General features: G+C 40.4%; 1 protein-coding gene across 1 annotated transcript; it reads left to right on the top strand.

Annotated features, from left to right (window-relative positions):
- The first annotated feature begins 40,163 nt into the window (after window positions 1–40,163).
- On the top strand, window positions 40,164–42,349 carry LOC148024428 (uncharacterized). The gene is made up of 2 exons (XM_087693699.1): window positions 40,164–40,601; window positions 41,222–42,349. The coding sequence occupies exons 1-2, from the start codon at window positions 40,580–40,582 to the stop codon at window positions 41,614–41,616; spliced, it is 417 nt and encodes a 138-aa protein (XP_087549825.1). The 5' UTR covers window positions 40,164–40,579; the 3' UTR covers window positions 41,617–42,349.
- Window positions 42,350–72,089: the final 29,740 nt, after the last annotated feature.

The raw sequence follows: 72,089 nt of genomic DNA, 5'->3' as shown, positions 1-72,089 counted from the left end.
TGTTTGGTTTGTGGCTTTGGGTATGGTTTCTAGATACTTGTGGGACTTCACAATGGTTGTACATTGTGGTGCATTGCCCCCCTCCTTAGGGTAGAAACTAGGGTTAACTACTGGTGGCACTTCATGCTTTTGGGTGGTTGTGGCACCTTTGTTGCAAGTCATTACTATTTTAGCATTACCTATGGCAAAGTAGATATGCTATGAGGAGTCACAATCAACATGACAATGAACTTGTTTTTTGAACATACGACCCTAGAGTGATTCCTTGCCAACACTTTTTTTATTTGGTAGCACATAAAAGATAATGGATAGGCTCTTAGTTTTGATAGAAACCATTAGTTTGCACTTCCCCAAGTGTGGATAAGACTGGCCCCCAAATGGGCCTAGGCTAAGCCATGTTGATCTGTCTACTTATACTTATGATAGTCAAAGTCAAGTCAAGAGAGAGAATGTATAACATATACAATACCTCCTTTGTCACTAAACTCAATAGGGTCGCTAGTAAGAACCCTATGACAATGGTGGCAGTAGACCTTAATATCCCAAGTGAAAGATCCATCTTGCCACTCAATAATTTGATAACCCTTACTCCACCAGATCACTCAATCTTGGTGATAATGCTACTTTAAATACGAATGTTCAAGATAAGGAATGATTCTACCCATCTTGCCTTGTCACTGAAGTGGGAGCTCACGCTCAATAGCCAAGATCCACAGACCGCTTATTGTTTCAAGCAATCTCTAATGGCTACCTCTCATGTAGCCGATGTGCTTCTTGCATTGGTTGGTTGTAGTTGGGATTGACCCATAGTGGTATTGTGATCATACGTTAGGTTATTATAGTGAGCTCCCTCATCAATCAGCATGTCAAAGGTGTACACCTTTTGAGTAGTCACTGTTATACATAGGTAGGTTAGTGCTACTACTTCCTTAGCCTCATTTTCTATTTTAGTGATAGTTGTAACTCTCACACTCATTGGTGATTCTATCATTAGATATTCATGGTGTGGATGTGATGGAGGATAATACTTTTTTATGTGACTTTTGTTAAAAAAGCCTATGCTCCTCCTCTAAGGTTTCGAGTTTTACATTGCCTGCTTCATATATTGTGCACCTTGAAAGGTCCCAATAGCCTGAATTTCATCTTCTGCTTATGCCCCTTAATAGAGTACAACAAGACTAGGTCTCCTTGCTAGAAGTCTTATTTTTTGACATGCTTGTTAAACCAACTCTTGTATCATTCCTTCTCACATATTAGGATATGGGTTGCAATGAGACAAGTCTCAAATAAGCGTTCTAGCTCTATCAAATGATTTGTCCATGCTTCTTTGCCCTCCCATCTCTCCTGGACTACTATTCTCAAGATTGGAATAAAGAATTCCACCAGTAGAATTTCTTCAATTCTGTAGGTAAATTTAAATGGGGCCTATCCTGTGGCTATTTTATAGGCCATCCTATATGCCTATAAAGCTTCCCTAAGCTTGTTATCCTAGTCACTATGTGAAGCAAAGACTACCTTTGTTAGGGCATTCACTAAGATCTATAATAGAGTAAAAATACCTTAATGTCTTAGTTAATATTTAGTCTACTAGGGTTAAGTATAAAATGCTAAGTTTTAACTTGCCAAGGATCTTTTTCCCATCTCTAACATTTCATGTTTGAGGTCTCAACCTCCCACCATCGAAGAGGGTGTATACTCTTTTCCACCATAGTATTGGGGTGCATACCATGCTATAGCCTCTCATCAACCTCCCACCATCGAAGAGGGTGTATACTCTTTGCCATCATAGCATTGGGGTGCATACCATGCTATAGCCTCTCATCAACTGATTCTCAGCCTTTAATGGTAATCTGATTTTAGCCTAGCTACCTTGGCTATGGTTTCTTGGCGATTTAGTATTTTTTCTTGCATTTCTAGTTTTATAGTTTTATGTGGGAATTAGCTTCTTTACATTGGAATCAGAGCAAATATTTGATCTAATGGGAAAGTCATTTTGATTGTGGATCTGGTTACAAGACTAGGCACAGGGTAACTGTAGGACAAGAATTAGTCATAGGACTTGACATATCGTGACCAATTAAGATTCTCTGCAGCAATTCGAGACTAAATTTGAGGATCTTGAAGAATGTTTGAATGAAAAATGGCCGGGTCAAGGTCATTTTAGTGGCTTGTGGTAAATTTGGGGCCATTTTGAATGTTCTTGGACTTAATTTCAATCTAAACAGGGTTTGGAATAGTTAAACTATGGTTACTTTTTGAAGCAATCTTCTCTTTCCTCTTTGAAGCTTCTTGATGAGAGCTTTCTTGGAGATCTCTTCTCCTATCTCTTTCCCATGGCCAATACTCTTCATATAACCTATAGAGGATGATTTTTGAGGTCCTAAGGAATCGGTAGAATACATATATGCCTTATCTCTAGCCCAACTTCAACACATGATGCATGAGGAGGTTCTAGGATAGTTTGCACCAATTTTTAGCATGCTTCTATCCTCTTGAATCAGTCCACGACCTCATCCTCAAGCTATGCCCTCATTTACTAGATCAAATGCAGCCCTAACATAGTGTATTAACCATCTTATACTTAATCTTTCACTCCTCTTGAATCTTTGAGCTCTCATCATAACCCTAGCTATGGCAAAACTTGGACAACATGAAGTTTTAGAGATTTCTTGAAGATTTGAGTTAATCTTGGTGCCTTTTAGCTTTAAGAAGTGAAAGGCAAGCATCTACAACCAACATTAGGCGTACATTGAAGCTTTAAAGCAAGATTGGAAGTATTTTCTCCATTCCAAATTGGGACAAAACAGGTCAATCATCAATTTTCATCAAATTTTCCTTTATTGAAGCTTCAAACCATGGGGCTTTTGTTGTCTACAACATGGGAAATGTTAGATTGAAGCTACTCTATCATCAAAGATTGGCTTACATTGAAGCATTCCATCAAGATTGATGGCATTTGCATCCTCTTGAGCATGGAAACGTATGAAAGGTCTTAATAATTTGGATTCTTCAAGGCTCAAATGACATTCTCCAACAAATCATTGTAGACTTCTACTCAAGTATGAGATTATCTTGATTCATTGGAGCAATCTTTATGATTGGAAGCTGAAGTTACATGGAAGCAATCATCATGGGACAAATTCTATCTTGAAGATAGCCTTATGTTCTTCAATCTCGATCCATTTGATAATGGATTGTGTTGAGAATCAATTGGTTCTGGTTCATCTACTACTCTTCATTAGCAATAAGAGATAAACTTATTGCTTTCAATTGAATCTCTCTTCTCATCCTATTATTGAACCAATCCTACTGTTGGTAAAGAGAGATTGAGTGTAATAGATCCTCTAAAATTACATTGAAGAGCATGTAGAATTTAACATAGGAATGATTGTCATTGGTTTATGACTTTCTCTTTTTGCCCATTCATAAATTGATGCTCCAAATTAATTGCATAGTGCTATTCATTGCCTACCTAACTTAGAATTTGATTGGATGATTGAACATTGATGCTATAGGACTGAAATAATAATGAAAATGGTAAGTGGGATATTTGTAAAAGTAATGAGTCACTACAAAAGGGTGATGCCCTATCCTTAGCCCTTTCAATTCAGTCATTTCATAATACCCACTTGCATTTCATTAAAGAATGCAATGACTTTTTCAATCAGTGCATAGCATACTTGCTTGATTAGCCATTAGAATGTACTTGCCATGTTGATTTTTGTGAGGAAAAAGTGGATGCTAGGTGAGTCAAGAAGACAATAGTGAGGTGGCTCTCCCTTCCTGATTACGACCCTGAAGGGGTGCACAAACCAGCTTGAGGAGGAACTTTACACACCCCTCAAGTCTGGGAGCCCATGCAATTTTCCAATTTAGGTGTAGGTACATACCCATTAACACATCTTGAAAATAGTATAGTAGTGATCAACCGTATTCAAAGAGCTACAAGTGGTTGAAGTTTCATAGGAACAATATTAGAAGAGATGCAAGGTATCTCATATTCTCTTGATACCTACAGGTGGTCATAATTTCAAAGGTTTAAATAGTAGGTACCCACCATTTCACAAGTCATTCTTAAGTCCTATAGGTATCCCATAACCCTCCCTAGGTTGCTACATGGGTTCATTTTGCTACATGGGTTCATAAAAGTTATTCTCACACACGGTTAAACAGAGCACTTACAGTTGTGGACAGGATGTAGGAAACCTCAACCTATTGAACATCCACATGCAATCCCTCTTGTTGACAATTTATCCCATCCAAACAAAGAACATTCTAAGCCAATTGTCCATACTTTTGAAAGAGATGAACTATCAAGGATGAGAGACAATTACCACTCTTCACAAATTCATGCCAATCATACCATAAGGCCTCAGTTCAACAGTCCAAAAGATGGTCTTAAACATGAAGGGGAACAAGATAATAATTGATGGGATGATGATTATCATGGATGCAATCCCTTCTACAAGTCTTTTTATCTTCAGCCCTCTAAGGTGCAAAAGGAAATGCAAGTGACAAACCAAGTTCATGAAGGTGGAAGGAATGATGAGAGAAGATTAGCCCATGATCTCTCAAATAAAGATCATGTTTCAAATGATTAACCTTCATCTCATGGTTTTGGGCAACCTACTTTTAGGCAACACTCTTAGAACAAGGAATGGATTAACAAGCTTCAATCATACTTCACCCTTTCTCCTCAAAGTGAAAAAGCCAATATTTATTTTGTGGTTCTTCATCTTGAAGGTTACGCCCATACTTGGTGGCAGTGTATACACAAGATTGGGCAAGACTTTCTCACTTAGGAGGAGTCCAAGCGAGCAATGATTGATGTTTTCATTTTTTCTTTGGAAAAAGAAATGCTTTAAAGAGATGGCATGTATGTGCTCGAAGAGGGATGTCCATTAGAGACTACTCAAATCCCTACTTGAATATCTCTATGTATGTCGAAGGCATTTCATATTTTACTAAGCTGAATAAATATATTTTTGGTCTTAACCTTGCCCTATCATCAGAGATGGGAGCTCAACCAAAAGCCTTGCATGAGGCCGTACAATTGACTAAAATATATTCCTTGAAGTACAAGAGAGATGCAATAAATTTCTAGCAAAGAAGTTTGGGCAATAACTTTTTCACTAATTTCTACAAAATTTGGGAAAGTTCTTAGCCAATCAAGAGACACTTTCAAACAAGAAACAAGGGTTATAACAGTCATAATAGTTATAATAGCAAAGTGCCAACTTTTCCTACTATTTATGCCTCAAAATAGGGTGGAAATTATGCATAGAAGTAGGGAAATTTTTTTAAAAATGTGGTTGAAACAAGAAGCAAAATTTCAAGAGTTGAAAGTGCATCTAAACAGTCCCAAAACAGTTATAACAGTAACTTTCTTCCTCACAATAAGCTTAAGAAAGTGCATGCCACAGGATTATTTTTTAAATGTGGCAAGAAGTGGTCCCAAGAACATAAGCTAAAGTGCAAAGCCAATAATTCTAAAATCAATATGGTAATCACTCAAGATGTGGAAGTTGAAGAAGAAGAGGAATAAGAGAGCAATTTAGTGCATGTTGATGCTTATCCAATGATAGAAGCAATTCATGAAGAAGAGGATGCCACTAATGAATGATTCTATGATCCTATGGATTGTTTCCATTTGATCATGGTGGAACTAATGATTCTTATTCTTACTTGTGTGCTATTTCACATGATGCATGGATGGGATGCAAAGGGAAAAGTACACTTAGACTCAAAGGTATCATTAATGGCAAGGTTGCACCTATTTAGTTAGATATGAACAACCCTCATAGCTTTGTCAACATCAAATCTTTGAGCAAGATGAAGTTGCAATGAGGTATTTCCCTCTTGCACAATACAAGTGGATTTGATCACTTTGGATATGGGGCCTATTGATGTTGTTATCACTTGGAATTGGGTGAAACCCTTGGAAAATTTATTTTAGATTTGGAACAAATGCAAATGGAATTTAATTGGCAAAGGGGGAAGCACATTGAATTGAAAGGCAGAGACCACAAACATACAGAACTCATTTCTACGAAGAAATTACAGAAGGAAATCAATGCCAAGTCATGCATCTTGACTCTTTTCTTGCAAAAATAGATGAAGAGAAACTATCAAATCAATCACCTTCTTCTCCAAATAAAAGGGATCCAAGATTGGAAGAGCTATTGGAGGAATACAAGGATTTGTTTCAGCCACCATCATCTTTGACTTCAAAGTTAGAGGTTGGCCATCCTATCAACTTTTGCACACAAAGCCCATCAACAAACCTCCCTATTGCTTGTCCAAGTTTGAGAGGAAAGAGGTGGAATGAAAAGTCAAAGAGTTGTTGCAAATGGGTTTAATTTATCAAAGTCAATCACCATTTGCCTCTCCTATGCTCCTAGTTAAGAAGAAGGATGGTTCATTTTGCATGTGCATTATTTATAGGGATTTGAGAAAGTCAATGGTGATCAAGATTTGGTATCCTATTCCACGAATTGATGATTTTTTGGACAAACTTAAAGATGCAAAGGTCTTTACCAAAATACATCTTCATTTGAGTTATCATCAAATTGAAATGAAGTAAGGAGATGAGTTCAATACATCTTTTACTAAAAGGGGATTATACCACTTCATGGTTATGCCATTAAGCCTTTTCAATGCACCATGCTACCTTTCAAGCCCTCATGAATAAAATATTGCAATCTTTCTTATTCAAAACAACCCTTGTTTTTTTTAATGATATCCTTATCTATAGCAAATCCAAGGATGAGCATTTGAAGCATGTATAAGAGGTCTTTGATACATTAAGAAGACACACATTCTTTTCCAAGATAACAAAGTGTTTAGTCATGGAAGATGAAGTGGAATATTTAGGTCATATTGTGGGAGAGAAAGACATTAGAGTGGATCCCAACAAGGTGAAATGTGTTAAAGAATGACCTACTCCTAGAATGTGACTTCTTTGAGAGATTTTCTTGAATTATTATCTTTCTATAGATGACTTATAAAAATTATGCTCATGTGGTGGCTCCATTGATAGAAAGGCTTAAAAAATAGGCTTTCTTTTAGGACTATATAGCTAAAAAAAGTTTCAATGATTTGAAATCTCTTTTAATTATTGCACCTATCCAAGACCTTGTATGCCCAAATTTCTCTAAGGAGTTTATTATATGTGCAGATGCTAGTGAGAGAAGTTGGGTCATTTTATATCAAGATCATGGAGTCATAGCTCATGAAAGCCAAAATCTTGATGAAAAGGAGTATCAATTACATGTTAATGAGCAAGGGATATTGGAAAAATCACATGCTATTAAAAAGTGGAATGATTATAACTATGGTAGCCATTTCAAGGTTAAACGTGAATAGATAGTGGCCGAAGCAAACCATCAAGTAGAAGCATGGAATCCTTATTTTGTTGACACGAAAAATATCTCATGACATAGTCTTTAATATCTCTCTAAGTACCCTTCCAATAAAAGATCTTATGGATATTATCAAATGTTTTGAACAAACCATGATGTCCAACTAAAGGTGAAGAGTGTATCTCTCACAAAATGAGGTCTTTGAAAGATGATTGAGGAGTCAAGAAGACTTGTCCTTGATACCATAAAAGACCATTGCACCGCTTATAATTTGGATACTCTTCTCCTTTGCCTTGCTACAATTCCTTCATCATTTTGGATGCTTTCTCATTAAGAAAATACTCTTCTTGAATGTCATGGATCCAATCCTTATGCACGGTTGAAATGATAGAAATGGAACATGCCCACATTCTTCATAATGTATATGCTACCACATTATCTTTTCAAGCCATATAAGATATCTCAAAGTCACATCCTTGAAGAGTAGCTAACCATGTTTATTGCTTAGGAGAAAAATTTGGTTGTGAAAGGAAGTATTTCAGTACACTATGATCTCATGGAAAGTGGATCGATATTAGCATGGATTTCATAATAGGATTGCCTACAACAAAACATGACTGGATTAGTATTTATGTGGTGGTAGACTGGTTGACTGAATCAACCCATTTCATCCTAATCAAGGCTAAATTTACAACAAAGCAAGTGGCTGATCAACTTATCAAATGTGTCTTTAAGCTTCATGGAATGCCAATGAAGATTGTGTTCAATCGTGACACTAAATTTATGGGGCAGCTTTTGGAGGAGTTTGTTCTCTTCTATGGGGACTATTTTGACTCCTAGTATGTCTTATCATCCACAAATGGACAGGAAAGCCAAAAGTCTCAACAAATGAACAAAGGTTTATTTGTGTCATTTTTTCCATGATACAAAAAATGCATGGGACCATTGGTTTCATCTTACAACATTTTGTTATAATAACTCATGAGTATTGGAATGTCTCCTTTTGAAGTATTATATGGCTACAAGGTTCAAGTGCCTTCCGCATTGTTTCATGACTATGTGAATCCTAATTCTCATGTAGAGTTGGAGAAAATGGGGATTCTTATGAAGCAATGTAAAGATAACATTAGAAAAGCTCAAGAGACAATGAAAGCCTACGCAGATGAGAAAAGAAGACTTCTAGAGTTTGACAAAGGTGAATGGGTTTTTTTGAAGGTTCCAAAATCCTGTTATGCTTCTCTTAAGGGAGGACATAATAAACTTTCTAATAGGTATTATGATCCATACCAAATAATTAAGTGAGTTGGGAATCTTTCCTATCAACTTGATTTACCTTCAACTACACATATCCACAATGTTTTTCATGTATCTCAGCTCAAGAAGTATATTGGCCCTAAATCCAAGTTCTTAAAGTACTATCTCCCTTTGATGAAGATGGTTTGATCATTTATGAACCTGAAAAGATTGTGGATCAGCGGGAGAAGGTTTTAAGAAACCACGTTCTTGTGGAGTATCATATAAAGTTATAGGTGTTTTTCTTATGGAAGAGTCTTCTTGGCAGCATGCTTTGTATTTGGAACAATTTCCATGGCTTCTTCAAGAGGATAATTCACTCACTGAGTAGTAATCAACTTGTTGTAATTAATTTCTATGCTGAAATTAATTTTTTTATCTTCATCAAATTTCAAATTTGATGGCATGGTTGGATACTACATACTATCCTCTACATTTCTATATCTTGCACATGGAAATTGGACAGTTCTACTTCAAGATATAGTCAAATTTGTACTACAATCTATTTTGGATAGCCTACAACAGTTTGTTCCCCTTACATAGTCCTTCTCCATTGAATTATTTGTTCTTCTTCAGCATGGAGTTTTATTTTAGCATGACTTCATCTATTTTGAGCTATCATTGTATTCATCCTTGTATCTTGTCCAAATTTAGCTTTGATGAGACGAAGCTCTTCTAGGTCGAGATAGCTTATAATAGAGTAAAAATGCCTTAATACCTTAGCCAATATTTAGCCTATACTAGGTTAAGTATAATAGGCTAAGTTGTAACTTGCCAAGGATATTTTTGCCATCTCTAACATTTCATGTTTGAGGTCTCAACCTCCCACCATCTAAGAGGGTGCATACTCTTGGCCACTATAGCATTAGGATACATACCATATTGTAGCCTCTCATCAACTGATTCTTGGCCGCCATTAATGGTAATATGATTTCAGCCTAGACACCTTGGCTATGGCTTCTTGGTAATTTAGTCTATTTTCTTGTATTTCCAGTTTTATAGCTTACTATGGAAATTAGCTTCTTTACAAGTTCTTATTTGTGGATTCAACTTGATTGTTAGCTTAAGGATGATATAGTGAGGACTTTTTGTGGATTATCAAGAAGGTGGATAACAAGTGAGAAATCACTTCATTGATAAAGTGTATGCCTTAGTCACTAACCAACTCTATGGGAAAATCGAACTGTGAGATCACTTGCTCCAAAGAAACTTAGTCGTGGTCCTAGCATTATTTTTGCGAGTTGCTCAAGTTTTCGCCCAGTTGGTGAGATAGTTTGTTGTGGCAATAATGATATACTTAGCTTGTGACTACTATGCCACATGACTGATAGGACCAATGAAATTGATTTCATTTCTCAAATGTTTGGCGTGTGATCACTAGGGTCAACTCCATTTTTATATATATGAATAGAGACTTTGGTTCGTTGGCACTCATCATAATGCTTCACAGACTTAGCGACATCGCAGAATAGTATAGGCCACCACAATTGAGACTAGAGCACCCTTGTGTGTTGTGGTGTCTCCACTTAAATATCCTCTAGCAATCCAGCCATGTGCTTACGTTAACTGTCAAGCGAACAAGGTGGAAAATCTGGAAAATCTTAAGCAGAAGACAAAGACCAAGGCAAAAGTGAAATGGAAGATGAAGACGCACCAAAGAAAATATGGAAGCACAAGAAGTGCAAACAAGTCCTAAATAAAGGAAAAAGGCGCACAAGAAAAAGCACAAGTCAATACTTTTGTAAAAGAGCGCAAGTGCATCATGATTTAATTTAAAGAGCGTCGGTCTCTCACCCGTGCAATTTGTAAAGGTAGATAGGCGGTAGGAAGGAAGCTAGGAAGATAGAAGGACAATGGGAAAAATGGCCTAGGCCACGACCGGCCATGTAAAAAAGGGGATAAGGGGATGACCACCCAAAAGGGATTTAGGGTTTTGTATATAAAGTTAAAAAGCGAATGAGAAGCTCATTCTTGTGTGTGGCCAAAAGTGGCTTTCTTCTTCTTCTTCTTCTTCTTCTTCTTCTTCTTGCTTGCTTAAGCTTGTGCTTGAGAGAGAGTGTGTGAGAGTGTGAGTGTGTGAGGGTGAGGGACTGGGGAGGAGAAGCTCTCCATCTTCTCCTCTCTTCTTCTCTTCTCTTCTCTTCTCTTGTCTTTCTTGTGCAATGGAGCTTGGAGCGTGGAGCTTCAGGATGGAGCTTGCTTGAAGCTTGCACTTGGATTGTGGAGCTACCAGAGTGTGCAGGAGAGGAGGTAACTCGATCAGCATGGAGGTAAGCTCACTCCACTCATGGATAGGTAACGCTTTGACTATGTGAGAGGTAGCCATTAGTGCTTGGTTTGGAACGCTTGAAACAATAAGCCGTCCGTGGGTCTTGGCAGTTGAGCGAAGGCTCCCACATTTTGGTTCCATTGCCGGGACCAATGGATTCAAGCCTTGAGCGCTTGCTGCTTTGAATCAAGCATTGAAGTAGGATTTTTCCCAAACCGGTGCTTCAAGTAGATAGGTAGGAAGCAAGGGAGTTTGAAGAGGTATTTGATCTCCTTAGCAAGTATGTTTTTGTTGTTTTGGACTTGGAAAAGTATGATGGAGTACTGTAGGTATTTTCCTTATGATTTTTTCTTGCATTTAGAAAGGATAGGAGCAACATTGGAGAAAACAATAGGGTAACATGGAAAAGAAAGGGAAAAAAAAAAGAAAATTTGGATTAAATATTAGTAAGGGAAGCAAGATTAAGGTGAGTGCAGGCCTGGGATGGGTTGACAAGGGGCCAGGAGTAGCAAGAGAGGCCACATTTTGCATTGTAGTGTTTCAGGAGAGTAGGAGAGAGGAAGAGAGCTTCATCGCAAGGACTTGCTTCGATCTGGTCATCTAGGAGTTATTTGCCCATCCCAGGTAATTCCACACCTTCCACTGCATGAGTAGGTTGGATCTGGAGCTGCTGAACCAGTAGAAAGGCCTCCATTGCTTGGCGCAACGAATTTTTTGAAGTCCAGTGAAAAAGGTGTCGCGCTCGGCCTGTCCAAATGACAGCGATTCTAGGCCGAGTCCCAGAATCGGCCCTTGGATCGCTCAGCCATTGCACAAGTGTTCAATACCCAAGACACCGCAAGACCACCAACCCCACGAAGAGCCGTGACAAAACCATGTTGTCGAAAGCAAAAATCACCCTTGCTGATCACCCACATTGCATGGCCCAAAGCATGATCATAACCACTTTCTCTTTCTGGGTTACACTCTACATCGGGCACTCAGGGTAGCTCTTACCTCAATTGTACCAACATCGCATGTTCCAAAGAGGGTTGCAAAATCTCAAGTTTATCTCCCCATCTCAACAACTGCTTCTCCAACGATGAGGCTAAGACACCCTCATTGCTATAATATGCATTTCCTGAGCCTTCGAAGCTTGACATTTTCCAACCCATTGAAGGGCTGATAGCCTCAACATATTGCAATGGTTGTACTTAGGCAAGTCCAAAAAAAAAAAAGAGGAAGAAGAAATAAAGAAAGAAAAAAGAACAAGAAAAAGAAAAAAAAAGAACAAGAAAAAGGAAAAAAGAAAAGAAAAGAAAAGAAAAGAACGAAAAGATAAGAAGCATCCACGATCACAGCACAACACCTACTAGGGGTCCTCAAATTAGGTACGTCTAATGACCTTGGTCGGCTGGCTCCGTCCCTAGTCCCCTAGCCCTTTAACATCACCCACAATTGTTCAAGGCACATCAAGGGCAGGACATACCTAGGGAGCTTCTCTTGCCTATGGTTAGAACTCTCACCCTAACCCATTCGCTTGATTCCCTCTTGCACTCTGCCTTAATACCATTGCAGTCAATCGTGGTAAGCACCGGACGCAAAATTGGATGAAAAGGGACAAGAGAAAAGGGGATGGTGGGCAGCAGTCCCTAAGCCTGGAAAAATATGTATGTGGTGTGACAGTTTGTAGCACGAGAGAAAGGATTATGCTGTCTATTAGGAGGCCTTGGCACGACAGCTTATCTTTTGGAAAGATGGCAAGATCCATGCACAAGAAACGGGGTTGCCTCTTGCTTTGAATTTTGGAAAGGGAGGTATGCAAAAGTTGTTGGAAGACTTGGTTGTCCGAAATGCTTATGCAGCGATACATGCTTCTACTTTTGGTCTACAGTTGGATAGAATGCATGGCCAAGTGATGGTCCAAAGGCTGAAATATGGACACATGTTTTACATGCAGCTGAAAGGAGAAAGGTCATTGATAGTGAAATGTCTCATGTAGGGCAAGACATTCATGGCATAACTGGTTGGGAATCACCAGTAGATGCATATTCAGTGTATGCATATTTAGCAAAGGTACAAAACACAGATGTACTTGTGGAGGAAAAACAAAAAAGAGATGAAGATATTGCAGAGACATCTAAAAGAATGACAAGAAGAAGTGTGGATCAGCCTAAAGCTGCAAATTAGCCACCTCCCGAGCATGTTATGGAGGAGGTCAGTCAGAAGCAAAATCATGATAACAAACAAGAAGGCAAAAAGAAGGGCAAGCAGCCAGGATATAAGTTGCAATCTGACATTGAGACAGCCACAGATCTTAAGAAGGTTCCTGCAGAACGGATCTTAAACAGTCGGGTGGAATTTACCTTGGGAGAGGTGCTTGGCATTGCCAAGTGAGAATTTCATGATGAGATCATTGACATAATTAAAAGGAAGCATCAGTTTCTTGGTGATACCACTAGTGCATTGTTGCAATTTGAAGAGGAAGCTGGTTTATTGGGTATTCGAGCTGAATATGAGCATGAAGTAAGTACTGGATTATCTATGCAGGATGCTACTAATCAGTGGACAGCATGTGGAAAAGAGAAGAAAGTGGCTGAAAATGCATTGTCTTGTAGCAATATGCATGGTGGAGTAAGGCAAATGCAACAATATGGAGAAGAGACTCTAGGATTTATTCCTCAAAGTCACTACACAAGAAATCATTGGGCTAGAGCTACCACTGAAATGGTAGTGAAAATAGGGGACCGTGAAACTCCTTGTGTTGCTTTACTTGACCATGGGTCTGAGATAAATGTCATTGAGAGGGGATTGTATGAAAATGGTGCATGGCCTATGGACACTGATCATGGTTGGCGTATGAGGGCTGCAAATAATTCTTCAGGGGAGCTCTATGCTATATGTCCTAATGTAAAAGTGACAATTGGTGATGTACAGGAAGAGCAACACTTCTTTGTGCAAGATAATTCTTCATATGCAGTGATTTTGGGATAGCCCTATATTACAGGAGTGCGTATGGAAACAAAGGTACTTGATGATGGTTCTGCTTATGCAAGAGTCAGAAGCAAAGATGGGAGGAAAGCAGTCCAATTTCTTACTGTTTGTGTTAATCATCCTAGAAATCGTGATATGCTTCGAGAGTCTCCTTTGGTTCCAAATGCAAGGGAATTCAAAGACCTGGATTTTCATTAAGCACTATCATAATGCGCGGCTACAATAGTGCTGTTCAGAGGGTGTACTTGCCTCTTGATGAAATGAAGCATGTATTTACTATTGGTAATTCTTAGTTTATAGCAAGCAGTTCATGTTGGTTTAAGCCTATGGAGGCTATGTGTAGGACTGAACGCATATTTATGAAACAAGCTATTAAGAAAATGAGATCATTGGGCCTGTTAGCTGAAAATGATGGCATTTCAGGCATCTTTTATGGGCTAAATATTACTGACACTATGGCTGAAATTTCAGCAACTATACATGCAGAAAATAGAGTGTTGTCAGTATGTTCTTTGGATACGTATGAAGTATTAGCATTGTTTACACAGCAGGAAGGATTACAATGGGCTGAAGCACTTGTGCAGACAAAGTATAAGACAGTTGACAAAAAGGTGAAACCAATTGCTTTGCCACTTCCACCAAAGAGTGAGGGTATGTATGAAAAAGTGTCAAGGCAGCCAAGCTTACAGGATCCTAAAGATATACGTCATCAGTTTACATCTGAAACATTACATGAATTGAAAGTTGGTGCAAAAGGGTTTCTTTTGCCTACTGAGAGGAACTATTTTATGCAGATGTTGGCTAGACATGGGAAGGCATTTGCATTTCAACCAAGTGAAATAGGTTGTGTGGATCCAAATGTTGTCTCTCCTATGGTCATATTTACTGTGCCACATGTACCATGGAACTTGAGGCCTATTTCAATGCCTAAAGATTACTTGCCAAAGCTGATGAATTTGTTAAATGAAAAGATTCACATGAAGATCTTGGAGCCTTCTTCAGCCCCGTACTCAAATAGTTGGTTTACTGTGCCCAAAAAGAATGGGGCTTTGAGATTTATTCAAGACATGCAACTAGCCAATAAAGTGACCATAAGAAATGTTGGTGCAGGTCCTCTGTTTGATGAATTTGCAAAGGCTTTTGCAGGCAGAGCGATCTATTCTTTGGGTGATCTTTACTCGGGATATGATCAGTTTTAGCTTGCAATTCAAAGCAGGGATATCACAACCATGAAGACTCCTTTGGGGTTAGTACGGATATGTACTCTCCCACAACGTGCAACAAACTCAGTGGCACACATGACAAATGCTATGAATAGGGTACTCAGGGATTTTATACCACAATTGCCCTTCTTGGATGATGTTCCAATCAAAGGGTGTGTAGTGGATGAAAAGAATGAAGAGATGGATGCTCATGGATGTAGACAGTTTGTTGCAGACCATATTGTGGATTGTGAGAGGATTTTGACATATTTAGAAGAGGTGCATTTAACTCTTTCTGGACAAAAGTCTGTCTTTGGAGTTGAAGAGGATTTGATTGTTGGGCATATGTGTGGGCCTTATGGGCGAAGGCTATCACCAGCAAAAATAGATGGGATTGATAGAATGCGAGATGTATTCACGAATGTATCAGAGGTGCGTAGATTCTTGGGTGCATGTGTGTTCTATTTGATATGGATTCCTCACTTTGCACATGTAGCCGATGCTCTTTATCAACTTCTAAGGAAAGGTCAAAAATTTCATTGGGAAAGGAAGTATAAAAAAGCAATGAAGAAATTGAAGCAACTCTTAAAATCTGCTCCTATATTGAGAAAGGCTGACTATTCACATGGAAAGCCTATCACTATTACTGTTGATACAAGCCCAATCGAGATTGGATGGGCAATTGGGCAAGATGATGAGGAAGGGCAAAGATATGCAATACGCTTTGGTGAAAAAGTATTGATTGAACGACAGAGAAGATATCCACAGGGAAAAAGAGAATTATGGTGAATTGTGACAGCCCTTAAATGTGATAAGGAGTATTTTATGGGCGCTCATGTAGTCATTGAGACTGATTGTTTTCCGGTATTGGGTATGATTACTAGTTGTGCTACCCTGGACATTGCTATGCTCCGGTGGATTGCATACATCAAATCTTTAAATTTCAGCATATTGCAGGAAGAGATAACCCAGTGGCAGACATGTTTTCTCGAGCACGCTATGAGAATGAAGATGGGATGATGGATGAGGAGGAAGAAGATGACTTTCTTATGGCTGAAAATGATGTTGCAAGAGTGAATTTAGCAATGCAAGGTGTTGCTATAGCATTAACAGAAGCTTGGACAACAAAGAGAAGACACTTTAGATGTTTTGCATCTTGTGTAGAAGTGTTTTTGGAAGACAAATATGTAGGAGAGTGGTTGAGAATTGCTCAATATCTCAGTACATTAACAAAGAGAGATGAATGGTCAGATGAGGAGTTTAAGAAGATCAAGAGGAAAGCCTATGGATTTTACTTAAAAGATGGATACTTATGGAAACATGCTAAAAAGAAACAGGGTATGCCATTGCAAGTTTTGGGTGACAGAGCTTCACAAGTAAAAGTAATGCAAGAATTTCATGAAAGCTTGTGGGCTGGTTATAGAGGTGTTTGGGGTACTTTTACAAAGATCAAAGAAAGATATTGGTGGCAGGATATGTATAAGGATGCTGCTCACTTTGTGGAAACATGTATGACATGTCAAATGTATTCAACTGTGAGACATTGGGATGGATTGCAACCCACATATCCATTGTCTCTTCATTTTAAGTGGGTGGTGGATTTGGTCACAATGCCTATAGGTCTTTGGAAAATGAGGTATCTTGTGCTTGCTCGTGAAGACTTGACTAATCAAGTGGAAGGGAGAGCTCTACGTACTAAGACGACAAATGCCATATGTACTTTTCTCTTAGAAGAGATCTTTTGTCGATATGGTTGTGTGGGAAAAATTACATCAGATAGGGGTGAGTTGGATGCAGATGAAGCTCATGATTTCTTTGCTTGGTTGGGAATAAAGCTTGCTTTAACTTTAGCCTATAACCCTGAAGGAAATGGCAAAAGTGAAAGAGGTCATCCACCTATTGTGAAGACATTGGCAAAAGCATGTGGAGAGAAGGGAAAGGAGTGGCTAGATTGCTCCCTTATGCTTTGTGGGCTAACAGAACAACTCGTAGTGCTGTTACAGGATATATGCCTGCAGAATTGATGTATGGTCAAAAACCTATCATGCCGATTATTTGGGTCACTTTCGTGTACACATACATGTTCAGCTTGACCTTCCGACCTTTGACATGTAGGGTTGTGTTTGCATGAGCCTCAACAAAGATGAACAGCTTCACGATCTTCAGGTCCTCCAACCACTTGATTCTCTTTAGGTTGGTTCGAAGGTACTCAAATCGGTGGGCAACTATGTAATAGATTCCTGAATCACCCATCCATCTCCATTCCACGTACAGAGACGATGGATTGTAGATATGGTCTAGGATATTTATCATAGCGATCCTCCGTCGATAATCTGAAGCATGCATCCCAGTCATAAACATGACATCGAACACCAAGAATCTGTTTCATGCTCCCCAACTCTGCAAGTCAACATTGACAAGTAGGTAAGAAAATGTTCTTAATAGCAACATTTTCTTTACTTCACATTATGAAGTTTTCTTATAAAGGCAGATCCTTTGTTGGTTTTCTCTTATACCAACTGTAACGTGTCCACTTGTTCGCTTGCAGGACACATCTTAGCAGCCCATCAGAAAGAGGGTCTAGAAAGCTCCACTCGGCACTCCCATGGAATGTTACAGGGTTTGCGATCTAGGTCTTTCCGAGTTTGCTACGTAGCGAAAGTATTCCGCCCGTTCCCACTTAGGACCGACCTGAATCAGGGTTTCCCTAATGGTCAAGTTCCTAGAGAGTAACTAGCATCGAACCCCAGGCGAACTACTTTACGCAGAAATGTCAGGATCGAAGTGGATTCATGCTGCACTTGGTTCAAGGAGAATGGCAAACGAGAGGTATGCAAAGCTCGACCTCTCTGCCCATAAGGCATAGTCCCATTCTGTTCCCTAAAACAACATTAATCTGGATTCTAGTAACCTAGACTCTAGGTCAACCTTCCTTGCTGTCCATAGTTCCCGGCCAACCGGGACCACCCAACCGTAAGACGGACCCATGGCCACATCCACCGCACTTTCCTCAGGGTTACTTCAGTTGTCTAATTACCTACCACATTTAGTTGGACACGCATAAAATAGCTTCCATAATTAGCCAATTAGTCACCAGTTCCTTCAGGTAATCTTAGCACTTGACATAGAAAAACAGTGTCAAACAAGTTCCTTTACATCAATTGATCTTATTTATCTTTGGAATACATCCATATAATCCATAATCCACCCGAAGGCTATCCAGCAATCCACAGGGATTACTAATCCAAGATTCTGCCCGTAGACTAGTATGCGGGCCTCGAGATCCAATCCCAAGTCACGTCATCCTCTTGTGTAGGGCCCGAAAGGCAAGGGATTTATGGCCAAAGCCCCCCTAGCACCCAAGCATCCTCCTGCTCCAAGTAGCACCAAACGGAGAGACCTCTCGCGACGGGTTCGGTCCACGTTCCCAATGCAGCTAACAATCCCCTTGGTTAGGGTCAGGCAGACAGTCGGGGGTAACTGATGCTGCCTCTCCCTTCAGGCCTTCAACTTGAAGCATTACTTATCTTTCCATCTTGAGTTCCTTGAGCAAACAATGCAAATAGTGCTCCTAAACTGTTATAAATACAATCAATCAAGTCGATGTTTATTTGGCCAATTGCTAAGGAGTGAATCCTTCTCTTTGAATGCATCCAGCATTCAATCCAGGATCAATTGCGACTTGGCAAGATCCCCAAGGGTTTGTTTGTTTACCCTTTTGTTCTTGGGTTAGGGTTATACCCTGTCAACCCAAATTAACCAATACCTTAGGTTTCTTAAGTTAAGACAGTGAATCCTGGCGACCACGTCGCTCTAACTTGATTGATCCCTTTGCTTACCAGGCAAATACATAACTTCCCTTATCTTGGCAAACCAGCCAGGTGATGTAACAGGATGTCTACTCATCCTCTTGCAAGTTAGACTTGCGCTAGAACCTGTCAACCTTATTCCAAGGAGTGGCAAATTTATCTTGTGGTTAAACCACAAAGCCATGCGATGTTGCAACTTATTGCACAAGTGTTACATCTAACTCATGGGATCATTTCACCCATCAATGGCATTTCTTGTCAAGGAGTATGTTTCGTCAAGATGTAGGGTTTGGGGTGTCTTCTTACCCAACCCAACCCTAATTGTACTAGGCCGACCTAGGGTTTCCAAACTTAATCCAAGTTTTAGCAATAGGTCGATCGATCCTTAGGGTAGAAACCCTAGATCATTAGTGTAGGGCCGTCCGATTAATCCCAAACATTCTGTGAATGTGGGTAGGACCTTTGGGTTTAAAGGTCTCGACTTGGCATTCAAGTGCGATATGTAGAATTTCTAACGTGCTAAGCCATAGCTAGCACTTGAGGTGTTCATCGTATCGACTAGTTATACCTATACGAATCCCTTGAGGGTTATAACATTACAAGTGATTTAGCTAAATTGGTCTACTTGTCTTGCGGCAAGGAACGATCCTTTCCTAGAGATGCTAAACTTGTTCCAAAGGTGTAAATAGTTGCAAGGCGTCACAATACATGTAAACATGCGATTCATTACTTCTATGCAACTATAAGGTTTGCAATAACCCTTTTCTTTTCTTGCTAAAGTCACGACGGACGATAATTTGGAGAATAACTTGCATGAAACCTATAAAGATCTACATCCAAGAATTATGCCTACAACCTTTCGTTTAATGCAATTGAATTTTCATGCTTTGGTATGACATGCAACCTTTTCTTCATGCAACTTCAATGAAATGAGATTTATGCATGACGAATATGTAACATGCAACCCTTTTCTAGATACAACATCGTTAATAAAGTTCATGTGACATGCAACCTTTAATCTGTTCAACAAGCATCTTCGCATGCAACGTGCAAGTCTATGGTTTCATTCTCATGTTATGCAGTCCTTTGGACAACAACTAACAGGTGTATATGACTTCCGCATGCGAATCACAACAAGGAAGTTATTGCCTAAAAGTAATATACACTTATTCTTTCCACGGCCAATCAAAAATGCACTTAACAACTTTATCTTTTAACCCTAAGCAATATGCGCTTAGGCTTGTCATTTTGGAAATGCACAAAAAGGCAACATGCGACTAGCTCGTAAGACAGACAAGTAATTTATGTTCACAACTTTGGAAATGCAAACAATCCAATTGCATGATATGCACCACCCCTTTTCCATCGTTCAAGGAGATAATTTCTCAAATGAACTTTTTATCTTTACTAGATGAATTAATGACAAGCGTAAATGCATTCTTCCTATGGAGTTAAGCATGATCAAAGAATTTCTTTATGTGGAATTAAATTTGTGGAACCTAGGCTTGAGAGCTCGTGGGAATGTCCACGTGTATGTTCGGGGAAGAACCTCCCGCGGTTGCGCCTTGCGTCTTCTTGGGAGCCATAGAATTTTGGTCCAGCAACTCTTCTTTGACTCTTTCGCGTATCGCCTTCCTTCCTGCCTTGGTTTTTCGATTTTGCGCGGGACATGGCCCTTGCAGAATGTGATTTTTGACTAAACCCGCAGTGGTGAGGGTGATGAAAGCTTATAGAAGCCTTCTTTCTAGAAGCTTATATGCTTCTGGGCAGAAGCTACGTGGAGAGAGAAGAAGTCGTTTAGTGGAAGAGATGCCGATGACGAAGAGAGAGGTGATAATGATGATGGTGATGGTAGAGGAGATGCGGCAGCAGCGCTGCAATCGGTGGTGGCAGTTGGCGGAGTCCTCATGGCAGCGGCATTTCCAGGCAGTATAGTGGCCTCTTGTTTCTTCTCTATGATCTTACCTCCCCCCAATGCCTAAGGGGGAGGTTATATAGTGCTAAGGGGGGGAGAGGTGGCCACATACGTGGCTGGTGCATGCCTCCCCTCCTCATGCTACCCACACATCACTCCACCTTAGGTCACTCCTCCCCACACTCCCTCTCCTCCAGCCATGCATCGGCTGGGGGAAGGGATAATTAGTAAAAAAATTTGCCTATATTTTCACCATTATCCATTTTCCCTTTATCCAAGAAGGGTGTTCTTGCGCAGTTTGCGGTCTTTGTGCCCTGATCTTAATTGCACATCGTGGATGGGGATTTTTATCGTGCGCGTAGGGTAATCCTTAGCCACCGTCATTAGTCGACGCGGGAGATGACTTTGCAGAGCTTTTATGCAGGCATGCGGGGGTCAAGTTCCATAATATTTTTGGGCGGAAATATTACACATACAAGATGGGGATTGGGTATTGGTTTATGATAGCAATTTAGATAACTAGCATAGTGCCATGCGTAAAGTTTCCAAAAGATGGTTTGGACCCTATGTGGTAAGATAGGTGTTTGATAATGCGACTTATACATTAAATGAGCTGGATGGGACAGCCATAAAACTTCCAGTAGCAGGGAAAAGAATCAAATTATTCAAAAGGCGGGAATCTACTACCTATGAGTTGCCAGAATTGGAAGAAAATAGTGGCCATGATACAGGGGCTAGCTAGGAAGATATGGAAAATGAAGAAGTAAAGGATATGGTTGTAGAGGATGAGGAGGACTCAGAATCTGGTGACAACTAGAATTTTGGCACATACCGGAGGATGTGCAGGTTCAGAGGGGGTGGATGTCGTGATGTTATGAGGACACAGGTGAAAAATTATGGAATGCATCATCATCCGACTTCTCTATTGATCTAGAGAGTCAATGTGATCTGAGCCATTAGTACTAGTGTGAGTTCCATGGATTATCCAAAAATACTAGATTTTTGGATAATTTTAGTATATTTTTGATATTATTTATTATAAAAATCTAAAAAAGTTAGAAAAAGCTTCTAGATTAGGATGGCATGCAAAAAAGCTAGTTGCTTTTTCAGCCAATTAGGAGATTTTTCATAAAAAAGACAGATTGACGAAATCGCGCGCGTCACGATCACTGTAAATAGGCTGAAAACTGCAGATTGAACTGAAAGAAGAAGAAGGAGTGATCTGGGAGATCCGTGATCAGGCATCTTGGGGTTTTACCCCCTTTCGGAGCCAACGGAGCTATCAGATTTGGGTTCCGAACGGCAGAGAAATAGCTGATTTTTCTGATCCATGTTTTTGGTCTATAAAGGAGCTCCAGGAGAACTAATGCCTGGAGATTGCTTCTAGTAGTGCAAAGATTCCAGGTTCTTTCAACACATATTGTTTCAATTCACTGTGATTTATTTTTGTCGTGTTTATCACTTGGGTATTCTCTATCTTCTCTTCTATATCCTATCTCTACTTCCTTCTACTTCTAATCCCCAGTGGATTTGACCTTTCGACAAAAACCCCTTCGACAACGCAGGTCTAATAGCTACCAGCTACTACTGAAAGTGTGGTGCCCCTGTGTTCAATTATGCTACGTCATGCAGTCACAACAACGCAAGGAATGTCTCATACACCTTCACATGTACTTCTTCTCAACATGGACAACTTTGCTTCACCCACACGTTGTTATGAGAAACCAGCCTACGGTCTTCTAACTACGTAATATCTAAGTATGTACGAGCACTCACATAATATCTGCACCAAAATATATACACAGTTTGGGTCCTCAAATGCAGGACAATATTCTCAGCTTAGAGTTCGACCTGTCTCCCAAACTAATTGAACTACATCTTGTGCACGATAAAGAAGACTAGCACTACCCCTAGGGAGAGACCACATATTAGAGGTTTTCAATTGCAGGTATTGAAGACTCCAATGAAAGTGTCGTTCACTCTTCATCAACACTCACCTCTGAATTCTTATTCTCTATCATCCCGAAAGCCTGCCAAGAATCGTCATGTGTAGAATCCCCAACAAACCAACACTTTTGCTGGCCATCAGTGAAATCCCCAACAGAGAACAGCCTTACCACCAACTCCAACTACCCTACCACCAACCACCTAGGCCACCAATGTGCCCCCAATGACCTTCCTCCACACCACCACCAACACTCCTCCATGGCAACCATCAATGTCCCTTCCACCCACATCTTCAGTACAAGCCAAAGCTTGCTACCTTCGATGGTGAGTGCCATGGGACTGGAACTCATCTAGGAGGGGGTAATGTTAACCATCACACGAACAAGGTGGAAAATCTAGAAAATCTAAAGCAGAAGACAAAGACCAAGGAAAAAGTGAAACGGAAGACGAAGGCGCGCCAAAGAAAATATGGAAGCACAAGAAGTGCAGACAAGTCCTAAATAAAGGAAAAATGTGCACAAGAAAAAGCGCAAGTCAATACTTTTGTAAAAGAGTAGAAGTGCATCATGATTTAATTTAAAGAGCGTCGGCACGGGCTCTCACCCGTGCAATTTGTAAAGGTAGATGGGCGGTAGGAAGGAAGCTAGGAAGATAGAAGGACAATGGGAAAAAGGGCCTAGGCCATGGCCGACCATGTAAAAAAGGGGATAAGGGGATGACCACCCAAAAGAGATTTAGGGTTTTGTATATAAAGTTGAAAAGTGAATGAGAAGCTCATTCTTGTGTGTGGCCAAAAGTGGATTTCTTCTTCTTCTTCTTCTTCTTCTTCTTCTTGTTCTTGCTTGCTTGAGCTTGTGCTTGAGAGAGGGAGTGTGAGAGTGTGAGGGAGTGAGTGTGTGAGGGTGAGGGACCGGGGAGAAGAAGCTCTCCATCTTCTCCTCTCTTCTTCTCTTCTCTTCTCTTCTCTTCTCTTCTCTTGTCTTTCTCGCGGCAATGGAGCTTGGAGCGTGGAGCTTGAGGGTGGAGCATGCTTAAAGCTTGCACTTGGATCGTGGAGCTACCAGAGTGCACGGCAGAGGAGGTAACTCGATCGGCATGGAAGTAAGCTCACTAAACACATGGATAGGTAGCGCGTCGGCTATGTGAGAGGTAGCCATTAGTGCTCCGCTTGGAACATTTGAAACAATAAGCGATCCGTGGGTCTTGGAAGTTGAGCGAAGGCTCCTATAGCTTCCATGAGCACATCGAGCATTTTGTATTCATAGACATATCTCCTTAAAATTCCATCCTATCCTAACCAATATAATTGGCCAGCAATCAAGTGAGAGGGTTAGATCTTCAAATTTAGTCTCTTTAACCTAGGTTTTTCTATGGGTCATTCAAGCAATCCATTCTCCTAGGATGTGGACTATATCATTTGCCCAATATGGTGTGAGGTCTACTCTAAACAAGTCTTATTTCTTGTCATTTGACATTTTCAAAAGATATGTATCTAGTAGGTCATGAATGATGCCCTGTCCAGCCACTTCACCTATGGGAATGCAAGACATATGATTTGCCATATAGTGTTGTTTGGATTTGTGTACTACTACACAGATAAGTCAAATTCCAAAAGTGAAAGTAATTATCGAGCAATGCATCATATTATGCAGGGTTTATTCACAAGACAAAGTATGCTTGATGATCCACATAGAAGGAAAAGTGTGTTGCTAGAAGATAGTGTCTAAACTTCTTTACTGCAAACACCATGGCTAACCCTTTCCTCTCTATTGTGGAACATTTCATTTCTATATCAATGATTTTTCTGCTAATAAAACTCACTGGATAATCAAGGTTATGCTCACTAAGTTCTCATAGCACTACCTCCATGGAAAACTTTGATGCACCAATGTTCACATGGAAGGTAATGGAGCAATCTAGGGCTCTTAAGATAAGAGCTAAATTTAGAGCTTGTTTAAGCCTTTCATAGGCTTTTTGACATTCTTCTCAAATACTATCAATAGCTTGTACAAAGGACTAGCAAATCAATGCATAGTTTAGCACAAACCATTGGTAGTATCATGTGTGGCCTAAGAGGCATTAGACTCCCTTGAAGTTGGTCAGAGGAGAAAGGTCTACAATTACTCTGACATTCAAGGAGTGTGTGGCTATTCCATTCCTTGATACAACGTGCCCTAAAATACAATCATGCCTCACCCAAAGCTAGCACTTTAAGGGCTTCAATGAGAGATCATATTGCCTACACCGTTCAAAGGCTGTTTGTAGTTTTTCTAAGTTCTCTTCCTCGTTGGTGTGGATGCACAAGTCATTGACAAATACCTCCAACAATTTTCTAAGCATGTCCTTGAAGATGGCACACATGAGATGGAAGATAGTAGGGGCATTGGTCAGAGGCCGGATGGCACGACTGTGTAAGCAAGCACTCCCCATTCACTGGCGAATTCCATCTTGTGCTTGTTATTTGGATGGATTTGCACATGGTTATGACCTAAAAAGCCATCTAGGAAACTGTAGGCTTCCTTTTCTACCACTCTCTCTAGCATGTGCTCAATGTATGGTAATGGGTAGTTGTCTCTCTTTACTACTATGTTGACCTTTTATAGTTCATGCACACTTGAATATTTCCATTCTTTTTCATGACTATCAATATGGATGATAGCCAATCCATGTGCTCTATCTCATAAATGAATCTTGTGTTTAGTAGCTTATCAATCTCTTCCTTCACTGCATGTGCTTGCTTAGGATTCATTGTGTATGGTTGTTGGTTGACTGGTACTACATCGGGGGCCATATAAATATTATGAGTCATGATACTTAGATCTATTATGTACATGGGTCGAGACTTGTCCCCTTTCCTTGCCAAGTTGACTTCCTTAACTTTGGATGGTCCTTGCTAAGTTGACTTCCTTAACTTTGGATGGTCCTTCCATGGATTTGCTTGCCTGCCCTTTTTGCTTGGCTTCTACTAACACCACTATTTGATCACCCTTCTTAAACTTAGTAAAGCACTTAGAAAAATCCTGGGGTTTCTTCTATCGGTCAACTTTTGGAGACTTCGACTATTTTCTTCTCTCTTCCTTTAGCCCCCTACGCCTTAGGTGGATTAGGAGGTCTCTCTTGATGTGTTTGGTCCTAGGTAGTCAATGCATTTCAAGATCATTATCAGAGGAGCTTACCTTTGACTAGGAGAGGTATACTCACAATCCTCACTAAAAGAGGCTATCTCCCATGGTGGTCATAGCTCTAAGAGGCTGACTCCACTCCAAATAATGACATGGTGCTAGGTTGGACTAATCCCACTTCCTCATAATTCACTACCCTTAGGTATTCTATTCAAGTTGAGTATGCAAGAAGAATACATGATGATGTCTTCTTGGATGGGGGTTCAGGAGTTAGTATACTTCCTGAACATACATTTTTTGCAACTAAGCAAGAGGAGCTACTACCAATCCCATTTCAGGTTAGGATGGCAGATCAGAGGAGGTTACAGCCTTTGGGTATTCTTCAGAATCAACAAATTTGAGTGGCTGGCGTGAAATTCAGGGCGAGTTTTATTGTCTTAAGAATGTCAAAACTTGGGGATTCTTGTATAATGCTTTTGGGTAGACCACGTTTTAAATTGGCCAAATTGAAGCAGGACTGGGGGAATGATTATCTGTGTATTCCTAGAGGCTTTAAGGAAATCAGGTTGTCAATAGTTAATAAGGTTAACTTGAAGAGTTTCTCTAGACCTATAGTAGCTCGGACTATTAACCTTGCAGATGAAGTGGAAGATGATGAGGAGGAATCATTTCTTCAAGCAAATCTTTTTGTGGTTCTAGTCTTTGAAGTAGATCAATCTTATCTTGATGAAGAGGGGCCTATGGGCAATCACCAGTGGTCAGGTGAAGAAGCCCCAAGATGCTGGTCTTGTAGCAACTTGGCACAAAAAAGATGACAAGGCTCAAGCCATCATAAAGCTTGAGTTGGATGACAACTATATCTAGCATATGGATACCTATGACATGTCCCATGACACTTGAAAAAGATTGGACACTTCACAGCCAAAGTCTTCAAAGTATGGTTTATTAATTGAATTTTTTAGACTAGACATGAAACCTAACACATCTCTTGCAACACATTTGAATTACATGGAAAGTCTCTTAACCCAGCTTGTAGAGATCAACATTAAAATGGATGAAGATGTATGCATTGGTGTTTTGCTAAAAAGCTTGCCTCTAGACTATGATAATGTCTCCACTACTTTAATCAACATGCCAAATCCGAAACTTTTTGACATTTAGGCCTCTCCGTTAGAACAAGGAAAGAATATAAAAAATAAAGAAGAGCCAAGTACTTCTAAGGATGAACAAGTGTTGTATGTTAGTAACAAGTGCAAAGGAAAAGAGAAGTGACTTTTGCAAAAGGATCAAATATATTGAAAAGTTATATTATGCTAGGAAGAGATCTCAGAAGGTCTACCTTGCAACTATGAAGGAAAAACAAGTTCATGAAAATGAAGGAGCAAGAAGAAGAAGACCATCAAGTGTAGAAGGTCAAGCCTCATCAGTCCTTCTATTCCCATTATTCTGATCAACTCTTTTAAGCCATGTATGAACTTGACTTAGTGCTCCTTTCATAAGCTTTGTAAAACTTCTCATGTAGTTTTTGACACTACTGTTGAGATATCGAGCTCCACTCGTGATACGCCAGGGTGACCGTTGTCTATTTATGTCACCGACTTGTCAGTTGCAGACGCGGTTGGTACATCGCCCATGAATAATAGCTACATGATAGCTATCCTTATCTACTCTAGTTTGTGGCTCAGTTAGTATGCCACCTTAGTTAGTTGAGTTTGGTTTGAGACCCATATATAGGGTTCTTCTATTTCTTTGTACTAGAGTTCTTTTGGCTTACACAACTAAGAAGAGGAAAACTGTTTTCAGCCTCCACCCTTGTGTGTATTCTCCCATTGTGCAAGCAAGAAAGATACAAGCGAGACTCCTTCCTTCTCTCCCACAATCTTGACATGGTATCAGAGCCTTGTTCGTGGTAAGGAGCTCAAGAAAGCAAGCCAAGCTCGCGGTGTTCTGGTAAGAGGAGCAGTGTTGCTTTCATTTTCTGTTTTGGGAGCAGATCTCTGCAGGTAGCACAGCCGGAAAGTGCAGGAGTGCATTGTCTCAGGTTGAGACACCCTTCGCGGTGAAGCAGGAGGGCAGTATATGCTGCGGGCGAGGGCTTTAGCCCTCGGCGACCTTGTTTTTTTGATTTGAGGCCATTTCGGGGCCTGTTTTGGAGGCGGAAGTTTTCTGCACGCACTCAGGAAAAGGCCCAGTTTTATGTTGTGCAGTCACTGTTCTACAGGTCGGTGAATAGTTACTATAAAAATTGCATTGTATGCTTGTGCGCAGAGACATTGGGAGTTACAGAATCATCCCTGTTGCCTGTTGATGCAAAATCGTCACTAGGAAGTGACTGTGTGGTCAAATACCACTTTCGCCAGTTTTGCAGATTTTCCCTTGTGAGGGTGAAGCTGTGGTTTTTGCAGTGACAGAATTTTTTGCAGTCTTCTGTAATGGCATCTGATTCTCTTTCACAGATTGTCACTGAAAAGCTTGACAAGAACAACTTCCAGGCATGGAAGTTTAGAATGACGAATTTCCTTATGGGAAAAGGATATTGGGAATTTGTTGCAGGAAATGAAGAAGAACCAGTTCTTCCTGATGTTCCCAATCAACAGCAAATGCAGGCATTTAAAGCATGGCATGAGAGAGCCAGGAAAGTTATGTATTGGCTGTCTATCAACATTTCGGACTCTATGATTGTGCATATTCAGGATGCAAGTACGCCAAAGGAGGCATGGGATACTTTGTCAAAAATGTATAGCACAAATACGCAAGCCAGGAAAATGCAGCTCAAGCAAGAGTTGCACAATGTGCAAAGAGAAAATATGAGCATCAACGACTACCACATGAAGGTGAAGAAGATTGTAGATGCACTTGCTTCCATTGGGTCGCCAGTGGAAGATGATGATTTGGTTTCCGTGACCTTGAATGGTCTAGGAAAGGATTATGCATAGTTCCGAACATCCATTTCCGTCCGTGAAAGATTTCCTGATTTTGAGGAGTTGATTGCTCTTCTAATTTCTGAGGAGCAGAGAAATGGTGGTGCATCTTCTTCAGGAGGAACTTCAAAAGAAGCTGTCTTCTACTCAAATGCTGGAAGAGGTAGAGGCAGAGGTAGAGGAGGCCGATTTGGAGGCCGTGGTAGAAATCAGAATATGCAGCAAACTCAAGAAAACCAGTCCTATGGAGGAGGACGTGGTAACTCTAGAGGCAGGGGGAGCCAAAGAGGTCGTGGTGGATGGCAAAGAGGTCAAAATGCAAACAGTAATGTTGAATGCTACTATTGTGGTAAAATGGGTCATATGGCTAAAGACTGCTATAAAAAGCAGAATGACATCATGAATGGAAAACTGCAACAAGGAAATTATGCATCTTCTAGTAGACAGGGTGATGACAGAAATGAGCATTTGTTCATGGTGCAGCACATGAACAATTATGTGACAAGTGCAGAAGAAAGCAATGATGTATGGTATGTTGACTCAGGTGCATCAAACCACATGACAGGTCATGCAGAATGGATGGAGGATGCAAGGAAAATGGAAAAACCAGGATTTGTGGAGACTGGTGATGATACTGCACATCCTATTGTGCAGATTGGAAAAATTCCCTTGTCTATGCAGGATGGGAAAAAGAAATACCTGTCCGATGTATTTCATGTCCCGAATATCACCAAGAATCTGGTTTCTGTTGGTCAAATGGTTGAGCAGGGCTTGCAGGTCAGATTTAATCCTCATGGATGCTTTGTTGAGGATATGAAAAATAAAGGTCGCTTGATAGCAAAAGGAAAGAAGAAGGGCAGAATGTTTACATTGGATGCAGACATGTCTGAATTGAGTGCAGCAATGTTTGCACATGGGACCGGTGTAGTTGCAGATATTGATATCTCGCATAAACGCATTGGTCATGTTAATGTACAGCGACTTAAATCAATGCAAGCCCAAAACATTGTTGCAGGATTGCCTAAATTCAAGGTTGCAGAAATGCATAAGGTATGTGAAGCCTGTCAGTTTGGAAAACAGGCAAGGAAACCATTTCCTAGACATGTTCAAGAGAGTAAGAAGCCATTGGAATTAATCCACTCTGATGTGTGGACTACTAAAGCTGCATCTCTTGGAGGCTGTCATTATTTTGTCAGTTTTATTGATGACTATAGCAGAAAAGTTTGGGTGTATTTTATGAAAAAGAAAAGTGAAGTTTTTGGGCATTTTAAAACTCTTAAAGCTATGGTTGAAAAAGAAACAGGCCTGCAAGTAAAATGCCTAAGGTCAGATGGAGGGGGAGAGTACCTCTCAAATGAGTTTGCAAGGTTCTTGCAGGAGCATGGCATAAAGCAGCAATATTCATGCAGTCATACCCCACAGCAAAATGGAATTGCAGAAAGAAAAAACAGACATATCGGAGAGGTGTCTCGTGCCATGCTCAATGAAAAAGACCTGCCAGATTTTTATTGGGCTGAAGCAGTTACTACAGCAGTCTACATAATGAACAGGACTCCCACTGCAGCAATACATGGAATGACTCCAGAGGAGAGGTATACTGGTAGGAAACCAGATATTTCTCATTTGAAAATTTTTGGTTGCATTGCCTATGTACATGTGCCAGATGAGTTGAGATCCAAGTTGGATCCAAAAGCTGAGAAGTGCATCTTTATTGGTTACTCTCTGCAGCAAAAAGGGTATAGATGCTATAACCCTTCTACTCGTAAGTTTATAGTGAGCAGAGATGTTGTTTTTGATGAGATGAGTAGCTGGTATAAACCAGTAAATGTGATTGATGATGTAGATGCACAAAATGGTAATGCTGCACAGAATTCACAGCAGCAGTCACAAAATATTAGTGGACCTGGAGCGTCCTCTAGTAGTGGTTCACATTCTTCGCCATGGACAGGCAGATTGAGATCAGGAGAATCTTCTGAAGGCAGCGCAAATAGTGGTATGCAGGTATCACGAAAAGGAAAAGAGAAGGTAGATCAGCCCATGTTTGATGTGAATGCAGGTCACTCTTATGTGGATGGTGAATCCAGTGGCTCAGAACAGAGCATTGATGATGAGTTGGGTATTCCTTCTATTGTTACACCTGGAGTAAGGAAGACCAGGGATGTTTTGAGAGCACCTGGGAGTGAAACCACTTTGCGCAGGTCTACCAGAGTTAGGTATCCTGTGGATAGGCTGAAATATGATGGATTTACAGCCATTCACTATGCATATATGGTCAAGGTGATACATGAACCAGAACCCACTTCTTTTGAGCAAGCCATGGGAAAAGAAAAATGGGAGAAAGCCATGGATGAAGAAATGGATGCCTTGGAAGCAAATGCTACATGGGAATTGGTACCTTTGCCTAAAGGTAAGAATGCAATTGGCTGTAAGTGGGTTTATAAAGTGAAGCACAATGCAGATGGTTCTGTGAACAGATATAAGGCAAGATTAGTAGTCAAGGGGTATGCACAAACATATGGCATTGACTATGAAGAAACATTCAGTCCGGTTGCAAGGATGGCAACCGTAAGAGCAGTCATTGCTATGGCTGCATCAAAGGAATGGTCTTTACATCAAATGGATGTAAAGAATACCTTCTTGCATGGTGACTTGCAAGAAGAGGTCTATATGGAGCAGCCACCAGGTTATGTGCATGCTGTTCATCCTGAGTTTGTTTGCAGGTTGAAGAAAGCCTTGTATGGCTTGAAGCAAGCACCTAGAGCATGGTCAGACAAGATAGGACAGTATCTTGTCACTATTGGCTTTCAGATTTCCAAGGCAGATTTCTCACTTTATGTGAGAAAAACAGAGAAATGTATTATGCTACTTGTCATTTATGTTGATGATTTGATTATGACAGGTGACAGTGATGAAGATATCCTTCATGTGAAAATGCTATTGAAGCAGAAGTTTGAGATGAAGGATTTGGGAGAGCTGCGTTATTTCTTGGGCATTGAGGTGATTAGATCACCAAGTGGGATACAGCTCTTGCAGAGGCAGTATGGATTGGACATGCTGTCCAAATATGGGATGACAGGCTGTAAGCCTATTTCAGTTCCTTTGGAGCAGAATGTGAAGCTGAGCACGGATGCAGGTCAGCTTTTAGAAGACCCTACTATGTACAGACGCATAGTAGGAAGCTTGATTTATATGACTATTACCAGGCCAGATTTGAGCTATGCTATTGGATTGGTAAGTCAGTTTATGCAGGCTCCAAGGAAACCGCATTTGGATGCGTCTAGACGCATACTCAGGTATGTGAAGTCCACATTGCAGTATGGACTATTTTATGAGACTGGGGTTCAGATACAGTTGCATGGATACACTAATGCTGATTGGGCTGGTAGCATTTCTGATAGACGATCTACTAGTGGATATGTGTTCTCTTTTGGGAGTGCTGCAGTCACTTGGAGCAGCAAGAAACAGCCTACAGTTGCCTTGTCGAGCACAGAGGCTGAGTACAGGGGTGCAGCAATGGCTGCATGTGAGGTAGCTTGGTTGCATAAGCTACTTTATGATATGCATCAGTCTACAGATGGGCCAGTTGTCATTTATTGTGACAACATGAGTAGTATACACTTGGCAAATAACCCAGTCTATCATGCTAGAACAAAGCACATTGAGGTGCATTATCACTATGTACGGGAGAGGGTTTTACTAGGTCTTATTGATCTAGTTTATGTCAGCACAGAGGATTAGGTAGCTGACATATTCACGAAGGCATTGGGCGCAGAGAAGCTGCGCAAGTTCAGAGACCTGCTTGGTGTGCAGGAATTGGGATTGAGCTCGAGGGGGAGTGTTGAGATATCGAGCTCCACTCGTGATACGCCAGGGTGACCGTTGTCTATTTATGTCACCGACTTGTCAGTTGCAGACGCGGTTGGTACATCGCCCATGAATAATAGCTACATGATAGCTATCCTTATCTACTCTAGTTTGTGGCTCAGTTAGTATGCCACCTTAGTTAGTTGAGTTTGGTTTGAGACCCATATATAGGGTTCTTCTATTTCTTTGTACTAGAGTTCTTTTGGCTTACACAACTAAGAAGAGGAAAACTGTTTTCAGCCTCCACCCTTGTGTGTATTCTCCCATTGTGCAAGCAAGAAAGATACAAGCGAGACTCCTTCCTTCTCTCCCACAATCTTGACAACTACAGCCTCTGTACACTTTGTGAATCCCCTATTACAGTATCTGGATGTTCACCATATTTTTTGTGCCCACACTTAGCATTGTTTGCAATAGCCTCTAGTTGATCATCGTGTTTGTGGTGTGCCCACACTTTGTAGGTGGTTATTCACTAAAGCCTCTACACACTTTGTGCCCTCTTGGTTGTGATTGAGGAGGGGTATTGAAGGTTTAGCAAAGTGGGCGGGGGAAATGCAAGCACTCTGGAAAGAGGTGCTTGAATCCCATATGCATAGTGAGGGAGAGTGCAACTATCTTGCAACTATAAAGCATTGTACTTGACTATCATTTTCAATGAATGGAATATTTTTGTCCTTTATCCTTTCAGTCAAATGTTAGTGTCATTGTCCATATACACAAGATTGTGTTTATGAGTCCAAGTATTTAATCGTAGAACCTACTTCACTTGTGTGACAATCATTGTTCTTGTCTGTCTTCATGAGTTTAGTCTTTGTCTTTCAACCTCCATAGCCATATGTTGGATCTGTGTTTATTAACTAAAGTCTATCAATATGGGATTATCCTCCTCATCATAAGATACATAAGGGTTCATGTATGAGTCTTCTTCCTCTAGTGATTCCTCTACAAATTTTACTTGAGCATCGCTTGGTGGATGGCTCACTATAGATCTTGGAGGTTTAAGGATTCCTATTGGGTTGATATCGATCCTTGAAGCAGTTGGCTTTGAATCATTAGATGTGGGTAGAGCCAAAGGGACTCCCCTTTCAAAGTAAGGTCGCCTAACTCCTGGATAGTATGGCTAAGCATAGGATTACTAGTATGGCAAAAACTATATTAGCAATCAGTAGTGAATAGTATCATGCTGGAATCTTCCACAATTGGCAACTATAGGAATCTTTGTTTGGCTCCTAGTATTTAGGGTGACTCCCACCCTAGCTAGCAATGATGCTATCAAGGAAAGGAGGCTGCCCCACTTTGCTTGACGCTAGTGTGGTTTAGAAATCACTTAATGAGTACCTTGGTCATCACTATAAGATTTACTTCCAAGGCTCTCTCCCTATTTGCATTTCCTCCCACTCTGTTTCTACTTGAGATGGCTAGGATCCTATGAACCTTGTTGAGATCTCTCTCCTGGCGTGACCTCTGATCCCATTGCCCCTGGTTATAGCTTGCTATGCACTGCATCGAAATCCTTCCTAGCCTCATCTCCTCCACAAGATTGGCTATGATATCCGTTGCAGGTCTTCCATGATGTGCAATCCTCATCTGTTTGTCATATTGTGTGATACGTTACTAGATGTGATTCGAGTACCTTGCTACATTAAGGTCCAGGTCAAGGTCAAGGTCATTCTCATTCGAGTTGGTACCTGCCATGGTGGTTGTCTCTTGCCCCACTAGTATTTTTATAAGGTTGACTAGGCCAACTAATGGTGTGTCATTCAGGTACCTTGCTACATTAAGGTCTAGGTCAAGGTCAAGGTCATTCTCATTCGAGTTGGTACCTGCCATGGTGGTTGTCTCTTGCCTCACTAGTATCTTTATAAGGTTGACTAGGCCAACTAAATATGTGTCTCTAATCTTCTAAGAGCGGATTTTTGGAGCCTGTTTTTGAAGAAGAAAGGTGCCCGGGAGGCGTAAAAGACCAGTTTTTCATGGAAAATGAAATAGTTGTGAATTGATGAGCTGAAGTTTTTCTAGATAGAATTCAATGCCAAGAATGCAACACAAGTCTTGGTTTATAGATCAAAGTCTGTTTGACTCCCCATTTAATCCCCGCAAGGTATCGAGTTGTAAAGCAGCTATGTGATCCAGGAGCTGGAAAGTGCATGAGGAAGGCCACCTTGATAGATTTCGATGGCACGAAGCCACCTGCCTAGTCGAGATATTTTATAAATGAAATGAAATGTAATGAAACTTTAAAAACATATGCAAAATATGCTTGATAAGTTCGAATTTGCGCCCCAAAAATCATGGCATCATGCCTCTTCAAGGCTTGGGGATCATCAAGGAATGGTGGCACATCTCTAATCCACTCATTAAGGGCTTTCAAATTGTTTGTGGACACACAGATTATCATGCCAGGAATCAAAATGCCGATTTTCAGTCTTCCTCTCTCCTCTCTTCTCTTGTTGTGTGTTTCCATGGTTGATTCTATAAGAGAAGGGGGTGGTGGGCCGAGATGAGAGATTTTGATCATGAGATGATTCTGGACCATGAAGGAGTGTAGATTGAGGTTTGAAGGATCATCAATGGGGTTGTTGAAAAGCATCAATAGGCCCCCAATCACGAGATACATACAATAATATTAAGAAAATGGTTGTATTTGGTTGTCAATGCTCTGATCTATTAGAAATGTTAAGGAAATCAAGAAAAATCAGTCATCTAATATTTTCTTTATAAACACGAAAAACTCGCAACATTGTGATTTTAAGGAAAATAATGTGTTTTTGGGGTTTTGTTGTGCATATGGAGTTTGCATGGGATAGAATGTGATATAAAAATAATTTCCAATAAGATCAATCAGTCCAAATCAGTAAATAAAAAAATATTAATATTTATCCATAAATAAATAGTAAAAAATATGAAAAAAATAATAAATATATTTTTTTAGTTGAAAAAATAAGAAAAAAATAATATTTCTATTTTTGTGAATGTATGATAAGGTTGAAGCATGAGCTTTAGCCTTAATTTAGCCCTATCTTTATGTTAGAGTAAGTGTTTATTGCTTTTATGAAGAAAAAATACATTAAAAATGCTCTCTAAACCTGCCATTGAATGCACAACTTTAGGGCAAAGGGGGGCGTTCAAGGCTTATAATATGCTAAATTTTGATATTTTTTTGATGCATGCATAGCATATAGGATACGTGGTTTAAAAATTAAGAGGGTCCAGTAGTATGAGCATGCTCGGTGCTAGCCCTAGGCAATATATCAATCTCATTTAGAGTAAAGGCATGAAAAGACATGTTTTTGCACCTTCACAATGCTGGTTGTCAATAAGGAAAATTGTTTGAGCACTATAAATCACATACAATTGCATTGCATGCAAAACATAATATCAACCTAGATGCACATCAATGGTTTTTATGAATAATGACCTAGGTTGAGGAGGTGAGGTATCCTAAGCTATAGGGTTAGTGGTTCATTTCCTTTCGGGAGTATTCAATGAGGAATATATTACATCTTCTAAAACAACTAATTAAAAGAGAGGATTATGTGTCGTAGGTGCTTTATGTGTTCACAATGCATCTTGGGGCCAATCCCCAAGGTGTAGGAGTGTAGGGACTCCCTCTGAGGAGTGTGGGAAGGATTATCCATTGGATTACAATCCATACAAACACAAAGTTCTACATTTGAGGTTAAGGTAGTATACCCCTTAGATGCTCTTGGGCCATGAGGTCATCAGGGGTGGTTTGGGTGTGTAGTAGAGGCCCCGTAGTGCCATAGAGCCAGCATAGAGCTAGTGTCGGGCCCATTTTAGGTCTCGATAGGTGGTGTGTTTGTTGGGAGTTGCTAATAAGTGGTGGTTCTTCAATCTCGATGGATAGGGACCGATTTATTCGTGTATACTAAAAGTAATGAAATAGATCCAAAAGATCGTTAAGCTAAGCTTTAGAAGCAAGAAAGAGCTGAACGGGCTAGATGGCAAGCCAAGATTGTTAGGAGATATTCTCCACAAAGGAGTGGTTTGATATCCCTACAAGGGAGGGGTCTTAGCAACCCTCGCTCCCCCCCCCCCCCCCCCCCCCCAATGCATAGTCCATTACGAGGAGGAGGAAGTTCTAGTACTTCCCCTCTTCTAATTAGTTAGCCCACATCAAGTGGAGTAATAGTTCCTATCATTCAAACTCCTTTAGCGAATTTGATTGTCACCATGGTGCAACCCATTGCAATCTTAGCAGGAACATCAAACTTGCCAATGCCTGAGGACTTCCTCTACCCATTTTAAATGGGCTAGCTGAGGAAGATGTGGAACTTTATATTAATGAATCCCAAAAGTTAATGTTTAACAGCCAAATCCAAGATGAAGTACACATGATGATGTTCTTTAGTATGACTTTGAAAAATTATTATCATTAATCCAAATGTGTCATTAAATAAAAGTGACTGAGACTATATGTCATTAATGCAAAGGATGTCATAATCATGAATATAAGAGGCTAATAATGATATTGATAATACAAATTCATAATATTATTATGTACATCTTTTTGTAAAATGTTTTTTTGTCTTTTTTAAAGTAGAAGTTTCATTACAGAGGCATTGCTTCTATTAGTCTAGAGTACTCTCTCTCTATCTCCTAAAAGGCATTTTTGAGACCTCAAAACTTCTCTAATGCCCACACACTTGTACACTACAAGTAGTGGGTGCCCATCACTATCACTTTATTCTTTATTCTTTTAGTGACATTTGAATAAGGGGAAGGTTGGTTACGCATTGTGACTGTAGGAGTTCCAACATCTTGTGTCTCTCTCTTTTACTCTCGCTCCTTCCACCATAGCTCTTGCTTTTGCTCTATGCTTTCACTTTAGGGCTCACTCCCTTTCGTACTCAAACACATAGTTATCCCTGCATCCATATATTATGTGGCTTGTTGGAAAGCACCAATTACATGCATTAAATAACTAAGCAACCTAGGTGAGAACTTCCTATGGGCTAGGGATAGCGAAAGTTTACAATCCCCAAGGTAGCCTCATTCGGCTTCTGTACTCCCCAAAAAAGAAGGGGAATCCCAAATGTTGAACACATTTCCTTGGGAAAGTTACTATATGTATATCTTCTACATCACGTGCGTTCAAGACCTATTTATAAATATCCTTATCTATGAATTTTCTATTAATACTGCATAAACCTTTTCTATTCAATCTATAAATAACCCCTTTATATTACATCCTTCTATATGTAAAAAATGTATAGAAATTGTATTTTAAAAATACCTTATTTTGAACCCACGTGATGCACACATATATTCATAAGTAACTTACTCGAGCACATTTCCAACAAAATGGTAGCCAAATGGATAGCTAGAAGTTTCATTCATGCTAAAGAAGGATCGATATAATTCCTATGCCAAAATTTTTCTAGACTTCGAGTTGCAGGTCATCCGAAATGGAAAGGGCTCAACTCCATCACATTGGTCTTTAGCCAAGATAAAGTCACGATTAAAGACTACTTTGACCTAGCAAATGCATTTGGCAAGCTTGATTCAAATATTGTCACCTATTAACCCGTTCACAAAATCCAAATTTTACCCTACCATGGATTTAGCTAGATTCCATTTGGTTTAGCTACTTTTACCCTAATAGACATAATCACTATGTAGTAACCCACAAGCTCTTTAAGAAAGGGGTAGTAGACTTAAATGACATGTGGGACAATGATTGGCTATAGGCTAAAACTCTCAAAATCAAATCCCATCTCAAACAACATGAAGTGGAGCTACTTCTAGAGAGGATGACACTTTGGAACCAACATTTCAAAAAGGCAAATTGCCTTCACCAACAATTCAACCCTATAGGACTAGTATAAAAAGGCAATAAACCCCTCCTCCCAATCCCATTCCTAGGAACAAAAAATACATAGCTCATCAATAAACTCAATCGACAATGACACCTAGACTTGAATCACAAACAATGGGAGTATAATTTCCAAAACCTATGGGCCAAATACACAAAAGGGAAGGTTGCCTACCTCCAAGGGCTAATCCTACACAAAGGCTTGGGGACCAATGAGAGAGCAACCAAGGTAGGAGTAGGTTTTGGTTTGTATCCTACATGTAGACACGAATTAGAAACTATTCCCCATCTAGTCATCATTTGTAAACTAACTAGAATATTCTAAACATTCTTAAAGATCTTGATCCATGAACATCACCACACTATGCTAAAGTGGAAATAACTTAAATAGGGTGGAATGCTATGGCATGCCCCTTGCAATATGGAATTAGATAAAAGACTTATATCTATGGAACATGATAAAGCAACATGTAAAGTGGGTGGAAGAATGACAACACAAAGTGAAAGCATCGATGGAGGGAATGAGTAAAGGCAATGCTCAAATAGATGCCAAAGAAACTTAAAGGAAAATTAACAAAGAAAGAGAAAAGAATGAAAGAATCTCAAAATGGATGGATCAAAAAGCATTGGAAGCAGACCCCTATACTATTTTACCAAGATGGTTCATTCAAAGGGTGCAAAATTATCCCTTACAAACCTTCATACTATTGCATAATTAGAATTATAGAATTATGAAAACCAAGCTAAAGAGGCCTTTAGTTCATAGATGTAGGCCTAGTAGCATATTTGCTTCATGCTTCCCTAGTGAAGCAATTTTTAATCTCATACTTTTGTTATATTGTTTCGCTTTAATACAATTTGTAGTTTCTTTAATTCAAAAAAGCCCTTGATAACCATGATCAAACCTTTGGAAATGGAGGGTGCTATTGTCGTTGTAGTACTATTAAGATGTGGGGTTTCTTAATGAGCCATTGAGCATGAACCACCAAACCAATCAGCGGGATGTTTGTGAGATGTTGCCAATTGTGTCCTCTTACAAACTGAATACAACATTAGGGATAAGTTGCATCTCTCACATTAGAGTCGAGTCACACTAGGGCTAATAGGGGGAGGGGAACCTTGCTCCCTCTATTAGCGGCAAGTAGCACCCTAGGCTTGCAAGGCTTGTGGGGTTTGCTCCTCTCCCATCAACCCACAAAGCTTCATGAAAAATCATGCACTAACAAAGTGCTTGCAACATTAAAAAATGATATTTTGTCATTTTTGCTCTTGTAGAAGGTTTTCCTAGCATCAAGAAATAATTGTTCTCTCTCATGCCACAATTTGTCGCTTCCTTATTTTTCATTTCCTGCAATAATTGTTTTCTCTCTCATGCCCCATTTTGTCACTTATTTTTCATTTCCCTCACTCTCAGTGCGACAAAGGTATTAGTAGGCGAGGGAAAGCTCACGCTTTTCCCTAGAGCCCCTGGCAGGACCCCGCCCTTACGCTATGACCCTCGATGCGTAACAACACGTGCGACATGATCATGCCCGGGGGGCTGGCCCACATTTCGCCGTGTCCCCCCAGCTTGCCCTTGCGTAAGTGAGCCCAGCCGTTACCTGTAGGTAAAGAAAAAGATGAGAGAGTGACGGAGTATTTTGCATCGCTCGAGATGACGTAAAGATATAACCCAATTGGATGCGCACGTTCATGAGACACCACAAGGAAAGAGCGACTGTAGTAGAAGAAGAAGAAGCAGCAGCAAGCAGGAGAAGAATTGGAAGCAAGCTTGGAAGCCAAGCCACAGAGAGAGAGAGAGAGAGAGAGAGCCTTCGTCCCGACTTTCCTTTTTTGATTGTGGGGTCTTCTTATACTCACCGGCAAGACGCATTCCCTCGCTGACTTCACCTCACATTTGAACTCCTCCATCATGTTGAGTAATTCCGTGCTCTTGCAGAGTTTATTCCCCTTTACTTAATTGGCAGTTACGGCCATGGCATCCCATCCGTCAGATCGGCACAGGGCATTCTATCTTTGTTTCAGAGAGCATCATTCTGCAGCACAGCGTCATCAGCACACAACAAAATGCAGATCCCTCACTTGCCAGGTGAAGTTTTGGGATTGAAATTTCCTGCATCTTCAAACACTGATGGCTTTTCCATGGTTTCCCTTGTAATTGAATCAAGCTATCGGTGGGTCCAATCAACATTTTCTCATGGGTCTCAGAAATGCTACGTATAACTGCATTTAATCTCGGCCAGAGTTTCCCATTATGAAATTTCCATTAGACGAGCAAAACTTCTTCAGTTAGCTTCATGAGAACCATCGCCTGTGTATAAATGTTTGGAGGCATGCTTATGATTTGAGATTGCAAAATGGCTGAAAGCAGACAGATTTGCATCTGCTGCAAGAAGGGTTAGTCAGCCCTATTCAAGGTTGGTGCTACCATGATAAATATTTGGATGTGGACTCTTATGTTTACATTAATATGCCTCACCATCAATGACAAGGTGCTGCTTCACATTGCCGTGACACAGTCTTGGACTTCAGTGCATTGCATACCTTTATTTCATTGAAAGGCACAAGTGTACTTGTGCAAAGGAGTGTTGTCTGTTTTGTCAGCAGGACATTACACTTTGTATATGAGCTGTAAAGACTTCTGATGTCGAAGTTATTTTGATTCCATAGATGGCACACTGTTATTAATCAGGTGATGGTGTGGTGCAGGCAATCGACGGCGTTTGCTCCAGTTCAGTTTCACCAGAGCCGAAGAGGAGCTTACAGCAGTGGGCCCATCTGCTGGTAAGAACCCCTGTGGCAATGGGCAGAACAGTGTGCAGTGTCCTTCTGCATCCTCAACAGTGCTTATCGTAGTGTTGGTGATGAGCACTATGATGATTGCGGTCTTGATTGCAATTATCCTCCTGTGTTGGTCACATTATACATACAGACAGACAATGGAGCGCCAACAGCAGCAGATGCTGAGAGAAGAACAAAGCAATAGGGCAGCAGTGATCCCAGTAATTGAAGGGCCTGGCAGCGCTGACAACATGGTCTTGGTGCTGCTTCCAGGTGAAAAGGAGCCAGTCGCATGTGCACACATTTCCCCCCTACATTCATAGTCTGATGAGGAACCAATCTCAAGTGGGAAACGTGTCAGTTCACCTGATACCAGTCAGGAGCATAGTGGTGATGTGACATGTGAAAGCATGAGATGTATGAGTGTTAGTTGCTGTTCCCAGGCTGCTGCAATCTGGGTAAACAGTGCATTTTGTTGATCCTTCAACAGCTCACCTGTACTGGATAAGAGGCCGTGGACATGTTTTACATGTATGTACTGCCATGTTAGCCTTTTCTTTTTAAAGCGCAACTAAGCATAGATAGCTAGCTAATTTAAACAGCTAGTAAGTAGAGAGAACATCTTTGGGATTCCTGCAAACCCATCGGCACAAGTTGCTTTTATCCTAAATTTCATTGGCACAGCTTGTGTGTATTGATGATCCATTGCACACCTTATTAACTGAGGTAGAACTGCTATTTGTTGTGTATATATGAACACTTGTGCTACTAGATTAGGCCTAATAGATGAATGATCGAACACAGACCTGTCCTCAACCATGACCTCTCTTCTTGGAAGGCTTTCTTCATTTGGCAACTTTGATGCTGAAGCCAGCTAGGTATAGGAGATGTCATTGCATGAAACAGTTTTAGGGTGCTCAGACCAGTTTCCCAAAAGTATACTTTGTGCATAGCCATCCTTCAATTCTGATGGTTCTGCATTCTCATAAACAAAACTGCCTGGCTTAAGGAATCCACAATGTAAATGTGTGCCAGTGCTTTTGCTGTCAGCTCTTGCAGGATCATTTGAAACTTTCTAAGCATGCTCAGCTTCCCAGTGATGGAGCTCAGCACCAAGTTCTTTGATGGTGATTCAGCAGCTTCAACAGACATTTCATCTTCCAAGTCCTTTCGTCGTGCCTGTGAAAAGATTTCCTGTGAAAGGATTTCCTGTGCTCATCCCCTTCAATCCTAAAGTGGCTTAACACTTGAATCCAAACATCCCTGGCTAATTCAGCCATTCCAAAAAAGATGCATAAGGGTCTCTTCATTCCGACATGAGTATTGACCATTAGCAACACCACTTTTCTTCAATTTCTAGCCTGTGAAAATAGCTCCAACTAGTACTCTCCAGTGAAAGACTCTGTCCTGAAGTGGAAACTTCAACTCCCAGTTTCTTTCTAGGCAGTCAGAATGTAGATTATCTGAGCAATCAATGCTTCAAGCCTTCTGCCTGTAAGGGGAGACTTGCAAATCTTTGAGCAGATGTTTGATGAATTTGGTGGGTAGCCTTGTAGTAAATTCTCCCTGTGAATTACCAGGTTGGGGCCTTCCAATGAAGATATAAGACATCCGAGGATGGAGGCTTGATAACTGATCAGCAACAGTAGCCACCCAATTCTAAGACAAAAAGAGAGATTGAAATCCTGTTTGATGTTGTCCAAGGACTTCCGACGGCCATACTTAATCCACTCCAGTACAGCTATGACCCAGTCTTGATAAAGAAACGCCCCTCCTACCAAGCTGCTTCCCTAGTGGAGGATCAAAAGCCCAAAAGCCAAAACACATTGGTACTCCAGATGCAAACACTTATCCATCCTATTCCATCCCAATTTGCTTAGGATTATCTTCCAAGTGGAGGATCAAAAGCCCAAAGCCAAAACACATTGGTGCTCCAGATGCAAACACTTATCCATCCTATTCCATCCCAATTTGCTTAGGATTATCTTCCAAGACTGATATTCAGCAGATACTCCAGAAGCCTTAGCAAATTTGATGGCTTGAGAGAGTAATATTTCCTTGCTTGATAGGTTCCACCTCCTGCACAAGTGCTGATTGTTCCTCTCTAAGTATTTCTGACCACAAGAGTGCACCCCTCGAGATACTAACTTGGTGTACTTGCCTTCTTATTTCCACTTTGTGAGAGAGTGTGTGAAAAAGAGAGTGAGAGATTGAGAGTGAGTGAGGGACCAATAAATTAAAGCTTTTCATGTTCTCTTCACACTCTCTCTCCAAATCCATGCTTCTCTCATACATGTGGAGGCAACAGAGGGTTGAGAATTGAATAGCACTAGTGTGGATAATAGAGTTTACTATGTGGAACCATCATGACTCGATGAAGTGTCTTACAAGCTCACTACAAGAAAATTGTTGTGTATGTAGATCATGCAAGAGGCTAGGCAAGAAATAGTTGCACTTTCTTTTGTACTTTGTGGATTGAACATCCTTGATGAATAAGAGGGTGTTGAAAGTCCTGCCATTGAGCTCATGTAGCACAACATTTTGGTTCCATTATTGGGATTGTGGATACATTGATCACAAGGCTGCTTACATGGCTATTGTTGTGGAATAGGAGGCATGCTCAGGCGTCAACTTTGAAACACATGCGAACAGATAGTTTTCATTTTTGTCAAGTTTGTTATTAACATACCAAATGCTTGGATTTTATTTTTGATATAAAAGGTTGACATTCTTGTGATTTTTTGGAAGCTAGATTAGTCTTAACCATAGAACATTTAACTTCCTTTTTTTGTAATTTAGTTTTTTCTTGGGAATGTATAAACACGAAGATAACATCATTGAATACATATCGTATGTAGGATGGGAACATGAAATGGGATTTCACTAGAGTAAATCTAGTTATACAAAAGAACCACACACTTCTCAAAATGAGAATGCACGAACTTATGGAAATAACATAAAAAAGGGATATGCGGGAAAGAAATAGCCTCATGAGGAAAGGGGTATAAAGAGAGAGCCTTCGCAAAAAGGAGGGAAGGAGGCACTAAAACCCCCCTCTATCTCAACCCATTACACTAGGTGCTCCGCACCTACTAGGACCCATGCAAGCATGGGTCTTAAGGGTGCATATCAAGCGATGGTCTAAAACCCCCTCTCTTTCTCATTTGTCCCCCCCTCTCTGTCTATCCCTTCTCTCTCTAAACACATTTCCCATTAGATATACCACACACCATTGTCTCTAAGGGACTGTAACACTTTAGTAATGATAAACTAATATTTATATGGGTGTGCTCTTTTGAAATGTTAACACAAATGTCTTCTTCTAAATTTGCATTGTCAAATGGAAACACCCAAATTGTATTTTATGTATAGACTAACCCAAATAAAAAAGAGGAAAAATTTAATCAACTATGCATGCGCGCACGCACGCACACACACACACACACATACCACAAAACACAAAATAATTTAACCAAGATCACAAGCATCTGTTGAACAACCAAAAGCAAAGATTAACATAATACAATATGTCACAATATCTTTGGACAACAACTTCTCAAGTTCTAAGCCTCGCTCCAATTCCATGCAATGAGTTTGAGGTTTGCATACACTTTAAACGTTGACCCAAATATGATAGACCCCAAGGCTTCGTGCACCCACACCCATCCAACCAATAGGTGCATGAGCACAATCCCTTTACAATGGTACCATCGAGGCCAAGAAATCAAATGCTTCGGCATTGTAGCCATATTGATTTCTCCTCTTTCTTTGCTTGGCCTCAGATTTTTTAATGGTCCTTCAGGAATTATTGATTCCTTAAAATCGATAATGCGGAACAAGAGGGATTTATTATTCCACATTATTGATTTTTGTCAGTACCATTAATTAGCCTTTAGGCCCCAACCCTTGACCCCAAGCTTGATACCTTTGTGTTGTTGGAGAGGGAGGTTTTTATTGCCTCCTACGACATTCATCCAAAACAGAGAGAAAGAGAGAGAGAAATCAGTCTTCAGCCCCTATGCACCATCTCTCACCATCTTGTTGAGAGAGAGAGAGAGAGAGAGAGAGAGAAAGAGATTGTAGGCCACCTTGGGTAGCATGAGTATCGAGGGAGTAGAAGGGCATCATTGACTATAACACTAATATCAGAAGAACATGACTATATGAATTAGCATGAAGGAGGGAGCTTGATGATTGGAGATGGCGAATCAACCTATAAAGAGTGATGGATTGAAGAGAACTTGGCCATGACGTTGGAGGATTTGGTGTTATCTAGAAGGTGCTAATTGTTGGGTGCAACTACAAAACAGTGAAGGAGGGGTAGTAGTAGTCCACATTGACCTACTCAGTCAAGACTTCGTAGTGCAAAATGATGAACTATGGCATAGGAAAGGGAATCAAAATTGGAGATCCTTGTTTACTCGAGACGAGGATATCTTAGTTTCTCTAAGGGGAAGAGAATATAATATACTCAACTAGTGAGTAAAAATTTTCCATATGAATGCCTAGGGAGTCCACCTATAGGAAATCATCTATATAATATGCATTCAAAGGATATTAAGAAATACCCTTTCTTTACATGCTATGAGGTCTTTAAATGACCCCTTTTACTTTATTAAAATTATTTTTTTCAAATTATAATTAAAATTTTTATTTTATAAATATAATTCTATAAATTTTACTAAGTATAATACTCTTTCTTTTGAACTCACATGGTATCCTATATGTTCTATAAGGTGGACTCTCCAAGTATGAACGCTTCCTAGAGCATGCACGAGCATGTATTCACTTAGATGCACATGAACACGTGTATACTTTCTCGTTATACCAAAATAAAAATCTCCATGGAAACTCATCCTTAGGAGAATAATGATATACATTTATTTGTAGACATGAGAACATGTGTGAAAAGGCTAATTTTTGCAAGTTAAAAAAACATGTAGCATGCATGTAAATGAGTCGATATGTGAACACCTCCTTAATCTTGTTGAGAAAACATGCAAAAATTCGTGGCATGCATGCAAATAAAAAAGGGAAGAAAAGAAAAACCAAGGAATTGGTAAAGATAAAAGTGTTTAATTTTAACTAGATCTCTTCATTAAGAGAGAAGAGTTCAAATCCAGTTGAAACTTTACATAAGAATGACATATAGGCTTCTCCCAAAAAAAATTATCCATCTTTATGCCACTACTTGATACGTAGATATTATCCTATGATTAGAAAAAATTTCTCTCCGTATGCCACCTTGTGAAATAGAGGCCAATAGTAGAATAAGAGAGTATGGGAAGCAAAGAATGAAGCCATGTATTGTCCAGTCGATGCTAGTGAGAGTGGCATGCAAAGAGAGAGAGAGAGAGAGAGAGAGAGAGAGAGAGAGAGAGAGAGAGAGAGAGAGGGAGGGAGGGAGGGAGGGAGGGAGGGAGAGAGGGAGAGAGAGAGAGAGAGAGAGAGAGAGAGAGAGAGAATAAGAGGCAAGTGATAGCTCAACAATGCCTGATAGTAGAGAGGAGCGATAAAATACAAGAGGGTTAAGAATAAGAGAGAAGGCAAAGACTAAAATTCTTGAAATACTTCGTCTCATCCTAGCTACTTTCTTTTTCTCCAACCATTATGCCCCCTTGCAAAAATGTTAGCATGTCCAACAAGGCAAGACCTTCCAACATGATAGGTCCATCTTCAGTAAAACATCAATTCTAACATCCAAAATCAAGTAATTAATATTCACATAATTCATCTATCAAGGAAAGGTGTTTAGAATAATATAGAGTCATTTGAGTGAGATCTATGTTGCGATAGAAAGAGATTAGCATAGCACTAACATCGCTATGTTAAGTATCCCTATGTTGAGAGTATGACATGATTGTTAGAAAAAGGAAAATAATATATATTATAATAGGGCATTCTATTTTAACTAAGTGAGGTACTCCTTATAGGGAAAATCTTATTATACTATACCACATGATTTGATAAGAATAAAAAAATGTTAATACTAAGGATTGAGGAAGGAAAGATAGAAAAATTCCAGAGCTTCAATATACTGATAGAGCCTATGAAAAACGATAGAAAATCATATAGGCATATGAGAATCTAAATGCATTAGACAAGGAGTGGTAAATAAAGAGTAAATAACACATATGAAATATAGGAGAAAATTATAAGATGTGAGGCCTTCTTGCAATGTTCTTATGTGCGTATGTTTGAATAAGTATGGAGATGACACAAAAGGTTCATGCACAAGTGAAGATACTAACCTTGCAAGTGCATGACCATGAAGGCGGAGACATTATAATAATATTAAATGTGTTCTTGTATGTACATGAAAAGTATTATTTGGTTAATGGAAGTGTCTTAGCCAAAATGAAGGCTAGTGGTGGAATTATGACTTGAAAAAGATGTTTTGGCTCAGTTAAAGACATTTTTGGTTATGGATGAATGTGGTAGATAAATATGATTTGGCCTAGTTAAATGCATTTTTGGTTATGGATAACTATGGCTATTTTTGGATATGTTTGAAACAATGTATGCCAAAAGTCAATTAGATAAGATGTAAAGATGTAGTTTAGATTCACCCACAGGAGACAACACTATAGTAGTGCAAATTCACTATAGGAGACAATACTATGATTGATGCAAATTCATTGTAAGAGGAGATAGCACTCTGATTTATGTGTTGATGTAGTGCAAATTCACTATAAGAGGTAGTATTACGATCGGTGAGTAGATTTGCCTCAAGAGATAGCACCAGGGTTAGTATGTACTGTAAAAAATTACACGGCACAGCGAACAGAATCTGAGAAAGAGATAGAGAGTATACAATAGATAAGAGGAGAATCAATAACTTCTTTAGTTTCAAACAACTAATACAAAGATGGCTCTTTCCACCCATGCGCTTCCACTGTGTGAATCTTAGATGACGATCTAGACAGAAGATAGGTGAAGAGCTTAAAGCTAGCTGGAACAAGAACTCTGACTAGGTGAAAGATGAATGATCGATGGCTGTGAAGGGGTTTAGCATTTATAGCCCGCGAAGGCCGTTAGGTCGGCCTGACCGACCTACCATATGAGCCTCCACTAGTCGGCCAGGGAATATTCCAAGGAAAAGATTAGACCCACAACGGTCACCTTTTTACCATCCGGTCACATAGACCTCATCTGATATACAAGTTAGGACTCAACCAATGTTCGGGCTCACATTTGGCTTCTCCTCATAATGGGGGCCTTACAACTTTGAGCACCATGGATCATTGGTGGCACCTAATGAGGGTGGGGCATTGATCATATCTAACACCCCCCCTCAATGTCCACCCATAGGTGAACTATCTCCTCGGCCCAATGCCGAGTCTCTGAAGATGAACTTGAAGCAGATCCTTCTTTAAAGTGCTTTGGTGAAGATATCTGCTCCATTCTCCTTTGTTGGATAGTAGACCAGTTTCACTATCCCATCCTCCATCAAATCACGCACATAGTGATATTGGATCTCTATATGTTTGGTGTGTGCATGAAACACTAGATTTTTGGCAATGGTGATGAAACTCTAATTGTCACATCTCAGCACAGTTGGTTCTTCATCCTGCACTCCCATATGCCATAGAATCCTTCTCAACCATACTGCTTCACATGCAGTAAAACAAGATGCCTTATACTCTACTTCGGTAGAAGACAATGCCACTGTTGGGCTGCTTCTTACTAATGCAAGAGAAAATTCCTGAATCCAAAGAGAAACAATAACCAGAAACTGACTTCTTGGAATCACTGTCTCTTGCCCAATTTGAGTCACAGTTCCCCACAAGAGAAGTTCCAAAATTGTATGTGATACCTACTTGAGCAAATCATCTGCCGATTTGGTCTGCCAAAAGAAATAGTATTGGACCGTGAAACTCACTTTTTAAATAAAGTGATTAAAAGTCTGACTGAAGCTCGAAAAATCAAGCATAACAAGACGACCCCCTATAATCCACAAGCAAATGGACAAGTCGAAAGTACTAATAAGCAGCTTTTGGGTATTCTATCCAATATAGTCTCCGAAAAGAGGCGGGACTGGGATACACAATTATATGTGGTGGTTTGGGCGTATAATACGATGTTTAAACAAGCCACTGGCCACACCCCATTCAAATTAGTTTATGGGGAGGAGTGTGTCTTGCCCTTAGAAATCGAGTTGCCGACCATTATATTTGCAATCAATCATTCTTTGGGTGATGAAGATGCCCTATTTGAGCAGTTTACGACTATAGCCCACTTAGACGAGCTCAAATTGTAGAGTTTGTTGCACTAGGAAGTAGCTAAACGTCGGATGAAACGGTTGCATGATCTGAAAGCGAAGAAATATACTTTAAAAAAGGGACAGTTAGTTATATATTACGATGCACGTAGGGAGCTATTTCCAGGAAAGTTGAAATCTCTATGGGATGGCCCTTACAAGATAGTCTAGATAAGTAAAAATAAGTCCACAGTTCTATTAGCTAATCTACAAGGAGTGGAATTTAAGAATAAGGTTAATCTTAATAAGATTAAACCTTATTATTTCTAAGCATGCTAACGCAACAAAATGCGTTACAGGTCCACGCTGGGGCTAATTGGAGACTTGCAGGAGAGCTCAAATTGGTTGATGGGACGGTTAATCCCTTATTTGGAGCACCAATATCTCGAGAAAAGATATCATCAAGGGAGACTTATCTGGTGGAGCAAGGGATATAAAGTGATGGAGTAAGAAGACGGTAACTTTGTGTGGGAAATTAAAGTTTTTTGCCATCACTGCTTACAAATCTTGACAAGCATCCGTGTTGAGTTTAATGAAGAAGGTGCAATGGAGCCGTCAGTTCATCCTCTAAATATGTTGAACTTTGACTATCATAATTACGAATAGAGAAGTTCTTGATGGCTGGCTATGTAAACCCATTATGGACGTATACATTATACTTTGATGGAGCGTCCAGGGGCCCTAATAGAAAAGAAAGTGTTGGAGTAGTTATCCGAGATTTCCGACGTAGAGTTGCAATGAAATTAGCTGCTTATCTCGGGGTAGGATTTACTAACAACATGACCGAGTGTAAAGATCTGATTATGGGATTGAATATTGCTAAGAAAGGTGGTATTAGGCGGTTGTTAATAAAAGGGGATTCCCAACTGATCTTAAAATAACTCAATGGGACATATACAGTCCGGAATCCTCTCCTTCGTATGTATCATCGAACTAATATGACCCTACTTGATGAATTTGAGAGCATATCTCTTCAGCTAATTCCAAGTTATTGGAATCAGTTTGTGGATTCATTAGCTAATTTTGCTTATGAAGAGGACCTCTTTTTCAATTGTGGTCCTAGTCCGGACGTCGTTATTGATAATGAGACAGGACTTGGTCGCTTGTGGGGAATGCTATTAGACCACGCGTTTTATGCCAGGTGATGGTTGATATGGGTAATGCGAAGAGTGGCCGAGACCCATCTACCACTATTATCTTGGACCCATAGGTTGATCAGATGACATGTTATGCATACATCCCTTGCTATATATGCAAGAGGTATGGGCCATAATTTGATGCATTTAGTTTAGGGTTGAGAGCCCTATTTTTCCCCTTGCAATGGAGTGTATTTGCATATATTTGCCTTTTTCCAAGGAGGGATCTCTATGAGCTAGTTTATTTGTTTCATTAGGCCAAGAGGGCCAATTGCTTTAAGCAGTTCATGTTTGATTTCTTTAGACCAAGAGGGCCAGTTAGTTTGCAGTGAAATGTGCTATTTCTTTAGGCCAAGAGGGCCCTATCTCTGTTTGGTGCAGGTACGTTTAATGCTTTGTTGGTTTAGTGATTACGCCATACAGGTTGACGAAGTCGCTGGAGGGAGGATTTGCTGCAAAGGAGCTTCTTGTGGCCATTCCAGGTGGTTTCATCCCATTTTCAAGTTTTCCCTTAAGCAATTAATGATATATGTGCGGGTGAGGGTTTTCTTTCTTGTTGGGGACTAGCAATCAAGGCATGAAGTCCCAGGTTTAGGTTAGGTATGTTTGAGGGAGGTCTAAGTAGTTGTTGGCTTTTGTAAAGACATTGCTAGGCATTGAAAGACCTGTTTTAGAATGTAGTTCTAGTGACCTTGTTCTGCCATCCCGCTAGGTAGCCGTTCTAGGAGTTCTTGCTTAGTTGTGAGGCAATTAGAGGAGCCTGCCAGAAAAAACTGATGATGCTAAAAAGAATAAACAACCCTAAATATCTCAAAGAAAGTATATATATAGAAAGGTGTGTAAAAAGGGGTTCTAACCCCTATAAAAATAGGAAAAGAAAAGAAAAATTTCTAGTGCAGTGTCTATCACCTTGCAAAGGCTTGGTAGGTTCCTAGGGACGAGTTAGACTCGGGGCCGATGCCTTGCCCTTCCTTGCGGTGACATCTTGCCCTTCCTTGGGGTGACATCTTGCCATAAAAATAAAAGTCTAAAAGAAGAAATGTGCTAAAAGAAAATCTTTCTTGATCAGGCTATAGGAGTCCTCACCTAGTAGGAGCTCCTGGTTGAGTTGTCCTTAGTTAAGAAGGTAGGTCAAACCACCACTTAGGGCGACCTCTTTGATAGTTCGTTTTAGTCTGGTCGTGTTGGAGCAGTCAGTTAGTGACTAGCTTCGAGCCTTCTATCAGATTATGCTAGGCCTACTCCTCATGGATTTCATGCCTTGGTTTTTCTAGGGGGTAGGGTATGAGCTGTGATGTACTGTTGTGTTGTGTATTTTTTGTATCAGCTTGATGCTCCTTTTTGTTGTTTATGTGTAGAGCTCTTCGTGGGATTCGATGAGCTGAGTTGCCCTATCTCGTGGTTGTCAATGACAGATGACTTTTGATGCTGAGAAGTGCTTAAAAATAGCCAAAAATTACGAATTTTAGGGAAAAATAGACTTTGACAAAGGCGGCGGTGGAAATCAGTACGATTTTAAGCGGCAATGCCCAGAAAGTGCGTAAAAGAGCCATTGGACGGTGGGAAGGGATTTTTCATAATTTTTTGGCATGACAAAAGGGACCTTGGGAGATGCCTAGTAGTGGAAGACTTCAAGATGGATGCCCAGGAGTTTTCAGACCATGATTCGGGTACCGGATGTGGGAGAGGGAGTGCCCGGAAGGCCAAAGGTCAAAATGCCAAGCGGGAAAGGACTTTAGGAGAGTCCAAAGGGTGTGACCCTTACGGACAAGGAGAGTATGCAAGTGGAGGAGTCAATTTTGTGAAGGGTGGAGGGTGAAGAGGGGTTGGAGCATGCACCCTTTGGGGAGCCCCAAAAATCAAAAAACGTGGGGGGAGGGGGGGGTGCATTTTTTTTCATGCAGAGAAGAAAAGAGCGCACCATGAATCGATATGGAGGAGAGATGGGTTATGGGGGCAAAGAACAACCCCCCAACTGATCTTGGGCCTATTCTTCTTCCTATCTTCTCTCTCCATTGCTCTAATCCACTCCTCCAATGGCTGCCTGGTTGTGGAGATGCAGATCTAGCCTCTCTCTCCTCTAAGTGGTGGCTTGCATGCAAGAAATCAAGAAGAAGAGGGGCTGACAGATGCTTGTCCCGATTGTGATCCGATTGCTCCAAGATGAAGAGGAGGATGAGGAAAGATGTTCAGCATTGAAGAATGGTTGCTGGTCAGTCCGTGGGCTGCCCGGAATAATTATTAAAAAACCTGCAACACACGCAAAACATATGGTATGCTCCAATTTTATGAAGAAATTTACTTGTTTTTGTTGTTTCATGGTCCAAATGTTGTTCATATGAGATGAATGTTTGTTTGAATCTTGTTTGCCTCATGTTTGAGGGCTACAACTACAAAAATGCACAACCCATTATAAAATCAGAGAAAATGTTAAGTTTCAGTAAAAGTAATAAGCCAACACAAATAAATTAGAAAATACCAATTTTTATTAATAATAAATAGAAAAAAAATTGGAAATTTTGGGATTTTCGTGCTCAAAAAATATGAAAAAATAAGATTTATGTGCGTGAATGTTTGGTGAGGCTAAAGCATGAGGTCAAGCCTCATTTTGGCCTCGTCCTTTGTGTTATAGTACGTGTTTATTATTTTTTACATATAAAAATAACACAAGATAATCATTTACACCTATACAACGCAGCAACACCTAAACGGTGAGGGGGGGATAAAGTTTGTGAGACGATCTAATTGTTGAGAAGATACAAATTCTGATTTCCCTCAAGTTTGTGCATAGCATTTAGGGATCGTTCCACAATTAAATATAGGTGACTAATAGCACGAAAGTTCCAGTGCTAGTCCCTAAAGCAGCGCAGCACGTAATACTTAGTTGAAATCCATGAAAGGGCTGTTTTTCGCACCTCACATGGCTAGTTTTTTTAAAATCATAAAATGGTTGATGCTGAGAGGACAGGAAACCTAAGTCGTGGGTTAGACGGGCGCTTCTGCCATTGGGGAAAGTTTTGTGAGGCAAATCAAAATCTCATGGAATGCTAAATTATGAAAGAGTGGAGTTTGTGCGAATGTTATATGTGTTAGCGACGCATCTTGGGGCCAATCCCCAAGGTGTAGGAGAGTCGCAGTGGAGCCGCGGCAATCAACCGAGAGGTGCTTCTCTATGTGTGTATTACGAGGCATTATGCCTATATGCTATGGGATCACCCTCTGAGGAGAAGGGAAGATGAACATTGGACTACATCTTGGATACAAGTGCAAAATCGTCATAAGCATTTAGTGCAAAGTGAGTTTTCGACGCTCGTGGCCCGCGAGGCTGTGTGGTGGGGTTGTCTATCATATGCATGAGGTTCGGCTAGTGCCATAGCCAGTGCCGTCCCATTTTAGGTCCCATCAGTGAGCAAAGGAACGGGAAGAATCTTAAACGTAGAAGGATTTGGAAGATTCAAAGTAGAGTGGCATCAAGTGGTTTAAAGATCGTAAAGTGCATGTATAGCCCATGCATACATTGCATGCATGCTACAAAGTAGCTTGAAAAAAGGAATTGGAAAAAGGCACCCAATAGGCACCTCAAATATCCAAGGTTGAGAGTAGTTTTAGATATTCCCTTTTCTTGAGTCCATATTTACACAATGCAATTTGTGCAAGATAATTGAGAAATTACTTTTCTTCTATATGTATTTTGCTTGGACAATGCGACCTAGGTCTACACAAGTCAAGGCAATTGCAACACTTGAGAAGGCATTATCAGACATTGCTTTGCATAATGGAAATGTGAAGATTGAAAGGGATGAGAAAAGGTCAAAGGATGGTAAAAACATGCCAAGGAAACTCTCCTTTGGGGATGTGAAAGCACGGATATTTTTATCTCTGGTGCGCAGATCGGATGCTGTACGCTCGCGTAGTGAATGTCGGAAGGTCCCCAAGAACAATAGAACTCTACTTTTTGCATAAAACTCAAGGTAAAAAGCATGCACGACATGAACAAGAGACCAATTGGGTGCAATCTCCCCCCATGCCTTGTATGAGCGCTCCACAAAGCATGTATTTTATGTATTAATCATCTTCAAGCTCAAATAATAGCCCAAATTACAAAATAGCAAGCTTTTAGCTTTTGAGTTTGCTTTAGCACAAAATAGGAATAAAGCTAACAGGCGGTGCCCAAAGAGTCTGGCATACCCAATACAATGTCCAAGTACAAATAACATAATCGTGCGCCCATGTGCATACAAAATAATAAATAAATATCCAATGCCTCAATAAATAGGCGTGACAAAATATAGGCGCCATGCCTAAGGTATGTGCCCATCAAAATATAAATGATAAATCGAATACTCGCTATCCTCCAATGCTTTCCTCCGCCACTGGTGCTATCTCTACACATCAACTGAAGCATTCACAATCGTTAGTAAAATAATACAATTAAACCAACAAAAGTAAATACCTAGCAGTCTTCAGCTACATAAATAAATCCACCGTGAAATACCGTGAATACCGTGAAATATGCCTCCTGGCATCATACCCCCGGGGTGGGATAGCAATTGACCATGGTGATATTTTAAAAATATACGGTTCATCATTCTACTAAATGTAGCAGGTACATTAGTCAATCCTAAAGGCATCACTAAAAATTCATAATGACCAAATTGTGTCCTAAATGCAGTCTTGAATATGTCAGACTTATCTAGTCTCACCTGATGATAACCAGATTTAAGGTCTATTTTACTAAATATGGCAGAACCTTGCAGTTTATCCATAAGGTCATCGACTCTAGGAATTGGATACCTATTCTTTACAGTGATCTTATTTAAAGCACGATATTCAATGCACATATGATAGGTATTATTCTTTTTCTTTACTAACAGAACAAGTGCACCAAATGGAGAACTACTAAGTCTAATCAATCCTCTATTTAGTAATTCCTCAACTTGACTTTGAATTTCTTTTTGCTCTATTTGGTTATGCTTGTATGGTGCTTTGCAAGGTGGTTGTGTACCAGGAATCAAATCTATTTTATGGTCTTCTGGACATGAAGGAGGTAAACTAGGTGGTAGATTTTCTGCAAAACAGTCTTTAAAGTGTGCAAGAAATTCTTTATGCCCAGGGTGTATATGATTTTCTTTAATTTGCAGTTCATTCACCCAAATGAGATAAGATTTACTACTTTTTCGTAATGCACGTTTATATTGAGTATGCGAAAATAGTGGAAAAGCATTAGATACATGCATACCATACAATGTAATATGTTTTCCTTGAAAATTAATATTAATTGAATGTGTGGAATAATCTATATCAGGGTTATACTGATGACGCCAAGGCATACCTAAAATAATATCACTAGACTGTAATGGTACAACTAGAAAATTTCTTTTTTTAGTGTATTCACCAATTTGAATTTCTAAGTCATGCACTTCCTGTGTACCATTATACCTAGTGCCTAAGAATGTTGCTTTAATGCGATAATGTGTAGGTACAGTCTGTAACTTCAATTCTTTTACTAGCTTTGCAGAAATAAAATCATGAGTACTACCATCATAATGCAAAATAATCTTTTCCTTTCCATGCACTAAACATTTCATTGTCAATAAAGAATGTGGAGTTGGCATACCTGGTAAAGTATCCGAAGGAGTGGTAATGTCGTCTTCATCTTCCGTAAAATCAGGCATTTCTTCACGTTCTTCATCTTCCATTGCTCCAAGGTAGTTGATATGGACAGGTGGCTTCTTCGAATGGCAATTTGCTACTAGATGTCCAAGTTGGTGGCATTTATAACACACTATAGGCTTGGCTTTGGTTACATTGTTTGCAATGGCAGGAAGTCTAGGGATATTAGGATTTGGCTGTGGAATGGGCTTAGGGTTGTGATTGGTATTGGATGGTAAAGCAGGTGGTTTTGCCCAATTCTTATGGAAAGATGATAAAGGAAAACGACCTTGATTAAATCTTCTAAAATTTGAGTTGAATTGCTTAGATCCATAGTTACCATTGGGTTGGAATTGCTGTGGACGTCTGTCTCTTCCTCGCAGCTTGTCTTCTGTTTCATGAGCTAATGAAATTGCATCTTCAAGAGTTGCAGGCTTGAACATATTAACTTCAGGGTAGTAATGCCCAAGTAATCCAGACATATACTTGCGCTTGTGTGTCGCTTCAGGTACGTCTTCAAGCATGTGTAACTGGAGTAATGCATTCCAAAAGTGCTCGGTGTACTGAGGAATAGGCTCACGATCTCGTTGCTGAAGAAGGTCCCATTGTTTTATGGCTTTTTCATGGAATTGTGGAGGAAGAAAATTTTGCATAAACTTCTTCTTGAAATTCTCCCAGGTAGTGGGACAATCTATACTTTTACGAATCACGGTCCACCAAAGAGATGCTCTATCCACTAAATGATTAGTGACACACTTGATTTTATCTTTTTCTGCATATGTTTCCTCATGAAAGTAGTCATCAAACTGACTAATGAACGCAAGAACAATTTTTCCCTCTCGAGTGCCATTGAAAGTACGGAATTTGAAATTTCTTTTACTTATCTTTGTTTCCTTGCGGATGAACTGAGCTTCGAGAGTCGCGTCGATGGTACGTCGGATAAGGTCTTCAGATTGAGGTTCCTCTTTGTCGGTAGTCGATCTTTGTAAATTAACCAATTGAACTTGTAATGCTTGCCTAGCTCATCGTTCTTCATCCAATTGCATCATAATTAAGTCCAGCTTTTGCTCCAGGTAGGTCGCCTTCAGCCATTAAATCATCCATATGTGGTTCCATCATCCTGCAAAACTCAAAAGACCTCACACTCTCAAAATCAAATTAGCGGGATGAGCATAGCTCAAGATCAGGTATACACGGCTTATATATTTTTGGGTGTGGCTTTCACAATCTTCGTCTTTGACTATTGGGGGATTTGTAATCTTTGAAAAATCTGCATTTTATCCTTCTGCGTGTGTTGAAAATGCTTCAGCAAACCTGCGTATGTGAAGAGTACCTTCCAACGAACAACTTTGCAGTTCGGAGTTTCTGCGCAGGAACAGCCCTTCTATGAGTTTTGAACAGAAGTCAGTTTTGACTTCAGATGACTTGTCTGACTTGCAGAGTTGCAGACTTATGTGACTTGCAGAGTTCCAGGACTTGTAGAACTTGGTTGATTTATCTGACTTGCAAGATTTCGACTTGGAAGACTTGCAGAACTTGGGAGCTTTTATGTGACTTGCAGAATTGATAGGACTTATGTGATTGGAGCTTAAGTAACTAAGCTTTTAAGCTTAGTAATTTAGAAAACGTCGAATCGTGGGGGGAGGGGGGTGTTTTTTCAGCCGGCGCAAATTGCGGACTCCTCCTTTGATACGTCGCACTTAAATTTAGAAGCTTAAAGCTTCTTTAAGCTTATAAAGCTTTTAGTTTTAAGCTTTGAAGATATGGAAATTGAAACTTATCTCTGCAACTCCACGACTTGTATGTGAGGATGTAGTAGTGGTCCTCTGCTACTGCAGGCCGGTCCTTCGCAATCTGATGATGGAAACAGAGGTTCTTGATCGCCAGGAACCCAGCCGTATCGACTGTTCGCGAAGAGATTGACCGTAGAGCTCGATCATTCCAGGAGCTCCGCCTTCGCACAAGATGGGTAGCGATTGGAAGCTCTTGATCTCAGCTTTGCTTTGATACCACTGGTGCGTAGATCGGATGCTGTACGCTCGCGTAGTGAATGCCGGAAGGTCCCCAAGAACAATAGAACTCTACTTTTTGCACAAAACTCAAGGTAAAAAGCATGCACAACATGAACAAGAGACCAATTGGGTGCAATCTCCCATAGCCCAAATTACAAAATAGCAAGCTTTTAGCTTTTGAGTTTGCTTTAGTACAAAATAGGAATAAAGCTAACGGGTGGTGCCCAAAGAGTCTGGCATACCCAATACAATGTCCAAGTACAAATAACATAATCGTGCGCCCATGCGCATACAAAATAATAAATAAATATCCAATGCCTCAATAAATAGGCGCGACAAAATATAGGCGCCATGCCTAAGGTATGCGCCCATCAAAATATAAATGATAAATCGAATACTCGCTATCCTCCAATGCTTTCCTCCACCACTGTTGCTATCTCTACACATCAACTGAAGCATTCACAATCGTTAGTAAAATAATACAATTAAAGTGACAAAAGTGAATACCTAGTAGTCTTCAACTACATAAATAAATCAACTGGTTAGAAATCAATCCTAACCTTAATTTATTACGAGTGCGTACTCTAAACTCATAAATATTTATTAATTTAATATGCATTTTGCGGAATCACCCGCTATGGAATCACCCATGTACACACTAAATTAATGAAATGCCTGAAAAGGATAGGCGTCCCCATCAACTTCTCGCACAAAGAATCCACTTTGTGTATGAGCCCCGGTCATCAAAGTTTAGGGAATCCACCGTAAAACCTCACGGAATCCACCGTGAAATATACCTCCTAGCATCAATCTCCACCACCCTTAGACAATCCTAGTTAAGTAAAACATTCCACTCAAAGAATTCAATGCAATAGGTGGAGGTGCATCCACAATGTAATTGTGGACCATGTTAATAGTGGTGAAGCATGATCACGCAAGGCCAATGTTTAGAAGTCTTTGGATACAATCCTTAAGTTTTGTAACGTGCAAGCATGGAACTCAAATGACTACCATACCTTTGAAATAGCATTGGATGAATTTAAACAGTCAATGGTCAGTGCATGGACAAATCAACACATTATTCACTACATGGTACGTTATCTTCATAATATTGGATAAACTATAATCGCTTTAATCATAGGTATATGAAGCACTAATCTAGCATCCTTTCATATGCTTTGTTAGCACATTATATATAACCACACCCCTAAGTTTGCCAAGGAATATGGTAGTTTATTAGTGTGGCGAACTTAGGGTACGGAGAAAACCCATTATCAAGCGCGTATCGAATATTTCAACCATAAAAGACATGGTGGAGGAGTAGAGAAAGTCAAAAGTCTAGAAGAATTACACCAATGTAGATACAAAAAGCTTTTCCATAGAGCTAATAGGAAAGAAGCACTAAGAACATCTCCAATCAACAAAGAAATGTAACATTTGGAGAGACAAAGAAGAAAAGAATCATGGGAGAATTTTGATGCATCAATCAAACATACTATGTGGAGACAAACTAGACAAAGGCAAGAAAAAACTTGGATACCCATAACCAATAGTTTCTCATAAACGCTTGAGGTGTTTGTATAAATTTTGACATAGAGGAACACTTATCAATTATCTATTTTTGGAAGAAACATTTCAAATAACAAATATACAACTCACTTTTTTTGAAAAACTACTATTCTTGAGTATACAATAATAATGAAGCTTACTCCTCTACTCGTGGTCTCTTTGAAGATGGCTCAGTTTTTCCTTATAATTGTTGGTCTAGTTTATTTGAATACTATTAATAAATTTTTGGAATTGATTTACTTCTAAGCAAGCACCTTTTTCCATATTTAGCAAGCATATTGGGGTCCTTGATCCCAATCATCAGCCCAAATGATGCATGAACTAAGTGCTATTTAGCACGTAGTTTCTCGAAACCAGGGCCTTGACCAAAAATTCTCATAGCTTCTTGTTTCTCCAAAAACATTATCTTGTCTACATTCCACCCAATAGGGTACCCTCCAAGATATCTTGATATGGTCTTCAATGCAAAAAGAGAGGGAACTTTGCATTGTCCATTGAGAACTTGTGGTGGAACACAATGAACTTTGGAAATGTGAGTTCTTTGATATAATAGCCCAAGGCAAAGTCCCTGCTTAAACCTGCCTTCCATTTACCACATGCATAGCCAATGAAACCATCTTCGTACATGACAAGCTGAAAAATAGTAAACATACCTAGTGAGTCTTAGGAAATTTTTTATGGAAATCAATATGGTATCCAAATGAACATAGTTTGTGAAATAAACCTTCTGATTTTCATATGAAAAACAAGAAAGTCCTCACTTCATATTTAAATGGATGATTGGCCAATTTGCAAGCACTTAGGATCTGCCCAAGTGAAAAACATTTAATTTTTTTTGTGTTGCCTCGAACTCTTCTCCTTAAAAGAATGGATGACTCATATCGGAGTGTATCCTTGTATATCATAGTCAAAGTCTCTACCTACAGAGAGGTATTCCATTTCCTCAACATTTGAATCTAAAGTAAATACTTATTCCAATTCGGTACAATAAAATTAGAATATGTTCCTAAATTCTATGCAACAATGGCTAGGCAACACTAGTCCTCCCTCATGTTAAAAAGAGCTTGGATATCAAACAACAAAACCTATTACCTTTTGCTAACAGGGGGAAAAAGGGGAGCAGAACTATAGGAACTTCACCAACATCCTCCTCAATCTCTTGCTCAACAATAGAACCCACCGCCTCTATGTTCTCCCTTCTCAAAGCTTCAACATCAAGTTGGGAACTTTCCTCCCTCTCATTGGCCACATCTACTAGCTATGAAACCTCTTGCACTTTATCTATCTCCACTCCACAGGGTTGTTGTGTATTTTCTAGGAAAGGCTCTTTCCCTTCATCCCATAGCAACACATGTAGAAAGCATACAAACCCATGAAAGTACTCAATATTATGGCACTTCTAATTGTGCGCAGGGCACTCTAGATCTGCTTTCTTCATGCCCTCAAGAACCCTTAGCACAACCCTATAGAACTCTTTTATTTTGGGCTTATCACCAAAGACATCATTCATATGAACATATTGCATGCCCTCAATAGGAGCCTCTCCAATAGACATTCACTCCAAAAACGTGGCCTCATGTTCCTCAATGTAGACTAAAGAGACCTTGATCAATTCCTTTGTAGAGGCAATGATAGAAAAAACCCAAGATACCTATGGTATCATATGCTCTTGACCTACTCAACCAAGGAAATATACAAGCATCTCCTCAGGACTTCTTCCACTCCTCCTAAGTTCTTGTGCCAAAGTGCTAGGAGTGCCTTCAATACTAGCATGCTCTTGTGTCAAAGTGTTATGCGATTGGCTTCACTCCTCCTAGGCCTAGGAGTCTCCTTCTTTGTATATTGCACATGTGCAGTATCCATATTGTCAAGATTGTGGGAGAGAAGGAAGGAGTCTCGCTTGAAGCTTTCTTGCTTGCACAAATGGGGGAAGACACACAAGGGTGGAGGCTGAAAACAGTTTTCCTCTTCTTAGTTTTGTGTAAGCCAAAAGAACTCAAGTACAAAGAAATAGAAGAACCCTATATATGGGTCTCAAACCAAACTCAACTAACTAAGGTGGCATACTAACTGAGCCACGAACTAGAGTAGATAAGGATAGCTATCATGTAGCTATTATTCATGGGCGGTGTACCAACCGCGTCTGCAACTGACAAGTCGGTGACATAAATATACAACGGTCACCCTGGCGTATCACGAGTGGAGCTCGATATCTCAACACATATCTGTAAACACAACTATATGAGAGATACCAATTGGCAAAGGGGGACCTCGACAACACAAGGGGGAAGGGGTTTCAAAATCTTGAGGCCCCCTCTCGCATTGTGGGGTCTTTATTGTTTTGGGCTAGGGTAGACTTGCACAAGGCGAGAGGGGTGGGATTCAAAATCTTGAGACTCCCCCTCTCATTGTGTGGATCCTTGGTGGCTTGGGGCGGAGCGGACCAGCACAACATGAGGAGAATGGGTTTCAAAATCTTGATGCCCCCCCTACATTGTGAGAGTCCTTGGTGGTTTGGGGCACGAATAGGAAAGAACAGCACAATGCGAGGGGTAGGGTTCAAAATCTTGAGGCCCTCCCCTTGCATTGTGCTAGTCCTTGATGGTTGTTTCAGAATAAGAGGACCACACAATGTAAGGGGGGTTTCAAAATCTAGAGGCCCTATCCTCACGCTGTGCTAGTCCTTGGTGGTTGTTTTGGGAGGGGGGACCACACAATGTGAGGGAGGGGGCCTCGAGATTTTGAAACCCCCCTCATGTTGTGCAGTTCCAATGCTTGGGGAAGGGGTAAGGGGAGGTGCAAGCTACTATACCAAAACAATAGAAGTCCAAAAGAGAGTGCAACGAGTCCTATCCCTTAGGACAGAGAGTGAGAACAAACCTTCAATCAAGTAACACAAGTTGGGAGAGGACAGGAGGGAGAGTACAGTGATAGAGAGGGAGAAAATGAGCACAAAAATAGGGAGTGAATCTACTTGTGGGCCATCTCTTTATAGCCTCAAGTATTACACATGTGGTGACTACACGCACATTCATTGCGGCACGTGCAAGGAGCCTTAGTGGTACAGACATGGTACCTCACTTATTTCTTCACATGCAAAGGGAGACCAGGGTGGTGGACATGTGGCATGCACCTTTAATTCTCATATATGTAGGTACATGTTCTTGCTGATGTGGCATCAAGTGATATCAGCACGTGTAAGCATCATACATAGTACAAAATTTGATAATTGATTTTTCTTTTTGCATAATGTTGCAAGCTAGGAGTCAAGGGAGGGTTCCTCCTAATGTTGTGACCCCCTGCCCTCACACTATGTAGTTTTCTCTAGCCCTACAAAATGGAAGGGGGGCTCGTAATTTTGGGATGCCCCTCCCCCCGCGTTTTATGGTCCCTAACTAGGACCACACAACATGAGGGCCCTTGCATTTTGCAATTCCCCTTGCGCCGCACAATGTGAGGGGGGGCTCCTAATTTTGGGATCCCCATCCCTCTTGTTGTTCAAGTTCAATCTCTTTTATCCCATTTCTCTAGTTTTTCGCCATTTTCTCATTGGGAGTTCCAATACTATGTTTGTACAATTTCAAAGACATGGCTAGAACAAAGCAGCCGCAATTGTAGTATCATTTAGAGACCCACACATTGCAAAGTAGGAAGCATCCTTTGGATAGCATGTGCAAGATGATGCATCGGCCCCTAGCCCAGCCCTGATCCAAGCTCACAGCAAGGATCCAATTTCAAGAAGAGGATTATCCCCTTATCAGACCTAGATTTTGGGATCCGTTTTTTAAGCATTTGAACCCATTCTTGGAGCAAAAAAATGGCCAGGAGTCGTTAAGAACCAAATTTCATGCAAATTTCGATGCCAAGAATCCAACACAAGTCTCTGTTTGTTGATTGGAGGTCGTTTGAACCCCCATTTAATCCCTACAAAGTTTAGCACTCTAAAGTAGCTATGTGATTCCCAACTCAAAAAGTGTGCAACAAGGTCAATGTTTATAGATTTTGATGTCATAGAGCCAGCCGTCCAGTTGGATCGCAATTTGAAGCTAGTTTGCCCCTCCAAATAGGCCAAAAACCCTTGCGAAGTAGTGTAGAAGTGATTTTTTTAAAGTGGACATTTAATAAATGACATGAAATGAAATGTAAATGGAAAAAAAACATGCAAATTCATGCGTGACAGGAGGAGGGGGGATTTTTTGTTTTGCGCCTCATTTTTTAATGGATTTGTGCCTCTTCAATACACCCCGATATCGATATATATATATATATATATGGAAGCCTAGTCTACATGCCAAGAGTAAGATTTTGACTGTAAGCATGTGAAATATGATCAAGGAAATGAAATTCTAATTTCTTAGTCTTTCTCTCTCCTCTCTCCTCTCTCCTCTTGATGCGCGTTCATATTCTTGATTCTATGAGAGAAGGGGGTGGGGTTTGATGAAAGATGCTGATGGAGTGATGGTGCTAGAGCACAAAGGATCATAGATCGAGCTATGGAAAGCGTCAATGGCTAATTAGAAAGAGCATTAGTGGCCTCCCAACCTTGAAATACAAGTCTCAAAAAGCGTGTTTTTATGCGTAAGCAATCCTTCTACTTGTTCTATGATTAGATTTTGATTGAAACTATTTGGAAATGGTTGTCTTTGGTTGTTAATGCTTTAATCTATTAGAGATGTTGAAGAAAATAAGAAAATTCAATCACAAAATAATTTATACATAAACCCTCCACTACGAGATTTCAAGGAAAATGGTCAATTTTGGAGTTTTTATGGTGTTAATGGGGTTCTTGTGGAATAAAAAATGATATTAAATTAATTCTCAGTACACATGATCAGTCCAAACCATAAAACAAGAAAATATCATATTTTATGCATAAATAAATAAGAAAAAATAGAAAAAATGGGAAAAAACAAGAATTTTATATTTGAAAAATAAGATTTATGTATGTGGATATGTGACATTATTGGAGCATGAGGGATGAGCCTCAGTTCAGCCTTGTATTTGTGTTAAAGTGGAGTCTTTATTACTTTTATAAAGAAAAATACATTAAAAATGCTTCCTACACCTATCAACTCATGCACAACCTAAGGGACAAGGAGAAGGAGGGGTTTTGAGGGTGATTAATTGTTGATAAGATTCTAAATTCTGATATTTTTCTTATGCATGCCAAGTTAGGGTAACGAGAAATTGACAAATCAAGTTAGAGCGACAAGGTCACCAGAATTTATTGTCTATGTTTAAGAAACCTAAGGTGTTGGTTAATTTGGGTTGACAAGGTATGACCCTAACCCAAGGATAAAGGGTAAACAAGCAATGGAACCCTTGGTTTGGGGATCTTGCCAAGTTGCAATTGATCCCAGATCGAATGCTGGGTGCATTCGGAGAGAAGAATTCACTCCTTAGAAGTTGGCCAAAATAAACGACCATTGGATTGATTGTGTTTGTACAGTTTAGGAGCACTATTTGTATTGCTTTTCTCAAAGAATTAAAGATGGAAAAATAATTAATGCTTCAGGTTGAAGGCATGGAGGGAGAGGCAGCATCAATTACCCCCGACTGTCTGCCTGACCCTAACCAAGGGGGTTGTTAGCCGCACCGCGAACATGGACTGAACTCGCCGTGAGAGGTCTCTCCATTGGGCACTACTTGGAGCAGGAGGACGCTTGGGTGCCAGGGGGGCTCTGGCCGTAAATCCCTTGCCTTCCGGGTCCTACACAAGAGGCCGACGTGACTCGAGATTGGATCTTGAGGCCCGCATACTAGTCTACGGGAAGAATCTTGGATTAGTAATCCCTGTGGATTGCTGGATTGTCTTCGCGCGGATTAATGATTGCCTTAGGGCGGATTATGGATTAGCCTACGGGCTAGATTATATGATGTATTCCAAAGATAAATAAGATCAATTGTTGAAAAGGAACTTGTCTGACATTATTTTTCTATGTTAAGTGCTAAGATTACATGAAGGAACCAAGTGACTAAAAGACTAATTAAGGAAGTTGGTTTTTGCATGTCAAACTAAATGTGGTAGGTAATTAGATAACTAAAGCAACCCTGAGGAAAGTGTGGTGGATGTGACCATGGGTCCATCCTATGGATGGGTGGTCATGGTTGGCCGGGAACTTTTCTCAACAAAATTGGCAGCAAGAAAATATGACTTAGAATCTAAGATACTAGAATCCCGATTTATGTTGTTTTAGGGGAACAGAATGGGACTATGCCTTATGGGCAGAGAGGTCGAGCTTTGCATCCCTCTCATTTCCCATTCTCCTTGAACCAAGTGTAGCATGAATCCACTTCGACCTTGACGTTTCTGCATAGAGTAGTTTGCTTGGGGTTCGACGCTAGTTACTTTCTAAGAATTTGACCATTAGGAAAACCCTGATTCAGGTCAGTCTTAAGTGGGAACAGCTATAATGCTTCCGTTTCGTGGCAGACTCGGGAGGACCTAGATCGCAAACCCCGTAATATTCCATGGGAGTGCCGGGTGGCGCTTTCTAGACTCTCTTCCCGATGGGCTGCTAAGATGTGTCCTGCAAGCGAATAAGTGGACACATTACAGTTGGTATCAGAGCGAACCAACGAAGGATCTATCTTATAAGAAAACTTAATAAGGTGAAGTAAAGAAAATGTTGCTGTAAAGAACATTTCCTTACTTATCAATGCTGACTTCCAGAGTCATGAAGTATGGAACAGATTCTTAGTGTTCCAGATTATGTTTATGACTACGATGCATGCCTCGGATTATCAAGAGAGGATCGATATGATGAATATCCTAGACCGCATCTACAATCCTTCACCCTTGTACATGGAACAGAGATGGATGGGTGATTCAGGGATCTATTACATAGTTGCCCACCAATTTTTGTATCTTCGAACCAACTTAAAGAGAATCAAGTGGTTGGAGGACTTGAAGATCGTGAAGCTGTTCATCTTTGTTGAGGCTCACACAGACGCAACCCTAAATGTCGGCGGTCGAAGGGTTAAGAAGAACAAGTATGTGTACGAAGAAGTGACTCGAGTAATCCCTGCAGATAGGATCAAGGTGTTGGGATGTTATGAAAGGAATGGGTATTAAAGGAAAGGATACCCTAATCTTTCAATGACCTATCGATTCCTGAAAATCCATGACCCCAATCCATACTATTACCCAGTTCCAGTAGCTGAATGTAACACAATCTTATTCTCCTCGAATTAATATATTAGCTTGTTCCATCTCCCCAAGAATCATTGTACTCTGAAAGGGCTATGCCCATATGAATGAAATTAGACTTCTTTTTTTTGTCTTGACTGTGAGTATTGATAAAGAAGTTAAGTGATTAGGTCACTTGGCTAAAAGCTGAATTGGTCATGAAATGTAATGTGAGGAACGCTTAGCAAGTTTTAACGTAAAGAAACTTATTGCCCAAGCGCATCCTTAGGTGGAATTCCTATTGGAAGGAAAGTTGACTTCGGTCAGATTCAGGGTTATGAACCTAGATATCCATGAGTGTTTGCTCGGAATGGATTGGATTAAACCTAATGATGCCCACATTCACTGTGGAAACGACCAAGTTTCCTTTCGAAATTTTGAAGGGGAATTGATCACAACTCAAGGAGAGGCTGGGAAGCCTAAAATTCCATTGGCCAAAGCATCTCGGATAATAAAGGGAGTTAGAAAGGGACTACATGTCTATTTGATTAAGCTTAATAAGCTAGATCAAAATTAGGAGTCTAGTAAAGAACCTTCGTGGCTAAAGGAGTACGCAGACATATTTCCTAAAGAGCTGATAGAACTTCCTCCTCAAAGGGAAGTTAATCATGAAATCAAGCTAGTGCTAGGAGCTACGCCAATTGCAAAGAGGCCATATAGGATGTCCATCCCAGAAGCAATTGAGCTGAAGGAGCAACTCAAGAAACTGTTAGAACAAGGCTACATTCGTCCTAGCAGTTCGCCATGGGGAGTTCCAATGCTGTTCCAAAAAAAGAAGGATGGAACACTTCAAATATGTATTGATTACATAGGGTTGAATCAATCAACCATTAAGAACAAGTACCCTATTCCAAGAATAGATGAACTTCTTGACTGTCTTCAAGGTGCGAAGATCTTCTCCAAGATTGATCTCAGGTCTAGATACTATTAGATAAGGATCAAGGAAGAAGATATCCCAAAGATGGCATTCAACACAAGATATGGACATTTTGAGTTCTTGGTCATGTCATTCGGGCTGACGAATGCACCTGCCACCTTCAACAGGTTAATGCAGGATATCTTTAGACCATATCTTGATGACTTTGTACTCGTCTTCTTCGACAATATCTTAGTCTACTCCAAACAGGAAGAAGATCATGAACCCCAGCTTCGCATTGTCCTTGAGACAATGAGGGCACACAAGCTTTATGCCAAAAAGAAGAAGTGTGCATTCTTTAAGCGACAGATTGAATATCTGGGATTCATTGTATCAACGAAAGGAATCTCAAAGGGATCTTAGTAGACCCGGCTAAAGTTAGAGATGTTCTGGAATGGCCAACACCAACAACTGTCAAAGAAATACAAAGTTCTCTTGGATTAACAGGATGGTACACGATCTTTATAAAAAACTATGCTTTGATTGCAGTGTCTCTGTGATGGATCTACTGAAGAAGCAAACATCGATTATATGGTCAACTGCTGAACAATCTAGCTTTGATAAACTAAAGCAAAGTTTGGTATCAACACCTATCCTGAAACTTCCGGATCTTGGTAAGGAGTTCAAAGTGATAACTGATGCTAGCACACTCCCCTTAGGATGTGTGCTTGTGCAAGAAGGTCATCCTGTAGTATACTCTTCAAGGAAACTGAAGAGCCACGAGAAGAATTATGCTACCCATGATCTGGAGTTGTTAGCTATCATCCATGCTCTCAAGCATTGGAGACACTACCTACTGGGTAATAAGTTTACCCTGGTGACAGATCATAAAAGTCTCAAGTGGATCTTTTCCCAGAATGAGCTCAACATGAGGCAACGTCGATGGATTGAAGTGCTGGAGGAGTATGATTTTGAAATCAAATACCGGCCTGGAAAGGAGAATGCAGTTGCCGATGCACTTAGTCGCAAGATATTTCTAAATTCTCTAATCTTGCAAGATCCATCAACAGCTAGATCTCTAGCCACAAAGGTACCATGCCAAACCACCCAATACTTGAGCTAGCTAGAGAAGAGGCATGCCATGATCCAACCTATCAGAAGATGCTAAGGGAGATCCCCATCAAAAATCAAGACCCGAAGCTAGAGGCTAAGTATCAAGAATTCTCTATCGATAATGGACTTGTCTACTATAGAACGAGATTATGTATACCGGCAAGCCAGTCACTCAAGCAAAAGATACTTTGGGAAGCTCATGACTCCCCTTTTTCAAGACATCCTGGCTATGCCAAGACCCTCAATGCAATCAGAAAGAGCTACTATTGGGAGAGGCTTAAAGGTGACGTTCTCAAAGATGTCACTAAGTGTTTGTCTTGTCAACGTATTAACGCCGAACATGTCAAACGGAAAGTTGCAACCACTTGAAATTCCCCAAATGAAATGGGAATTCATCAGTATGGACTTTTTTGTTGCAACCACTTGAAACTCCATTATGGTTGTGGTGGATATGCTCACCAAGGTTGCATACCTTATCCCTATTAAGACAAACTATAAAGCCTCAGACATTGCAAGGTTGTTCATCAAGAAGATATTCAAACTACATGGGTTACCTGGAAGAATCATTAGTGATCATGATTCTCTCTTCACATCACATTTTTAGAGAGCTATCTTCGAAGCCATTGGGACTCAACTCTGTTTCAATACAGCTTACCATCCCCAAACCGATGGCCAAACGGAGCGAGTCAACCAAGTCATTGAGGATATGCTAAGGGCACACTGCTGTCACAAGTGGATTCAATACTTGCCACTGGTTGAGTTTGCCTACAATGCCTCCTACCAACAAAGCATTCAGATGACCCCTTTTCAAGCATTGTATGGGCACGACTATCGAAGTCCTTTAAACTTCTCGGATCCAACCCTAAGAGTTGAAGCTTCAAAGCAAATGCTGGAAGATATAGATGACCTAATGAAGTCAATAGGACAGGACATCCAAGCCGCCAAGGATAGACATAAGGCATACACAAATTTGAAATGTCAAGATAGATCCTTCGCTGAAGGAGACATGGTCTTCATTCGTGTATGCCCAAAGAAGAGTTCCCTATCCTTAGGTGAATGGAAGAAGCTAAGTCCAAGGTATTGTGGACCCTACAAGATTCTCAAGTGCCTAGGACCTAATGCTTATAGACTGCAACTCCTTGAGAACCCAAAGGTTCATAATGTATTTCACATCAACCTACTGAAGAAGTATGTACCTAACCCTAGCCATGTACTTGATGATCAACAAGTTGTAATGCCTAGCCAGGGAGTCCTTGAGCTACGGCTTGACAGGATCTTAGATGTTAAGGAGAGACAATTGAGATCTAGAACCTTGAGAGAATGTCTCATCTAGTGGAAAGATTTTCCTGAAGAGGATGCCACTTGGATGGATGAAAGTACTCTCAACCAACAATACCCCCAGTTCTTCTCAAGATGAGGACATCTCGATTCCTCTAAGGGGGAGAGAATGTAATATTTCCACTCGAAATATTAAGTCGACTATAAAATCCGCACATTTTGTGCAAAAGTAGTACAAAATAACCCCCCCCGATCGAATAATGTCGATGGCCAAGTGTTCCCTTCGCACACCATGTTAAATTTCGGCTCCGCATTGTGCAAACTAAGGTCGAGGCTTAAAAACCGCAAAGCCGCGTGAGGACACCCTTCTTGGGAAAAAGGGGCAATTGGATAATGGGTAAAATTTAGGCAATTTTTTGAATTAATTACCCCTCCCCTCAGCCGATGCATGGCAGGGGGAGAGGGAGTGTGTGGAGGAGTGAGTTAAGTGGAGAGAGGGAGTGTGGTGTGTGGGAGCATGAGGGGGGAGGCATGCACAGGCCACGTGTGTGGCTACCTCTCCCCCCACCTTAGGCTATATGACCCCCCCGTGGAAGGAACAAGGGGAGGACAAAGACAGAGGCTGCCTACTGTTGTGCTCTATCGTCGCTGCCCATCGCCATCCCGCCACACGTGGCCTGCTGCCGCCCGTTGCAACCACGTTGCTGCCGCCCACGATCATCTTCATCATCGTCCGCCTGGCAGTCGTCAATCTTCTCCCCCTTCCAATCATTGCCCCTCCACCCACGTAATTTTGGGAAGCAGAAGCTTCTTAAAAGCTTCTTAGAAGTTTCTAAAGGCAAGCCTCCTTAAGTCTTGTGCATACGGCTTGTCCCCCAGGTTTAAAATCCAAGCCTCCAAGGGCCTGATCCTGCATAGGAGAGAAAGATCGTAGACTGCAAGTCTTCAAGACGCGCAAATAACCCGAGGGAACCTACTGCAACAAAAACTACACTGCATAAATGGCCCCAAAACAAAAGATGCAAGGTGCACGCGCGGAGGTCTCAAACCTGAGCATACGGGTGGACATCCCCACGAGCCCTCAAGCCTATCTTCTCCGAGTTTAATTCCACGTAAAAGAAATGCATTAGGCACGTTAAATTTCATGGGAAGAATGCATTTACGCATGTTCAAATTCATGTAGGCTAGTTAAAATACATTTGGGAATTTATCCCCTTGGACGATCTATGAAATTTGCGCATGAGGTGCATTTCCAAAAGTTATGAATGTAAATTACTTATCCGTCTTATGAGCTTAGTTGCATGTTGCTCTTTTCGTGCATTTCTAAAGTGACAAGCCTAAACACATATTGCTTAGGTTTAAAGGATAAAATTGTTTAAATGCATCCTTGATTGGCTCGCAGAAAGAACAAGCATATATTGCATTTAGGCAATAACTTCCTTGTTGTGATTCGCTTGAGGAAAAAATCGTTAACATCCATTAGATGTTGTCCGAAAAATTGCATAGCATGGAAATAAAACCATGGACTTGCAAGTTGCATGCAAATATGCTTGTGGAATGGATTAAGTCAACATTAGTCTTATAATATTCTTCTTGCATGAACTTCATTAACGATGTTGTATCTAGAAAAGGGTTGCATGTTACATATCCGTCATGCATAAATTTCATACATCGAAGTTGCATTTAGAAAAGGTTGCAAGTCATATCAAGCATGAAATTCAATTGCATTAA

Source organism: Lygodium microphyllum, chromosome 15, assembly GCF_053477565.2.
Source record: "Lygodium microphyllum isolate KBCC chromosome 15, Lygodium_microphyllum_v1.1.10, whole genome shotgun sequence".
NCBI lineage: Eukaryota > Viridiplantae > Streptophyta > Polypodiopsida > Schizaeales > Lygodiaceae > Lygodium > Lygodium microphyllum.
Note: the sequence above shows the minus strand (reverse complement) of the source record. Positions and strands in the feature narration are given on the sequence as shown.

What these genes read in the sequence shown, in the direction of transcription:
- LOC148024428 (XM_087693699.1), top strand. Translation starts at nt 40,580, where the DNA reads ATGCAGATCCCTCACTTGCCAG. An exon ending in GCAGATCCCTCACTTGCCAG is followed by an intron (nt 40,602 to 41,221) that starts GTGAAGTTTTGG and finishes GGTGTGGTGCAG; the next exon opens with GCAATCGACGGCGTTTGCTC.